We start from the raw sequence: 72,089 nt of genomic DNA on the forward strand, positions 1-72,089 counted from the left end.
AAAGGGTGACTTAATATTTATCATAGTATCGATGGAGCGTGTGTGGTTAACCAGCACATCGATTGAGGGGTAATTTATTAAGGGTACCAAGTGATTTGCATGGTTACTTCACACCTTGTTTTGTGATCCTCGGCATCCCAGTCACAAAACCTGAAGGGCACACTCGAGATTGAAACATGCCTTTGAACAGTTCAATGAATCTCAAAGATCTAGGAGTTTCAAAACCAATTAAAACTTAATAATACATTTCGTTTATCTTGGTGGAAATTGGTGAATCGTCATTCACCTACCTTCAAATATTTTATAGCTTGGATTACGGCATACCTCTTCTAAGTTATAAAATAGTTTGTTGGGTCCTAGCCTTAATATTGCATATTGGGTGTCATATTAAGGACTTTAAATCAACTATCTTGAATATCTCCCAAAAGATGTCTGGTTTAGACACTTATGATCTTCCCAAATCTAGTGAAACAAGGTTTCCTAATGAAGATGATGTCCCATGGATATCATACTTCTTTCTCCTCCTCCAATTATTCTCCCTAACCCACAAGTTCTTGAAAAGTTTAAGGTCACTCAAGCCCTATTGGCAAGGCAAGGTCTAGGTGTGGTCACATCTTGGAGATGTAGTCACATATTGACAAGCCAGGAGAGTTGGGTGTCAAAGTCTTGAGAAAGTTGGTGGTTCAATCACTTTCTAAGTCACATAGTGAGTTCCTTTGGGACACCTATGAAACAGACTATGACAAGACCCTTAATGATCTTATCTATTTGTTAAGATCAACTTCCTTAAAACTTGATGGACATTGACAATAGTGACACAGGAAATCCAGAAAAGCATTCTCTTCCCAATGGAAAGGGATCGGCCATAGTCAACTCGGTTGACTAAATGGTAAAGAGAAAAGCTAAGTCTGTGATAGTCCTGTGTATCTTTATCAAAGGGTCCATATGTTTATATTGCCAAAGAAAGGGGCATTGGTTACGAAGCTGCCAAATTTACCTAAGGATGTTAAAGTCAATAAGTTTGACTCTACTTCAGGTAAATTCCACTATCTAACTCTGTTAAGTTTCTATTCTGAGATTCTTGATACATGATGTGACTGGGTCACATGGTGATGTTTTAAGAATGAAAGACAGGTGAAGAAACTTAAAGAAAGAATATGCTGAATCTGATCGCATAGATGGATTTCTATCGCGTAGTTTGAAAAATCGGATTCTTGAGCTACTTCTTAGGAGTTATGAGATATTGCTTAAGGAATAGATAACAACAAGTTTTCATATGGATTGTAAGGATAAGTTTTTCCGCAAAGTTTTAAAATAAAAGAAAAATTTTTGATTTTATTTATTTTAAAATATCCTTACAATGGCATTTGAGGAAAAATTGTTGCTTATATGATTCCATTAAGAGCAAGAGTGGAAATATGAAATTGATTCTTTCATTTGTGGTAATGTCTAAATTTACCAAATAAGGAAAGATTCTCATCACCCAAGTTTCAAGTGGACCGGAACTTGGAATCATGCAAGTTGTATAGCATGATGAATGAGAACTTTCAAGTTTTGGAAAAATTAAGATTAATTACTTATTCACATGGATGTGTGAGTCAAGTAATGGACTAAGGGATCGAGTACATAGTCGTGTTCACTGATTTAGTCCACCACAAAAGTTTGATAAGACTATTCGTCATAGTTTACTAAAGCTCAGTAAATATGATTATACTTACAAGCTTAAGTGTAACTCTGAGACATTGGAAAAAAGGTTCCAATGTAAGGCAGAGCGAATAAGAAGAATCAAATTAGGCAGAAGGATAAAAGTTTCTCAAATCTGAAAAGATGGGAGAGTACTTTAGTATCAGTTTTTGTGATCATCTTAATGATTAAGAAACCATAGCACAATTAGTTCTCTAAGGAAATCTTAGTGCATTCTTATGACTAAGAAGAGGGATCTTGAATTGTTGAAATGGTTAAATCAAGAAGATGAGTCATAATTCGTTCCAATACAAGTCTTAGAGTCATACTGCAAGATTGTCATTTGAGTGACATGTCTTTAAGAAGGTTTAAAACACTTGTCAAATGTAAGAGTAAAAGTTTTCTACTCTTGTACATTTGAAATTGGTAAGTTGTGATGTCTTGGATAAAACAAAGACCAACTTAGGCCAAATGTGTGAAGTGTTTGTCTTGATTAGAATCCACACTGTCTCTTGGATGTTTGACAAGGGAGTCTTATAGGTCAAGAGGACAGTGGGAGTCTTAAAGGTCTTGAAAGTCTCAAGAACTAATCAAGAATAAAACCTAAAGTTCTTCTCTAGCATATGACTTGAGGTTTATAACCTATCGTGTTGACATATTCTGTGCCCATTCCAGTTAAAGTTGGCTTTGCATATGAGTTCTTAGAGTTCTCAGTTTGTTGCATAACAGCCTGGAAGCAATGGCAGGCCCTTAAGCTGCCAGGTGGCAAGAAGTTAAGATTGAGTTCAATCCATATGGTTTTGGATTTGTCATTATCTTTGTCTTGTGATTATGGTTTTGACGAATTCATATGGGTAGGAACTCATACACCATTAAATCTAAGTGTCATAAGGTTTCTCTCCGATTCATGAAAATGATGGTGAGGAAACACTTTCACTAAGTAGATTTTATCTAGATAGCAATTGTGATATTTGCATTCTCAAAGTCGTTAGTGGAGCGCGTGTGGTTAACCGGCACACTAATATGGACTTGTGAGAAGTGGCAAAAAGGTCTAACCATTATGATTACGACATACCTCTTCATAACTGTTTAGACACACAAGTGTGCTATCTAAGGGAAGGTGTATGATTTTGATAAAGTCTTATCAAAACAATCTAGTATCAGAAATCTGAACTTTGGTAAGAAAGTCAATGAAGTATTGATTTCTAGAAGTCCAGCTGATTTCTGGGTACATGTCAAAGCCAGTGGGAGCATAAATGTTATGCTAATAATCATCATGTTAGTGGGAGCATGATAATTATGATAAGTATTGCAAGTTAGCAATGTTAATTATAGAAAACAAAAGTTTCAATTGGGAAAAAGTTGTTTTGCTATAATTAAGGGAGAGGAAATTATACTTCATCTCAAATCTATAAGCTTAGATCGTGAGGTTTTAATCATTTAGTCAAGGATATATATGAATTTCATGTTGGAATGGCTCAACATAAGGAAATTCTGTATATGGGTCCATTATTTGCGTTCTAAAATTTGATTATGATTACGGCACCCCTTTTCATAATCTGAATTATGAGAACTTGGCAAATAGAAATGGAAATATTATAGCAAAAGACTAGTTTAGTCTTTATGTGAGACATCATGAATCGTGTCCCATATGCTTCGGATATAGGACCGATTACATGTGCTATAATCATCCGTTCTAAAATTTTCCAAATGCCTGGGGCATTAAGAAGGGAAAAGGTTTAGAACTGGATATGACTAAAAGGATTAAACAATTGTCGAGAACAATCTGAGGTTTACCAAAGATTGGTTGCTCAAGGACAGTTGGAAGTATAGTGATAATTCTGGAAGGACCATATTGACATAATCTGTAAGGAGGAAACTCTTGTTCAGAAGTGATAGTCAAAATGGAATCTGGAAATGTTTCAAAGTTAGAATTTTCAATCTGTGTAAGATTAAGGAAACTTACTGCAAGAAGGATATTTCCAAGGAGTTGATCTCCTTTGGAATACTCTGTAAGATTGTTGCCAAGTCTTTGTGAGTTTGTGCATAATCATTACAAGAGGGTCAATGCATATAAGTTTAGAATCGAACAGATTTCAGTAAATGGCATGAATTTGGAATTCTTGCATTTGCGGTAAGGGTTTGGGACTGTGAAAAGAGAATCATTGATGTTATGTTCAATTGATCTAGTTCACAAAGTAAAGGTCATAGACAAACATAGTATGCATACTTGGTGTATGGCATGACTAGTGTTTAGAAAAAACATAGTGTACATGCTTGGAGCATGGGACAACTATTGTTTTAAATTCAAGAATAAAGTTGATAGCTAAAACAGTATACAATGAATAATGTGTAATCATATGGTGATAAATAAAAGGTGTTTTATTTATGTTCAAAGGGTTGATACCATATTGGATTCAATTATTATTGTGTTTCACTTTGCATGTTTTGACTTCCCGAATGAACTAGGTTATTCTTCCGGAATGACTAAGTTATTCAAACCATCCACAGTCGGTCATATGTTGGAAGTAGATATGAATTAAGACTGTCATGATGGGTTGTAGAGGTCTAAGGTGTTGGACAAGGCTACAACAATCATGAGTGCTCATAAGTTCTGAGTATTGGATTCAACCCGCGCTCATTGGAATCACTTCATGGATTTTATCACGAGTGATCATGAGACGATAATATCTTATATTCTTCAAACCTAGAGATATGAGTTGTTACTATGAGTTGATAGTACATTGATTGCACGAAAACGCATTTGGTAACTCGGTGCTATAAAACGTGCCTTTGTGTATGATTCAACAAGTAGTAGAACAAGCCATATGAGTCGAAGTTTATCCGTTCCTTTTACCTTCGGGATAAAAGCAATATCTGTAGGCCCCTCGATGATTTGATGATGACAAATGGAAGTGCTCGGCCGGGCCAGGACTGATTTGATTTGTTCAATTAGTCAGTCGTCATAAATCGGAAATCGGGAAACAACAAATGGACAGAGAGAATGATTATAATCCATGTCTCAGTCCATATGATATCTAGAATGGAGGAATATATGATCCCTTATCTAATGGACAAGTCACTGACAAAGGTCAGAGTTCATCTACAAGGTCAGAGTTCGACAGAAGCTTTTGAGAGCTACGATTGCCAGTTGGTTCCTGAAGTCATACGCAATAATAGTTTTAGACTTATCCAAGTGGGAGACTGTTGGATTAATGTCTAAGTCCATAACTATAATTGGTAAGACTTGACCCGACCCGGCATGGTCCATTTGGGTTGCATACCATCATGCACTTGGATAGACTATAATGAGAGGAATAAGACACTTATGGTTATTAATATATTATAAGTTCTAGTATATTAATAATAAGAATAATAAGATTATTTAATTAGTATTGATCAAGAATTAATCTAGGATTAATTAAGTGATCAAAAGAAGACTAATTAAATATATGGGTTGATTGTGTAAATCATCCATACTTGTATAGTGGGCTAATGCTCCATGGATAATCAAGTTGGGCTAAAACCCATAGGATGGTCCATGGATGCTCCATGGTGTATTTGTACCCATGGATCCAAGGAAATGGAAAGCCATGACAATTAAGAGTTTACCCTAATTGTGTAACTATATAAGCATCTTATTATTGAGGAAAAATCGGCCACTAGTGTGTGAAGAAAGGGCTTGCCGATTTTGAAGAGTGTAGAATTCTCTCAAGTCATTCCAAGTGTTTTGATGATTGTGATTCCATTTGAGGTGTCACACTTGGGGCACTAGGCACTCAAGCTACATGAAGATTGTCTACACCAAAGAGGTATGTATTCTATCTTGCTATAGTTATTGTTTTGTATGCTAGATTAGAATAATACCTTGGAAGTTCTTATTTGCATGTATAATAGAGAAAACATAGATTCAAGGTATTTAGGGTTGCATGTACACTTAGGAGTGTTAGAATGCTCATAACCCAACAAGGAGGAGTTATTAATGTTGAAAATACTAATGTTTCTACTTCATGTACAGGTAAAGTAGCAGAAGATGAGAACAAGGAGAGCACTACTGAACAAACAAATGTATCTTTGAGCTCTGAGTTTGTTGCTTCGAAATCAGCTGCTTCTGATAAACCTGTCGTTGGTAAATACAGGCCACCAATTCCAGCGCAACAAAGTGCCTGTTGTAAGTGTGCATATGGTAACAACAAGAGACAAGGCAAGGATACGCCACCAGGGGCAGGAAGAAACAATTTCCCAGTGAAGAAAAGGACTTGTTTTCACTATGGAACACCTGGTCACATTGCCCGAAATTGTCCAAATCGCGCATATGTTCCTTACTATGCGCAAGGCGGGCAGAACGTGCCAAGAGGGAGATTTTTCAAAAGAAACCCCTCAAAGTCACGTTCAGACCATGATGACTGGAACGCGCAGAAGGCCAAGAATCAAACTCCAAAGGCCAAGAATCCTAATGCCAAGGGAAAGAAGGAAACGTCGGCCCAGAAGTCTAGTTCTAGACATGCTCCTGTGAAGCCAAGACCGGTTAGGTCAAAGTCATCTCGGCAGTCGGCTTCTAGTTCCAAATCAAGTACTGAGCCACCCATAGGATCGAAAAAGAAATGGGTTAAACGCAACTACAAATGGGTTCCGAAGGCTCAATCTCCCAAATCAACTAACGACTCTAATGTTTCTACATCTTCTGTATGTGATAGGCAGGATATGTCATGGGAGAAAGTATTGTGTGTTCCAAAGACCAACTGATCCCGCTCTGTGTCGGAGCAGCTATGGAGGCATATCATCAAACTTCGGTTTGTTGGTAGTGGCTGTTCCAGGCACATGATAGGGGACATCTCTCGACTGTACAACATTCAGACCTTTGTTTGAGAGTATGTGTCCTTTTGCGGGAAAGGAAGAAAAGAAGGGATCACATGGGGTTAGTGCTTAATGATATGAAGAATTTTCGGATCTGTTATGAGATTATGTGTGCTCTTCTCAGACCTTCTGGATGCAAATTCAATCGGTGACTTACGGTTTGCGTTTTCTTCTCTATACTCCTGAGTTTGTCTTAAGTTGATTCGCTTTAAAGACTAGTTTTTGTTTTAGGATAGTTTAAATTTGCGCATTTAGGGGGAGAAATAAAAACAAAACAAAAATTAGAAAATTTAAAAAAAATCCAAAAACATCAGAAAATCAAAAAATAAAAAAAAAATGTTGGTTATGAATTGTGCTTGAGGGAGATGTTTTGGGAAGTGATATTATCAAGTGATAATAGGCAACCTGAGTCTGCGTAACATACCCGAAGTTGAAGGGTCTATGCTCTGACTTGATGCGTCAGTAGGCACGAAAAATTTTAAATGGACACGACTAGGGAAAGTTGAACCTAATGAATTTGAGGACCTGACGAACTTTGACCTAGTTAGATCCGTTCAGCCTGACAATACGACGCTCAGATAGGTTGAGCAGGGAGATATATATGGGAATCTACTCGTCACATTAATTGAACCCGTACTAGGAACCGTGGTTTAACTTTTCCTCGATGTGCGGATTCTGTCCTTAATTATAGTTGGATGGGGCGACTGGTAAATTCTGATAAATTAGATCTGTAGAAAATCGTTTTCTTTCTTTCTGTCTGTTAGTCATATGTTGTCTCCTTTGCGTGACTTATAATCCGACCTGGTACACAACATATGCAACTCTATTTCTCTGCAGGATATATATATATATATATATATATATATATATATATATATATATATATATACATACATATATATATATATATATATATATATATATATATATATATATATATATATATATGTGAAATATATGTGTGAAATACTTCTCATCTGTTAGCCATATGTTGTCTCCTTTGCGCGGCTTCTAATCCGACCAGGTACATAGCATATGCAACCTTCTTCTTCTCAACCCCTCTGAAGTAGTTAACAGTAGAATTCTGAATCTCCTCTCTCTCTGAATGGTTGTCTGCTCACCCGGTGTAAGCAGTACTCTGGAAGTTCTTGATGGTTGGGGCATATCAAGAAGCAGGAAACACGTTCCAGTACACTTAAAATTGAACTCATACAGATTGTCTATAGATCTCGCTGCTCAATTTAGGTGGACAACAATATCCCTGGTCGTCGTCGGATGAATAGACCTTAAGATATAGTATCTAAGGAATTAGGATCAGATATAATTTTTAGAAACTTAAGTTCACCTTGTCTTTTAACAAATAGTATGTCCTAAATCTGTCACAAATTTTTCGTGTTTAAGTGGACAACAATACCGACGATCGACCAGACAAAAATGTGAATATGGAAGGTACCGACAAGTGGATAAAGGTTGTTTAAAAACTTTGATCCCAAATCACTCTTAAAGTTAGATATCATTTTTATTTTTGTTGAATTTGTCATAGTTTCTTCTCATTTAAATATTAGGGGAGAATTAAAATTCAAAATAATGAATATAAAAAAAATATATAAAAAAAATAAAAAAATAAAAAAATAAAAAAAAATTCAAAAATCAAAGAAAAATAAAAAAAATTAAAAATCCAAAAATAGTGTTATTTCTGTTTTATTTCTTGATCAGAAAAATCAAAAATCCAAAAATATTTTTGTTTCTATTTTGATTTGTGTGCTAAGTTTTCTTTTAGTTTTGTTTTTGTCTTGAATAGTGATTTTAGGTATAGATAAGACTCATGGAGTTTGTGTTGAAGATTTCTGAGCCAAAGGCTTCGTCCGTGAGCATCGAAGACTTCTCATTCGAAGGAGCAAGAAATGAAGATTATTCTTTCAACATTCAACCCTTCAACCCCAGAAGCAAGGTGAAGCTGAAATTGAAGATTATGTGACGAATTGCATTGAAGCCTCCTCAATCAGTCTGCCGCTATCTTTGTACCTGCTGAAGTGATCCAAAAGATTTGTTCTCTCTGATGTTCTCTCTGAAGATTCTCAAGCTGAATGCGCCATCTTTCAAGAATCATACGTCAAGCCTCCTCACCCAATGTGCGTTCAATGCCAAATTCTGAAGAAAACCTCAAGTGCTCAAGATGAAGTCATTCTTTGAAGATTCATATGTTCATCCTGATGCTGTGAAGAAATCGAGGGTTAAAGCTGAAGCCAAGCTCTCATTGAAGATTGACAAGAAGAGCCAGCTACCTTTTAGGGGGAGCTTGTTGGGTCATTAAGAAAAGAAAGCTATAAACCAAGGGGGAGATTGTTGGGTCAAAATATGGTTTATACTTTACTTTTCTGGGCAATTATATTTTTGTGTAATATTTGTGAATTTATGGCCTAGTTTACGGCTGAGTTTACGGCCGTAAACACCTTACGGCCGTAAACTCATTTATGGCCCATTTGTTTCCGGCCCATATCCAACATGTATAAATAGAGGTGTTAGGGTGAGGAGTAGAGATTGATGATTGATGAACAGTGAAGTACTTTACGGCCAGAGAGAAACAGGAGCTTTTATGTGTGTGTGAATCTTTTGTATCCAGATCATAATTCTAATCAATTCATACATAGATTCATCATATTCTTCTTCTTCTTCTCTTTTATTTTTATCTAACATCATCCGTTTGATTGGGATTCCGCACCATCAAACGGATCTAACTGATACACAGTATAGTGGTTTGAAAGAACATTTATAGTGGTTTGGTCTAGGCATAGTAGTTGGTAGTAGTGGATGTATAGAAAGACTGTCTTTTGTCATGAGTTTATGGTCAAGATGTGTTTACGGCCGTAAACACTTTACGGTTGTAAGTCGAGTCTTTAAATAGGGCGTTGTGTCAGACTTTGTTAGTTGTTGATGCTTTCGTATTCTCCCAAGTTGTATCAGACGTTTTATAGCTGTGAAGCGTATGCAAGCTTGGTTTTTGTTCAATATTTGCTTATTAGTTCGTGTTTGCATCTGTGATTCTCTTTGATCATTGGTAGATCTGTTTTTCGGGACTTTACAGCGACTTACACTTTCAACAAACCATTACACTTCCAAGGTTTATTTCTAAACCAAACAAAGTATGGTCATGATATTCTATGTCGGGCCGGTCCTCTTGTTTCTAAACCTATTGGAACGCAACTTGCCACAAACGATGTTTTTTCTATAAACAAAACTCCTTTTCACGACTCAACCCTCTACCGATCGTTTGTTGGCGCTCTTTAGTATTTGGCTATCACCAATCCGGACATCTCATACATTGTTAATCAAGCAGGTCAGTTCCTCCACCCTCCAACACATGAACACCTCACCTTAGTAAAAAGGATCATGCGATACATCAAGGACACTCTCAATCACGGTCTTCAATTTTTGTGTCCTCCAAATAAATGCTCATTGGTTACCCAGATGCAGATTGAGCGTGTTATATTGAAACCAGACGATCCACCTATGGCTACACGATCTTCTTTGGTGCAAATCTTGGGTCTGGGAGTTTGAAAAAAAAAACTAACTTTTTAAGATGTAGCTGTGAATCCGAATACCAAGCCATGGCGAACAGCACTACCGAGCTCACATGGATTCCTCATCCTTTCCGTGACTTACATGCATTGCCAACTGAACGCCTAATGTTATTTAGTGACAACTTAAGTGCCATCTTCCTTAGTGAAAACCCGGTAGCACACAAGAGAGCTAAACATATCGACATTGATCACCATTTCATTCGAGAACTTGTATTGTCCGAAAAAATGCATATGAAATTTGTTACTACCATGCTTTAGGCGGCTTACACTTTCAACAAGCCATTACACTTCCAATGGTTTGTTTCTAAACCAAACAAAGTATGGTCATGATATTCTATGTCGGGCCGGTCTTCTTGTTTCTAAATCTGTTGGAATGCCACTTGCCAGAAACGATGTTTTTTCTATAAACAAAACTCCTTTTCACGTCTCAACCCTTTAATGATCATTTCTTGGCGCTCTTTAGCATTTGGCTATCACCAATCTGGACATCTCATACATTGTTAATCAAGCAGGTCAGTTCCTCCACCCTCCTACACCTGAACACCTCACCTTAGTAAAAAGGATCATGTGACACATCAAGGACACTCTCAATCATGGTCTTCAATTTTTGTGTCCTCCAAATCTATGCTCATTGGTTACTCAGATGTAGGTTTAACGTGTTATAATGAAACCAGACGTTCCACGTATGGCTACATGATCTTCTTTGGTGCAAATCTTGGGTCTTGGAGTTTGAAAAAAAAACCCTACCTCTTTAAGATGTAGTTGTGAATCTGAATACCAAGCCATGGCGAAAGACACTGCCAAGCTCACATGGATTCCTCATCCCTTACTTGACTTAAATGCATTGCCAACTGAATGTATAATGTTACTTTGTGACAACTTAATCGCCATCTTCCTTAGTGAAAACCCAGTAGCATATAAGAGAGCTAAACATATCGACATTGATCACTATTTCGCTCGAGAACTTGTATTGTCCAAAAAATTGCATATGAAATTTGTTACTACCAAGCTTTAGGTGGCTTACACTTTCAACAAACCATTACACTTCCGATGGTTTGTTTCTAAACCAAACCAAGTATGGTGATGATATTCTATGTTGGGCCGGTCTTCTTTTTTATAAACCTGTTAGAATGGCACTAGCCACAAATGATATTTTTTCTATAAACAAAACTCCTTTTCACGACTCTTCCCTCTACCGATCGTTTGTTGGCGCTCTTTATTATTTGGTTATCACCAACCCGGACATCTCATACATTGTTAATCAAGCAGGTGAGTTCCTCCACCCTCCAACACATGAACACCTTAACTTAGTAAAAAGGATCATGCGATACATCAAGGACACTCTCAATCATGGTCTTCAATTTTTGTGTCCACCAAATCAATGCTCATTGGTTACTCAGATATAGATTTAATGTGTTATATTGAAACCAGACGTTCCACCTACGGCTACACGATCTTCTTTGTTGCAAATCTTGGGTCTGGGAGTTTGAAAAAAGAAACTCACTTTTTAAGTTGTAGTTGTGAATCCGAATACCAAGCCATGGCGAACAGCACTGCCAAGCTCACATGGATTTCTCATTCTTTCCGTGACTTAAATGCATTGCCAACTAAATGCCTAATGTTAGTTTGTGACAACTTAAGCGCCATATTCCTTAGTGAAAACCGGTAGCACACAAGAGAGCTAAACGTATCGATATTGATCACCATTTCGTTCGAGAACTTGGATTGTTCGAAAAAATACATATGAAATTTGTTACTACCAAGCTTTAGGCGACTTACACTTTCAACAAACCATTACACTTCCAATAGTTTATTTCTAAACCAAACAAATTATGGTCATGATATTCTATGTCGGGCCGGTCTTCTTGTTTCTAAACCTGTTGGAATGCAACTTGCCACAAACGATGTTTTTTCTATAAACAAAACTCCTTTTCACGACTCAAACCTCTACCGATCGTTTGTTGGCGCTCTTTAGTATTTGGCTATCACCAATCCGGACATCTCATACATTGTTAATCAAGCAGGTCAGTTACTCCACACTCCTACACATGAACACCTCACCTTAGTAAAAAGGATCATGTGATACATCATGGACACTCTCAATCATGGACTTCAATTTTTGTGTCCTCCAAAATCTATGCTCATTGGTTACTCAGATTCAGGTTTAACGTGTTATAATGAAACCAAACGTTCCACGTATGGCTACATGATCTTCTTTGGTGCAAATCTTGGGTCTTGGAGTTTGAAAAAAAAACCTACCTTTTTATGATGTAGTTGTGAATTTAAATACCAAGACATGGCGAACAGCACTGTCGAGCTCACATGGATTCCTCATCCCTTACGTGACTTAAATGCATTGCCAACTGAACGCCTAATGTTACTTTGTGACAACTTAATAGCCATCTTCCTTAATGAAAACCCGGTAGCACACAAGAGAGCTAAACATATCGACATTGATCACCATTTCGTTCGAGAACTTGTATTGTCCGAAAAATTGCATATTAAATTTGTTACTACCAAGCTTTAGGCGGCTTACACTTTCAGCAAACCATTGCATTTCCGATGGTTTGTTTCTAAACCAAACGAAGCATGGTCATGATATTCTATGTCGGGTCGGTCTTCTTTTTTCAAAACCAAACCAAGTATGGTCATGATATTCTATGTCGGGCCGGTCTTCTTGTTTCTAAATCTGTTGGAATGCCACTTGCCAGAAACGATGTTTTTTCTATAAACAAAACTCCTTTTCATGTCTCAACCCTTTAATGATCATTTCTTGGCGCTCTTTAGCATTTGGTTATCACCAATCTAGACATCTCATACATTGTTAATCAAGCAGGTCAGTTCCTGCACCCTCCTACACCTGAACACCTCACCTTAGTAAAAAGGATCATGTGACACATCAAGGACACTCTCAATCATGGTCTTCAATTTTTGTGTCCACCAAATCAATGCTCATTGGTTACTCAGATGCAGGTTTATCGTGTTATATTGGAACCAGACATTCCACCTATGGCTACACGATCTTCTTTGGTGCAAATATTGGGTCTTGGAGTTTTAAAAAAAAAAACCTACGTTTTTAAGATGTAGTTGTGATTCTGAATACCAAGCCATGGCGAACAGCACTTCCAAGCTCACATGGATTCCTCATCCCTTACGTGACTTAAATGCAGTGCCAACTAAACGCCTAATGTTACTTTGTGACAACTTAATTGCCATTTTCCTTAGTGAAAACCCGGTAGCACAAAAGAGAGCTAAACATGTCGACATTGATCACCATTTCATTCGAGAACTTGTATTGTCCGAAATTTTTTTTAAGAAATTTGTTACTACCAAGCTTTATGCGGCTTACACTTTCAACAAACCATTGCACTTCCGATGGTTTGTTTCTAAACCAAACCAAGTATGGTCATGATATTCTATGCCGGGCCGGTCTTCTTGTTTCTAAATCTGTTGGAATGCCACTTGCCAGAAACGATGTTTTTTCTATAAACAAAACTCCTTTTCACGTCTCAACCCTTTAATGATCATTTCTTGGCGCTCTTTAGCATTTGGCTATCACCAATCTGGACATCTCATACATTGTTAATCAAGCAGGTCAGTTCCTCCACCCTCCTACACCTGAACACCTCACCTTAGTAAAAAGGATCATGTGACACATCAAGGACACTCTCAATCATGGTCTTCAATTTTTGTGTCCTCCAAATCTATGCTCATTGGTTACTCAAATGTAGGTTTAACGTGTTATAATGAAACCAGACGTTCCACGTATGGCTACATGATCTTCTTTGGTGCAAATCTTGGGTCTTGGAGTTTTAAAAAAAAAAAACCCTACCTTTTTAAGATGAAGTTGTGAATCTGAATGCCAAGCCATGACGAAAGACACTGCCAAGCTCACATGGATTCCTCATCCCTTACTTGACTTAAATGCATTGCCAACTGAATGTATAATGTTACTTTGTGACAACTTAATCGCCATCTTCATTAGTGAAAACCCAGTAGCATGTAAGAGAGCTAAACATATCGACATTGATCACTATTTCGCTCGAGAACTTGTATTGTCCAAAAAATTGCATATGAAATTTGTTACTACCAAGCTTTAGGTGGCTTACACTTTCAACAAACCATTACACTTCCGATGGTTTGTTTCTAAACCAAACCAAGTATGGTCATGATATTCTATGTCGGGCCGGTCTTCTTTTTTATAAACCTGTTAGAATGGCACTAGCCACAAATGATATTTTTTCTATAAACAAAACTCCTTTTCACGACTCTACCCTCTACCGATCGTTTGTTGGCGCTCTTTATTATTTGGTTATCACCAACCTGGACATCTCATACATTGTTAATCAAGCAGGTGAGTTCCTCCACCCTCCAACACATGAACACCTTAACTTAGTAAAAAGGATCATGCGATACATCAAGGACACTCTCAATCATGGTCTTCAATTTTTGTGTCCACCAAATCAATGCTCATTGGTTACTCAGATACAGATTTAATGTGTTATATTGAAACCATACGTTCCACCTATGGCTACACGATCTTCTTTGTTGCAAATCTTGGGTCTGGGAGTTTGAAAAAAGAAACTCACTTTTTAAGTTGTAGTTGTGAATCCGAATACCAAGCCATGGCGAACAGCACTGCCAAGCTCACATGGATTCCTCATTCTTTCCGTGACTTAAATGCATTGCCAACTAAATGCCTAATGTTAGTTTGTGACAACTTAAGCGCCATCGTCCTTAGTGAAAACCGGTAGCACACAAGAGAGCTAAACGTATCGATATTGATCACCATTTCGTTCGAGAACTTGGATTGTTCGAAAAAATACATATGAAATTTGTTACTACCAAGCTTTAGGCGACTTACACTTTCAACAAACCATTACACTTCCAATGGTTTATTTCTAAACCAAACAAATTATGGTCATGACATTCTATGTCGGGCCGGTCTTCTTGTTTCTAAACCTGTTGGAATGCAACTCGCCACAAACGATGTTTTTTCTATAAACAAAACTCCTTTTCATGACTCAACCCTCTACCGATTGTTTGTTGGCGCTCTTTAGTATTTGGCTATCACCAATCCGGACATCTCATACATTGTTAATCAAGCAGGTCAGTTCCTCCACACTCCTACACATGAACACCTCAGCTTAGTAAAAAGGATCATGTGATACATCATGGACACTCTCAATCATGGACTTCAATTTTTGTGTCCTCCAAAATCTATGCTCATTGTTTACTCAGATTCAGGTTTAACGTGTTATAATGAAACCAAACGTTCCACATATGGCTACATGATCTTCTTTGGTGCAAATCTTGGGTCTTGGAGTTTCAAAAAAAAACCTACCTTTTTATGATGTAGTTGTGAATTTAAATACCAAGCCATGGCGAACAGCACTGTCGAGCTCACATGGATTCCTCATCCCTTACGTGACTTAAATGCATTGCCAACTGAACGCCTAATGTTACTTTGTGACAACTTAATAGCCATCTTCCTTAATGAAAACCCGGTAGCACACAAGAGAGCTAAACATATCGACATTGATCACCATTTCGTTTGAGAACTTGTATTGTCCGAAAAATTGCATATTAAAATTGTTACTACCAAGCTTTAGGCGGCTTACACTTTCAGCAAACCATTGCATTTCCGATGGTTTGTTTCTAAACCAAACGAAGCATGGTCATGATATTCTATGTCGGGCCGGTCTTCTTTTTTCTAAACCTCTTGGAATGCCACTGGCCACAAATGATGTTTTTTCTATAAACACAACTCCTTTGAATAACTCAACCCTCTACCGATCGTTTGTTGGCGCTCTTTAGTATTTTGTTACCACCAACCCGGAAATCTCATACATTGTTAATCAAGTAGGTCAGTTCCTCCAACCTCCAACACATGAACAACTCACCTGAGTAAAAAGGATCATGCGATACATCAAGGACACTCTAAATCACGGTATTCAATTTTTGTGTCCTCCAAACCTATGATCATTGGTTACTCAAATGCAAATTTAACGTGTTATATTGAAACCAGACGTTCCGCCTATGGGTACACGATCTTCTTTCGTGAAAATATTGGGTTTGGGAGTTTGAAAAAAAAAATAACTTTTTAAGATGTAGTTGTGAATCCGAATACCAAGCCATGGCGAACAGCACTGCCGAGCTCACATGGATTCCTCATCCTTTCCGTGACTTAAATGCATTGCCAACTGAACACCTACTGTTACTTTGTGACAACTTAAGCGCCATCTTCCTTAGTGAAAACCCGGTAGCACACAAGAGAGCTAAACATATCGACATTGACCACCATTTCGTTCGAGAACTTGTATTTTCCGAAAAATTGCCTATTATATTTGTTACTACCAAGGTTTAGGCGGCTTACACTTTCAACAAACCATTACACTTCTGATGGTTTGTTTCTAAACCAAACCAAGTATGGTCATGATATTCTATGTCGGGCCGGTCTTCTTGTTTCTAAACCTGTTGGAATGCCACTTGCCACAAACGATGTTTTTTCTATAAACAAAACTCCTTGTCACGACTCAACCCTCTACCGATCGTTTGTTGGCGCTCTTTAGTATTTGGCTATCACCAACCTGGACATCTCATACAATGTTAATCAAGTAGGTCAGTTCCTCCACCCTCCTACACATGAACACCTCACCTTAGTAAAAAGGATCATGCGATACATCAAGGACACTCTCAATAATGTTCTTCAATTTTTGTGTCCTCCAAATCTATGCTCATTAGTTACTCGGATGCAGGTTTCTCGTGTTATATTGAAACCAGACATTCCACCTATGGCTACACGATCTTCTTTGGTGCAAATATTGGGTCTTGGAGTTTTTAAAAAAAAAAACCTACGTTTTTAAGATGTAGTTGTGATTCTGAATACCAAGCCATGGCGAACAGCACTTCCAAGCTCACATGGATTCCTCATCCCTTACGTGACTTAAATGCAGTGCCAACTAAACGCCTAATGTTACTTTGTGACAACTTAATTGCCATTTTCCTTAGTGAAAACCCGGTAGCACAAAAGAGAGCTAAACATGTCGACATTGATCACCATTTCATTCGAGAACTTGTATTGTCCGAAAAATTGCATATGAAATTTGTTACTATCAAGCTTTATGCGGCTTACACTTTCAACAAACCATTGCACTTCCGATGGTTTGTTTCTAAACCAAACCAAGTATGGTGATGATATTCTATGTTGGGCCGGTCTTCTTTTTTCTAAACCTATTGGAATGCCACTGGCCACAAATGATGTTTTTTCTATAAACAAAACTCCTTTGAACGACTAAACCCTCTACCGATCATTTGTTGGCGCTCTTTAGTATTTTGTTATCACCAACCCGGACATCTCATACATTGTTAATCAAGTAGGTCAGTTCCTCCACCCTCCAAGACATGAACACCTCACCTTAGTGAAAAGGATCATGCGATACATCTAGGACACTCGCAGTCCTGGTCTTCAATTTTTGTGTCCTCCAAATCTATGATCATTGGTTACTCAAATGCAAATTTAACGTGTTATACTGAAACCAAACGTTCCACCTATAGGTACACGATATTCTTTCATACAAATATTGGGTCTGGGAGTTTGAAAAAAGAAATAACTTTTTAAGATGTAGCTGTGAATCCGAATACCAAGCCATGGCGAACAGCACTGCCGAGCTCACATGGATTCCTCATCCTTTCTGTGACTTAAATGCATTGCCAAATGAACGCCTACTGTTACTTTGTGACAACTTAAGCGCCAACTTCCTTAGTGAAAACCTAGTAGCACACAAGAGATAAACATATCGACATTGATCACCATTTCGTTCGAGAACTTGTATTGTCCGAAAAATTGCATATTATATTTGTTACTACCAAGATTTAGGCGGCTTACACTTTCAAAAAAACATTACACTTTCGATGGTTTGTTTCTAAACCAAACCAAGTATGGTCATGATATTCTATGTCGGGCCGGTCTTCTTGTTTCTAAACCTATTGGAATGCCACTTGCCACCAACGATGTTTTTTGTATAAACAAAACTCCTTTTCACGACTCAACCCTCTACCGATCGTTTGTTGGTGCTCTTTAGTATTTCGCTATCACCAAACCAGACATCTCATACATTGTTAATGAAGCAAGTCAGTTCCTCCACCCTCCACCCTCCAACACATGAACACCTCACCTTAGTAAAAAGGATCATGCGATACATCAAGGACACTCTCAATAATGTTCTTCAATTTTTGTGTCCTCCAAATCAATGCTCATTGGTTACTCAGATGCAAATTTAACGTGTTATATTAAATCTAGACGTTCCACCTATGGCTACACATTCTTCTTTGGATCAAATCTTGGCTCTTGGAGTTTGAAAAAAAAACCTACCTTATTAAGATGTAGTTGTGAATCCGAATACCAAGCCATGGCGAACAGCACTGCCGAGCTCACATGGATTCCTCATCCCTTATGTGACTTTAATGCATTTCCAACTGAACGCCTAATGTTACTTTGTGACAACTTTAGCGCCATCATCCTTATTGAAAACCCGGTAGCACACAAGAGAGCTAAACATATCGACACTGATCACCATTTCGTTCGTGAACATGTATTGTACGAAAAATTGCAAATGAAATTCGTTGCTACCAAGCTTTAGGCGGCTTACACTTTCAACAAACCATTGCACTTCTGATGGTTTGTTTCTAAACCAAATCAAATATGGTCATGATATTCTATGTCGGGTCGATCTTCTTGTTTCTAAACCTGTTGGAATGCCACTTTCCACAAATGATGGTTTTTCTATAAACAAAACTCCTTTTCACGATTCAAACCTCTACCAATCGTTTGTTGGCGCGCTTTAGTATTTGCCTATCCCAACCTGGACATATCATACATTGTTAATCTAGCAGGTCAGTTCCTCTACCCTCCAACACATGAACACCTCACCTTAGTAAAAAGGATCATGTGATACATCAAGGACACTCTCAATCATGGTCTTCAATTTTTGTGTCCTCCAAATCTATACTCATTGGTTACTCAGATGCAGGTTTAACGTGTTATATTGAAACCAGACATTCCACCTATGGCTACACGATCTTCTTTGGTGCAAATCTTTGGTCTTGGAGTTTGAAAAAAAAAGCCTACTTTTTAAGATGTAGTTGTGAATTGGAATACAAAGCCATGGCGAACAACACTGCCGAGCTCACATGGATTCCTCACCCCTTACATGACTTAAATGCATTGCTAACTGAATGCCTAATGTTACTTTGTCACATCTTAATAGCCATCTTCCTTAGTGAAAACCTGGTAGCACACAAGAGAGCTAAACATATCGACCTTGATCACCATTTCGTTCGAGAACTTGTATTGTCCGAAAAATTGCATATGAAAGTTGTTACTACCAAGCTTTAGGCGGCTTACACTTTCAACAAACCATTACACTTCCGATGGTTTGTTTCTAAACCAAACCAAGTATGGTCATGATATTCTATGGCGGGCCGGTCTTCTTGTTTCTAAACCTGTTGGAATGCCACTTGCCACAAACGATGTTTTTTCTATAAACAAAACTCCTTGTCACGACTCAACCCTCTACCGATCGTTTGTTGGCGCTCTTTAGTATTTGGCTATCACCAACCTGGACATCTCATACAATGTTAATCAAGTAGGTCAGTTCCTCCACCCTCCTACACATGAACACCTCACCTTAGTAAAAAGGATCATGCGATACATCAAGGACACTCTCAATAATGTTCTTCAATTTTTGTGTCCTCCAAATCTATGCTCATTAGTTACTCAGATGCAGGTTTATCGTGTTATATTGAAACCAGACATTCCACCTATGGCTACACGATCTTCTTTGGTGCAAATATTGGGTCTTGGAGTTTTTAAAAAAAAAACCTACGTTTTTAAGATGTAGTTGTGATTCTGAATACCAAGCCATGGCGAACAGCACTTCCAAGCTCACATGGATTCCTCATCCCTTACGTGACTTAAATGCAGTGCCAACTAAACGCCTAATGTTACTTTGTGACAACTTAATTGCCATTTTCCTTAGTGAAAACCCGGTAGCACAAAAGAGAGCTAAACATGTCGACATTGATCACCATTTCATTCGAGAACTTGTATTGTCCGAAAAATTACATATGAAATTTGTTACTATCAAGCTTTATGCGGCTTACACTTTCAACAAACCATTGCACTTCCGATGGTTTGTTTCTAAACCAAACCAAGTATGGTGATGATATTCTATGTTGGGCCGGTCTTCTTTTTTCTAAACCTCTTGGAATGCCACTGGCCACAAATGATGTTTTTTCTATAAACAAAACTCCTTTGAACGACTAAACCCTCTACCGATCATTTGTTGGCGCTCTTTAGTATTTTGTTATCACCAACCCGGACATCTCATACATTGTTAATCAAGCAGGTCAGTTCCTCCACCCTCCAACACATGAACACCTCACCTTAGTGAAAAGGATCATGCGATACATCTAGGACACTCGGAGTCCTGGTCTTCAATTTTTGTGTCCTCCAAATCTATGATCATTGGTTACTCAAATGCAAATTTAACGTGTTATACTGAAACCAAACGTTCCACCTATAGGTACACGATATTCTTTCATGCAAATATTGGGTCTGGGAGTTTGAAAAAAGAAATAACTTTTTAAGATGTAGTTGTGAATCCGAATACCAAGCCATGGCGAACAGCACTGCCGAGCTCACATGGATTCCTCATCCTTTCCGTGACTTAAATGCATTGCCAAATGAACGCCTACTGTTACTTTGTGACAACTTAAGCGCCAACTTCCTTAGTGAAAACCTAGTAGCACACAAGAGATAAACATATCGACATTGATCACCATTTCGTTCGAGAACTTGTATTGTCCGAAAAATTGCATATTATATTTGTTACTACCAAGATTTAGGCGGCTTACACTTTCAAAAAAACATTACACTTTCGATGGTTTGTTTCTGAACCAAACCAAGTATGGTCATGATATTCTATGCCGGGCCAGTCTTCTTGTTTCTAAACCTATTGGAATGCCACTTGCCACCAACGATGTTTTTTGTATAAACAAAACTCCTTTTCACGACTCAACCCTCTACCGATCGTTTGTTGTTGCTCTTTAGTATTTAGCTATCACCAAACCAGACATCTCATACATTGTTAATGAAGCAAGTCAGTTCCTCCACCCTCCAACACATGAACACCTCACCTTAGTAAAAAGGATCATGCGATACATCAAGGACACTCTCAATAATGTTCTTCAATTTTTGTGTCCTCCAAATCAATGCTCATTGGTTACTCAGATGCAAATTTAACGTGTTATATTAAATCTAGACGTTCCACCTATGGCTACACATTCTTCTTTGGATCAAATCTTGGCTCTTGGAGTTTGAAAAAAAAACCTACCTTATTAAGATGTAGTTGTGAATCCGAATACCAAGCCATGGCGAACAGCACTGCCGAGCTCACATGGATTCCTCATCCCTTATGTGACTTTAATGCATTTCCAACTGAACGCCTAATGTTACTTTGTGACAACTTTAGCGCCATCATCCTTATTGAAAACCCGGTAGCACACAAGAGAGCTAAACATATCGACACTGATCACCATTTCGTTCGTGAACATGTATTGTACGAAAAATTGCAAATGAAATTCGTTGCTACCAAGCTTTAGGCGGCTTACACTTTCAACAAACCATTGCACTTCTGATGGTTTGTTTCTAAACCAAATCAAGTATGGTCATGATATTCTATGTCGGGTCGATCTTCTTGTTTCTAAACCTGTTGGAATGCCACTTTCCACAAATGATGGTTTTTCTATAAACAAAACTCCTTTTCACGATTCAAACCTCTACCAATCGTTTGTTGGCGCGCTTTAGTATTTGGCTATCCCAACCTGGACATATCATACATTGTTAATCTAGCAGGTCAGTTCCTCTACCCTCCAACACATGAACACCTCACCTTAGTAAAAAGGATCATGTGATACATCAAGGACACTCTCAATCATGGTCTTCAATTTTTGTGTCCTCCAAATCTATACTCATTGGTTACTCAGATGCAGGTTTAACGTGTTATATTGAAACCAGACATTCCACCTATGGCTACACGATCTTCTTTGGTGCATATCTTTGGTCTTGGAGTTTGAAAAAAAAGCCTACTTTTTAAGATGTAGTTGTGAATTGGAATACAAAGCCATGGGGAACAGCACTGCCGAGCTCACATGGATTCCTCACCCCTTACATGACTTAAATGCATTGCCAACTGAACGCCTAATGTTACTTTGTCACATCTTAATAGCCATCTTCCTTAGTGAAAACCTGGTAGCACACAAGAGAGCTAAACATATCGACCTTGATCACCATTTCGTTCGAGAACTTGTATTGTCCGAAAAATTGCATATGAAAGTTGTTACTACCAAGCTTTAGGCGGCTTACACTTTCAACAAACCATTACACTTCCGATGGTTTGTTTCTAAACCAAACCAAGTATGGTCATGATATTCTATGGCGGGCCGGTCTTCTAGTTTCTAAACCTGTTGGAATGCCACTTGCCACAAACGATGTTTTTTCTATAAACAAAACTCCTTGTCACGACTCAACCCTCTACCGATCGTTTGTTGGCGCTCTTTAGTATTTGGCTATCACCAACCTGGACATCTCATACAATGTTAATCAAGTAGGTCAGTTCCTCCACCCTCCTACACATGAACACCTCACCTTAGTAAAAAGGATCATGCGATACATCAAGGACACTCTCAATAATGTTCTTCAATTTTTGTGTCCTCCAAATCAATGCTCATTAGTTACTCAGATGCAGGTTTATCGTGTTATATTGAAACCAGACATTCCACCTATGGCTACACGATCTTCTTTGGTGCAAATATTGGGTCTTGGAGTTTTTAAAAAAAAACCTACGTTTTTAAGATGTAGTTGTGATTCTGAATACCAAGCCATGGCGAACAGCACTTCCAAGCTCACATGGATTCCTCATCCCTTACGTGACTTAAATGCAGTGCCAACTAAACGCCTAATGTTACTTTGTGACAACTTAATTGCCATTTTCCTTAGTGAAAACCCGGTAGCACAAAAGAGAGCTAAACATGTCGACATTGATCACCATTTCATTCGAGAACTTGTATTGTCCGAAAAATTGCATATGAAATTTGTTACTATCAAGCTTTATGCGGCTTACACTTTCAACAAACCATTGCACTTCCGATGGTTTGTTTCTAAACCAAACCAAGTATGGTGATGATATTCTATGTTGGGCCGGTCTTCTTTTTTCTAAACCTATTGGAATGCCACTGGCCACAAATGATGTTTTTTCTATAAACAAAACTCCTTTGAACGACTAAACCCTCTACCGATCATTTGTTGGCGCTCTTTAGTATTTTGTTATCACCAACCCGGACATCTCATACATTGTTAATCAAGCAGGTCAGTTCCTCCACCCTCCAACACATGAACACCTCACCTTAGTGAAAAGGATCATGCGATACATCTAGGACACTCGGAGTCCTGGTCTTCAATTTTTGTGTCCTCCAAATCTATGATCATTGGTTACTCAAATGCAAATTTAACGTGTTATACTGAAACCAAACGTTCCACCTATAGGTACACGATATTCTTTCATGCAAATATTGGGTCTGGGAGTTTGAAAAAAGAAATAACTTTTTAAGATGTAGCTGTGAATCCGAATACCAAGCCATGGCGAACAGCACTGCCGAGCTCACATGGATTCCTCATCCTTTCCGTGACTTAAGTGCATTGCCAAATGAACGCCTACTGTTACTTTGTGACAACTTAAGCGCCAACTTCCTTAGTGAAAACCTAGTAGCACACAAGAGATAAACATATCGACATTGATCACCATTTCGTTCGAGAACTTGTATTGTCCGAAAAATTGCATATTATATTTGTTACTACCAAGATTTAGGCGGCTTACACTTTCAAAAAAACATTACACTTACGATGGTTTGTTTCTGAACCAAACCAAGTATGGTCATGATATTCTATGCCGGGCCGGTCTTCTTGTTTCTAAACCTATTGGAATGCCACTTGCCACCAACGATGTTTTTTGTATAAACAAAACTCCTTTTCACGACTCAACCCTCTACCGATCGTTTGTTGTTGCTCTTTAGTATTTAGCTATCACAAAACCAGACATCTCATACATTGTTAATGAAGCAAGTCAGTTCCTCCACCCTCCAACACATGAACACCTCACCTTAGTAAAAAGGATCATGCGATACATCAAGGACACTCTCAATAATGTTCTTCAATTTTTGTGTCCTCCAAATCAATGCTCATTGGTTACTCAGATGCAAATTTAACGTGTTATATTAACTCTAGACGTTCCACCTATGGCTACACATTCTTCTTTGGATCAAATCTTGGCTCTTGGAGTTTGAAAAAAAAACCTACCTTATTAAGATGTAGTTGTGAATCCGAATACCAAGCCATGGCGAACAGCACTGCCGAGCTCACATGGATTCCTCATCCCTTATGTGACTTTAATGCATTTCCAACTGAACGCCTAATGTTACTTTGTGACAACTTTAGCGCCATCATCCTTATTGAAAACCCGGTAGCACACAAGAGAGCTAAACATATCGACACTGATCACCATTTCGTTCGTGAACATGTATTGTACGAAAAATTGCAAATGAAATTCGTTGCTACCAAGCTTTAGGCGGCTTACACTTTCAACAAACCATTGCACTTCTGATGATTTGTTTCTAAACCAAATCAAGTATGGTCATGATATTCTATGTCGGGTCGATCTTCTTGTTTCTAAACCTGTTGGAATGCCACTTTCCACAAATGATGGTTTTTCTATAAACAAAACTCCTTTTCACGATTCAAACCTCTACCAATCGTTTGTTGGCGCGCTTTAGTATTTGGCTATCCCAACCTGGACATATCATACATTGTTAATCTAGCAGGTCAGTTCCTCTACCCTCCAACACATGAACACCTCACCTTAGTAAAAAGGATCATGTGATACATCAAGGACACTCTCAATCATGGTCTTCAATTTTTGTGTCCTCCAAATCTATACTCATTGGTTACTCAGATGTAGGTTTAACGTGTTATATTGAAACCAGACATTCCACCTATGGCTACACGATCTTCTTTGGTGCATATCTTTGGTCTTGGAGTTTGAAAAAAAAGCCTACTTTTTAAGATGTAGTTGTGAATTGGAATACAAAGCCATGGCGAACAGCACTGCCGAGCTCACATGGATTCCTCACCCCTTACATGACTTAAATGCATTGCCAACTGAACGCCTAATGTTACTTTGTCACATCTTAATAGCCATCTTCCTTAGTGAAAACCTGGTAGCACACAAGAGAGCTAAACATATCGACCTTGATCACCATTTCGTTCGAGAACTTGTATTGTCCGAAAAATTGCATATGAAAGTTGTTACTACCAAGCTTTAGGCGGCTTACACTTTCAACAAACCATTACACTTCCGATGGTTTGTTTCTAAACCAAACCAAGTATGGTCATGATATTCTATGGCGGGCCGGTCTTCTTGTTTCTAAACCTGTTGGAATGCCACTTGCCACAAACGATGTTTTTTCTATAAACAAAACTCCTTGTCACGACTCAACCCTCTACCGATCGTTTGTTGGCGCTCTTTAGTATTTGGCTATCACCAACCTGGACATCTCATACAATATTAATCAAGTAGGTCAGTTCCTCCACCCTCCTACACATGAACACCTCACCTTAGTAAAAAGGATCATGCGATACATCAAGGACACTCTCAATAATGTTCTTCAATTTTTGTGTCCTCCAAATCTATGCTCATTAGTTACTCAGATGCAGGTTTATCGTGTTATATTGAAACCAGACATTCCACTTATGGCTACACGATCTTCTTTGGTGCAAATATTGGGTCTTGGAGTTTTTAAAAAAAAACCTACGTTTTTAAGATGTAGTTGTGATTCTGAATACCAAGCCATGGCGAACAGCACTTCCAAGCTCACATGGATTCCTCATCCCTTACGTGACTTAAATGCAGTGCCAACTAAACGCCTAATGGTACTTTGTGACAACTTAATTGCCATTTTCCTTAGTGAAAACCCGGTAGCACAAAAGAGAGCTAAACATGTCGACATTGATCACCATTTCATTCGAGAACTTGTATTGTCCGAAAAATTGCATATGAAATTTGTTACTATCAAGCTTTATGCGGCTTACACTTTCAACAAACCATTGCACTTCCGATGGTTTGTTTCTAAACCAAACCAAGTATGGTGATGATATTCTATGTTGGGCCGGTCTTCTTTTTTCTAAACCTGTTGGAATGCCACTGGCCACAAATGATGTTTTTTCTATAAACAAAACTCCTTTGAACGACTAAACCCTCTACCGATCATTTGTTGGCGCTCTTTAGTATTTTGTTATCACCAACCCGGACATCTCATACATTGTTAATCAAGCAGGTCAGTTCCTCCACCCTCCAACACATGAACACCTCACCTTAGTGAAAAGGATCATGCGATACATCTAGGACACTCGGAGTCCTGGTCTTCAATTTTTGTGTCCTCCAAATCTATGATCATTGGTTACTCAAATGCAAATTTAACGTGTTATACTGAAACCAAACGTTCCACCTATAGGTACACGATATTCTTTCATGCAAATATTGGGTCTGGGAGTTTGAAAAAAGAAATAACTTTTTAAGATGTAGCTGTGAATCCGAATACCAAGCCATGGCGAACAGCACTGCCGAGCGCACATGGATTCCTCATCCTTTCCGTGACTTAAGTGCATTGCCAAATGAACGCCTACTGTTACTTTGTGACAACTTAAGCGCCAACTTCCTTAGTGAAAACCTAGTAGCACACAAGAGATAAACATATCGACATTGATCACCATTTCGTTCGAGAACTTGTATTGTCCGAAAAATTGCATATTATATTTGTTACTACCAAGATTTAGGCGGCTTACACTTTCAAAAAAACATAACACTTTCGATGGTTTGTTTCTGAACCAAACCAAGTATGGTCATGATATTCTATGCCGGGCCGGTCTTCTTGTTTGTAAACCTATTGGAATGCCACTTGCCACCAACGATGTTTTTTGTATAAACAAAACTCCTTTTCACGACTCAACCCTCTACCGATCGTTTGTTGTTGCTCTTTAGTATTTAGCTATCACAAAACCAGACATCTCATACATTGTTAATGAAGCAAGTCAGTTCCTCCACCCTCCAACACATGAACACCTCACCTTAGTAAAAAGGATCATGCGATACATCAAGGACACTCTCAATAATGTTCTTCAATTTTTGTGTCCTCCAAATCAATGCTCATTGGTTACTCAGATGCAAATTTAACGTGTTATATTAACTCTAGACGTTCCACCTATGGCTACACATTCTTCTTTGGATCAAATCTTGGCTCTTGGAGTTTGAAAAAAAAACCTACCTTATTAAGATGTAGTTGTGAATCCGAATACCAAGCCATGGCGAACAGCACTGCCGAGCTCACATGGATTCCTCATCCCTTATGTGACTTCAATGCATTTCCAACTGAACGCCTAATGTTACTTTGTGACAACTTTAGCGCCATCATCCTTATTGAAAACCCGGTAGCACACAAGAGAGCTAAACATATCGACACTGATCACCATTTCGTTCGTGAACATGTATTGTACGAAAAATTGCAAATGAAATTCGTTGCTACCAAGCTTTAGGCGGCTTACACTTTCAACAAACCATTGCACTTCTGATGGTTTGTTTCTAAACCAAATCAAGTATGGTCATGATATTCTATGTCGGGTCGATCTTCTTGTTTCTAAACCTGTTGGAATGCCACTTTCCACAAATGATGGTTTTTCTATACACAAAACTCCTTTTCACGATTCAAACCTCTACCAATCGTTTGTTGGCGCGCTTTAGTATTTGGCTATCCCAACCTGGACATATCATACATTGTTAATCTATCAGGTCAGTTCCTCTACCCTCCAACACATGAACACCTCACCTTAGTAAAAAGGATCATGTGATACATCAAGGACACTCTCAATCATGGTCTTCAATTTTTGTGTCCTCCAAATCTATACTCATTGGTTACTCAGATGCAGGTTTAACGTGTTATATTGAAACCAGACATTCCACCTATGGCTACACGATCTTCTTTGGTGCATATCTTTGGTCTTGGAGTTTGAAAAAAAAGCCTACTTTTTAAGATGTAGTTGTGAATTGGAATACAAAGCCATGGCGAACAGCACTGCCGAGCTCACATGGATTCCTCACCCCTTACATGACTTAAATGCATTGCCAACTGAACGCCTAATGTTACTTTGTCACATCTTAATAGCCATCTTCCTTTGTGAAAACCTGGTAGCACACAAGAGAGCTAAACATATCGACCTTGATCACCATTTCGTTCGAGAACTTGTATTGTCCGAAAAATTGCATATGAAAGTTGTTACTACCAAGCTTTAGGCGGCTTACACCTTCAACAAACCATTACACTTCCGATGGTTTGTTTCTAAACCAAACCAAGTATGGTCATGATATTCTATGGCGGGCCGGTCTTCTTGTTTCTAAACCTGTTGGAATGCCACTTGCCACAAACGATGTTTTTTCTATAAAGAAAACTCCTTGTCACGACTCAACCCTCTACCGATCGTTTGTTGGCGCTCTTTTGTATTTGGCTATCACCAACCTGGACATCTCATACAATGTTAATCAAGTAGGTCAGTTCCTCCACCCTCCTACACATGAACACCTCACCTTAGTAAAAAGGATCATGCGATACATCAAGGACACTCTCAATAATGTTCTTCAATTTTTGTGTCCTCCAAATCTATGCTCATTAGTTACTCAGATGCAGGTTTATCGTGTTATATTGAAACCAGACATTCCACCTATGGCTACACGAACTTCTTCGGTGCAAATATTGGGTCTTGGAGTTTTAAAAAAAAACCTACGTTTTTAAGATGTAGTTGTGATTCTGAATACCAAGCCATGGCGAACAGCACTTCCAAGCTCACATGGATTCCTCATCCCTTACGTGACTTAAATGCAGTGCCAACTAAACGCCTAATGTTACTTTGTGACAACTTAATTGCCATTTTCCTAAGTGAAAACCCGGTAGCACAAAAGAGAGCTAAACATGTCGACATTGATCACCATTTCATTCGAGAACTTGTATTGTCCGAAAAATTGCATATGAAATTTGTTACTATCAAGCTTTATGCGGCTTACACTTTCAACAAACCATTGCACTTCCGATGGTTTGTTTCTAAACCAAACCAAGTATGGTGATGATATTCTATGTTGGGCCGGTCTTCTTTTTTCTAAACCTATTGGAATGCCACTGGCCACAAATGATGTTTTTCCTATAAACAAAACTCCTTTGAACGACTAAACCCTCTACCGATCATTTTTTGGCGCTCTTTAGTATTTTGTTATCACCAACCCGGACATCTCATACATTGTTAATCAAGCAGGTCAGTTCCTCCACCCTCCAACACATGAACACCTCACCTTAGTGAAAAGGATCATGCGATACATCTAGGACACTCGCAGTCCTGGTCTTCAATTTTTGTGTCCTCCAAATCTATGATCATTGGTTACTCAAATGCAAATTTAACGTGTTATACTGAAACCAAACGTTCCACCTATAGGTACACGATATTCTTTCATGCAAATATTGGGTCTGGGAGTTTGAAAAAAGAAATAACTTTTTAAGATGTAGCTGTGAATCCGAATACCAAGCCATGGCGAACAGCACTGCCGAGCTCACATGGATTCCTCATCCTTTCCGTGACTTAAATGCATTGCCAAATGAACGCCTACTGTTACTTTGTGACAACTTAAGCGCCAACTTCCTTAGTGAAAACCTAGTAGCACACAAGAGATAAACATATCGACATTGATCACCATTTCGTTCGAGAACTTGTATTGTCCGAAAAATTGCATATTATATTTGTTACTACCAGGATTTAGGCGGCTTACACTTTCAAAAAAACATTACACTTTCGATGGTTTGTTTCTAAACCAAACCAAGTATGGTCATGATATTCTATGTCGGGCCGGTCTTCTTGTTTCTAAACCTATTGGAATGCCACTTGCCACCAACGATGTTTTTTGTATAAACAAAACTCCTTTTCACGACTCAACCCTCTACCGATCGTTTGTTGGTGCTCTTTAGTATTTAGCTATCACCAAACCAGACATCTCATACATTGTTAATGAAGCAAGTCAGTTCCTCCACCCTCCAACACATGAACACCTCACCTTAGTAAAAAGGATCATGCGATACATCAAGGACACTCTCAATAATGTTCTTCAATTTTTGTGTCCTCCAAATCAATGCTCATTGGTTACTCAGATGCAAATTTAACGTGTTATATTCAATCTAGACGTTCCACCTATGGCTACACATTCATCTTTGGATCAAATCTTGGCTCTTGAAGTTTGAAAAAAAAACCTACCTTATTAAGATGTAGTTGTGAATCCGAATACCAAGCCATGGCGAACAGCACTGCCGAGCTCACATGGATTCCTCATCCCTTATGTGACTTTAATGCATTTCCAACTGAACGCCTAATGTTACTTTGTGACAACTTTAGCGCCATCATCCTTATTGAAAACCCGGTAGCACACAAGAGAGCTAAACATATCGACACTGATTACCATTTCGTTCGTGAACATGGATTGTACGAAAAATTGCAAATGAAATTCGTTGCTACCAAGCTTTAGGCGGCTTACACTTTCAACAAACCATTGCACTTCTGATGGTTTGTTTCTAAACCAAATAAAGTATGGTCATGATATTCTATGTCGGGTCGATCTTCTTGTTTCTAAACCTGTTGGAATGCCACTTTCCACAAATGATGGTTTTTCTATAAACAAAACTCCTTTTCACGATTCAAACCTCTACCAATCGTTTGTTGGCGTGCTTTAGTATTTTGCTATCCCAACCTGGACATATCATACATTGTTAATCTAGCAGGTCAGTTCCTCTACCCTCCAACACATGAACACCTCACCTTAGTAAAAAGGATCATGTGATACATCGAGGACACTCTCAATCATGGTCTTCAATTTTTGTGTCCTCCAAATCTATACTCATTCGTTACTCAGATGCAGGTTTAACGTGTTATATTGAAACCAGACATTCCACCTATGGCTACACGATCTTCTTTGGTGCAAATCTTGGGTCTTGGAGTTTGAAAAAAAAAGCCTACTTTTTAAGATGTAGTTGTGAATTGGAATACAAAGCCATGGCGAACAGCACTGCCGAGCTCACATGGATTCCTCACCCCTTACATGACTTAAATTCATTGCCAACTGAACGCCTAATGTTACTTTGTCACATCTTAATAGCCATCTTCCTTAGTGAAAACCTGGTAGCACACAAGAGAGCTAAACATATCGACCTTGATCACCATTTCGTTCGAGAACTTGTATTGTCCGAAAAATTGCATATGAAAGTTGTTACTACCAAGCTTTAGGCGGCTTACACTTTCAACAAACCATTACACTTCCGATGGTTTGTTTCTAAACCAAACCAAGTATGGTCATGATATTCTATGTCAGTCCGGTCTTCTTGTTTCTAAACCTGTTGGAATGTCACTTGCCACAAACGATGTTTTTTCTATAAACAAAACTCCTTTTCACAACTCAGCCCTCTACCGATCTTTTGTTTGCGCTCTTTAGTATTTGGCTATCACCAACCCGAATATCTCATACAATTTTAATCAAGCACGTCAGTTCCTCCACCCTCCAACACATGAACACCTCACCTTAGTAAAAAGGATCATGCGATACATCAAGGACACTCTCAATCATGGTCTTCAATTTTTGTGTCCTCTAAATCTATGATCATTAGCTACTCAGATGTAGATTTAACATGTTATAGTGAGACCAGACGTTCCACCTATGGTTACACGAACTTCTTTGGTGCAAATCTTGGGTCTTGGAGTTTGAAAAAAAACCTACCTTTTTAACATGTAGTTGTGAATCCTAATACCAAGCCATGGCGAACAACATTGCCGAGCTCACATGGATTACTCATCCCTTACATGACTTTGATGCATTGCCAACTGAATGCCAAATGTTACTTTGTGACAACATAAGAGAGCTAAACATATCGACATTGGTCACCATTTCGTTCGAGAACTTGTATTGTCTGAAAAATTGCATATGAAATTTGTTACTACCAAGTTTAGGCGGCTTACACTTTCAACAAAGCATTACACTTTCGATGGTTTGTTATTAAACCAAACCAAGTATGGTCATGATATTTTATGTCAGGCCGGTCTTCATGTTTCTAAACCTGTTGGAATGCCACTTGCCACAAACGATGTTTTTTCTATAAACAAAACTCCTTTTCACGACTCATCCCTCATCCGATTGTTTGCTTGTGCACTTTAGTATTTGGCAATCAGCAACCCGGACATCGCATACATTCTTAATGAAGTAGGTCAGTTCCTTCACCCTCCAACACATGAACACCTCAACTTAGTAAAAAGGATCATGCGATACATCAAGGACACTCTCAATCATGGTCTTCAATTTTTGTGTCCTCCAAATCTTTGATCATTGGATACTCAGATCCATATTTAACGTGTTATATTGAAACCAGACGTTCCACCTATGGCTACACGATCTTCTTTGGTGCAAATCTTGGGTCTTCGAGTTTGAAAAAAAACTACCTTTTTAATATGTAGTTGTGAATCTGAATACCAAGCCATGGCGAACAGAACTGTCGAGCTCACATGGATTGATCATCCCTTACGTGACTTAAATGCATTGCCAACTGAATGCCTAATGTTACTTTGTGACAACTTAAGCGCCATCTTCCTTACAGAAAAACCCGGTAGCATACAAGAGAGCTAATAATATCGACATTGATCACCATTTTGATCGAGAACTTGTATTGTACGAAAAATTGCGAATGAAATTTGTTACTACCACGCATTAGGTGGCTTACACTTTCAACAAACCATTGCACTTCTGATGGTTTGTTTCTAAACCAAACCAAGTATGGTCATGATATTCTATGTCAGGCCGGTCTTCTTGTTTCTAAACCTGTTGGAATGTCACTTGCACTCTTTAGTATTTGACTATCACCAACCCGAATATCTCATACAATTTTAATCAAGCAGGTCAGTTCCTCCACCCTCCAACACATAAACACCTCAACTTAGTAAAAAGGATCATGCGATACATCAAGGACACTTTCAATCATGGTCTTCAATTTTTGTGTCCTCTAAATCTATGATCATTGGCTACTCAGATGCAGATTTGACATGTTATATTGAAACGAGACATTCTACCTATGGCTACACGATCTTCTTTGGTGCAAATCTTGGGTCTTGGAGTTTGAAAAAAAACCTACCTTTTTAACATGTAGTTGTGAATCCAAATACCAAGCCATGGCGAACAGCACTATCGAGATCACATGGATCCCTCATCCTTTCCGTGACTTAAATGCATTGCCAACTGAACGCCTAATGTTACTTTGTGACAACATAAGTGCCATCTTCCTTAGTGAAAACCCGGTGGCGCACAAGAGAGCTAAACATATCGACATTGATCACCATTTCATTCGAGAACTTGTATTATATGAAAAATTGCATATGAAATTTGTTACTACCAAGCTTTAGGCGGCGTACACTTTCAACATACCATTACACGTCCGATGGTTTGTTTCTAAACCAAACCAAGTATGGTCATGATATTCTATGTCGGGCCGGTCTTCTTGTTTCTAAACCTGTTGGAATGCCACTTGCCACAAACGATGTTTTTTCTATAAACAAAACTCATTTTCACGACTCAACCCTCTACCGATCGTTTGTTGGCACTCTTTAGTATTTGGCTATCACCAACCTGGACATCTCATACATTGTTAATCAAGCAGGTCAGTTCCTCCACCCTCCCTACACATGAACACCTCACCTTTGTGAAAAGGATCATGCGATACATCAAGGACACTCTCAATCATGGTCTTCAGTTTTTGTGTTCTCCAAATCTATGATCATTGGATACTCAGATGCATATTTAATGTGTTATATTGAAACCAGACGTTCCACCTATGGCTACACGATCTTCTTTGGTGCAAATCTTGGGTCTTCGAGTTTGAAAAATAACTACCTTTTTAATATGTAGTTGTGAATCTGAATACCAAGCCATGGCGAACAGAACTGTCGAGCTCACATGGATTGATCATCCCTTACGTGACTTAAATGCATTGCCAACTGAATGCCTAATGTTACTTTGTGACAACTTAAGCGCCATCTTCCTTACAGAAAAACCCGGTAGCACACAAGAGAGCTAATAATATCGACATTGATCACCATTTTGATCGAGAACATGTATTGTACGAAAAATTGCAAATGAAATTCGTTACTACCATGCATTAGGTGGCTTACACTTTCAATAAACCATTGCACTTCCGATGGTTTGTTTCTAAACCAAACCAAGTATGGTCATGATATTCTATGTCAGGCCGGTCTTCTTGTTTCTAAACCTGTTGGAATGTCACTTGCGCTCTTTAGTATTTGGCTATCACCAACCCGAATATCTCATACAATTTTAATCAAGCAGGTCAGTTCCTCCACCCTCCAACACATAAACACCTCACCTTAGTAAAAAGGATCATGCGATACATCAAGGACACTTTCAATCATGTTCTTCAATTTTTGTGTCCTCTAAATCTATGATCATTGGCTACTCAGATGCAGATTTAACATGTTATATTGAAACGAGACGTTCTACCTATGGCTACACGATCTTCTTTGGTGCAAATCTTGGGTCTTGGAGTTTGAAAAAAAACCTACCTTTTTAACATGTAGTTGTGAATCCAAATACCAAGCCATGGCGAACAGCACTATCGAGATCACATGGATCCCTCATCCTTTCCGTGACTTAAATGCATTGCCAACTGAACGCCTAATGTTACTTTGTGACAACATAAGTGCCATCTTCCTTAGTGAAAACCCGGTGGCGCACAAGAGAGCTAAACATATCGACATTGATCACTATTTCATTTGAGAACTTGTATTATACGAAAAATTGCATATGAAATTTGTTACTACCAAGCTTTAGTCGGCGTACACTTTCAACATACCATTACACGTCCGATGGTTTGTTTCTAAACCAAACCAAGTATGGTCATGATATTCTATGTCGGGCCGGTCTTCTTGTTTCTAAACCTGTTGGAATGCCACTTGCCACAAACGATGTTTTTTCTATAAACAAAACTCATTTTCACGACTCAACCCTCTACCGATCGTTTGTTGGCACTCTTTAGTATTTGGCTATCACCAACCTGGACATCTCATACATTGTTAATCAAGCAGGTCAGTTCCTCCACCCTCCCTACACATGAACACCTCACCTTAGTAAAAAGGATCATGCGATACATCAAGGACACTCTCAATCATGGTCTTCAGTTTTTGTGTTCTCCAAATCTATGATCATTGGATACTCAGATGCATATTTAATGTGTTATATTGAAACCAGACGTTCCACCTATGGCTACACGATCTTCTTTGGTGCAAATCTTGGGTCTTCGAGTTTGAAAAATAACTACCTTTTTAATATGTAGTTGTGAATCTGAATACCAAGCCATGGCGAACAGAACTGTCGAGCTCACATGGATTGATCACCCCTTACGTGACTTAAATGCATTGCCAACTGAATGCCTAATGTTACTTTGTGACAACTTAAGCGCCATCTTCCTTACAGAAAAACCCGGTAGCACACAAGAGAGCTAATAATATCGACGTTGATCACCATTTTGATCGAGAACATGTATTGTACGAAAAATTGCAAATGAAATTCGTTACTACCATGCATTAGGTGGCTTACACTTTCAACAAACCATTGCACTTCCGATGGTTTGTTTCTAAACCAAACCAAGTATGGTCATGATATTCTATGTCAGGTCGGTCTTCCTGTTTCTAAACCTGTTGGAATGTCACTTGCGCTCTATAGTATTTGGCTATCACCAACCCGAATATCTCATACAATTTTAATCAAGCAGGTCAGTTCCTCCACCCTCCAACACATAAACACCTCACCTTAGTGAAAAGGATCATGCGATACATCAAGGACACTTTCTATCATGGTCTTCAATTTTTGTGTCCTCTAAATCTATGATCATTGGCTACTCAGATGCAGATTTAACATGTTATATTGAAACGAGACGTTCTACCTATGGCTACACGATCTTCTTTGGTGCAAATCTTGGGTCTTGGAGTTTGAAAAAAACCTACCTTTTTAACATGTAGTTGTGAATCCAAATACCAAGCCATGGCGAACAGCACTATCGAGATCACATGGATCCCTCATCCTTTCCGTGACTTAAATGCATTGCCAATTGAACGCCTAATGTTACTTTGTGACAACATAAGTGCCATCTTCCTTAGTGAAAACCCGGTGGCGCACAAGAGAGCTAAACATATCGACATTGATCACCATTTCATTCGAGAACTTGTATTATATGAAAAATTGCATATGAAATTTGTTACTACCAAGCTTTAGGCGGCGTACACTTTCAACATACCATTACACGTCCGATGGTTTGTTTCTAAACCAAACCAAGTATGGTCATGATATTCTATGTCGGGCCGGTCTTCTTGTTTCTAAACCTGTTGCAATGCCACTTGCCACAAACGATGTTTTTTCTATAAACAAAACTCATTTTCACGACTCAACCCTCTACCGATCGTTTGTTGGCACTCTTTAGTATTTGGCTATCACCAACCTGGACATCTCATACATTGTTAATCAAGCAGGTCAGTTCCTCCACCCTCCCTACACATGAACACCTCACCTTAGTAAAAAGGATCATGCGATACATCAAGGACACTCTCAATCATGGTCTTCAGTTTTTGTGTTCTCCAAATCTATGATCATTGGATACTCAGATGCATATTTAATGTGTTATATTGAAACCAGACGTTCCACCTATGGCTACACGATCTTCTTTGGTGCAAATCTTGGGTCTTCGAGTTTGAAAAATAACTACCTTTTTAATATGTAGTTGTGAATCTGAATACCAAGCCATGGCGAACAGAACTGTCGAGCTCACATGGATTGATCATCCCTTACGTGACTTAAATGCATTGCCAACTGAATGCCTAATGTTACTTTGTGACAATTTAAGCGCCATCTTCCTTACAGAAAAACCCGGTAGCACACAAGAGAGCTAATAATATCGACATTGATCACCATTTTGATCGAGAACATGTATTGTACGAAAAATTGCAAATGAAATTCGTTACTACCATGCATTAGGTGGCTTACACTTTCAATAAACCATTGCACTTCCGATGGTTTGTTTCTAAACCAAACCAAGTATGGTCATGATATTCTATGTCAGGCCGGTCTTCTTGTTTCTAAACCTGTTGGAATGTCACTTGCGCTCTTTAGTATTTGGCTATCACCAACCCGAATATCTCATACAATTTTAATCAAGCAGGTCAGTTCCTCCACCCTCCAACACATAAACACCTCACCTTAGTAAAAAGGATCATGCGATACATCAAGGACACTTTCAATCATGGTCTTCAATTTTTGTGTCCTCTAAATCTATGATCATTGGCTACTCAGATGCAGACTTAACATGTTATATTGAAACGAGACGTTCTACCTATGGCTACACGATCTTCTTTGGTGCAAATCTTGGGTCTTGGAGTTTGAAAAAAAACCTACCTTTTTAACATGTAGTTGTGAATCCAAATACCAAGCCATGGCGAACAGCACTATCGAGATCACATGGATCCCTCATCCTTTCCGTGACTTAAATGCATTGCCAACTGAACGCCTAATGTTACTTTGTGACAACATAAGTGCCATCTTCCTTAGTGAAAACCCGGTGGCGCACAAGAGAGCTAAACATATCGACATTGATCACCATTTCATTCGAGAACTTGTATTATATGAAAAATTGCATATGAAATTTGTTACTACCAAGCTTTAGGCGGCGTACACTTTCAACATACCATTACACGTCCGATGGTTTGTTTCTAAACCAAACCAAGTATGGTCATGATATTCTATGTCGGGCCGGTCTTCTTGTTTCTAAACCTGTTGGAATGCCACTTGCCACAAACGATGTTTTTTCTATAAACAAAACTCATTTTCACGACTCAACCCTCTACCGATCGTTTGTTGGCACTCTTTAGTATTTGGCTATCACCAACCTGGACATCTCATACATTGTTAATCAAGCAGGTCAGTTCCTCCACCCTCCCTACACATGAACACCTCACCTTTGTGAAAAGGATCATGCGATACATCAAGGACACTCTCAATCATGGTCTTCAGTTTTTGTGTTCTCCAAATCTATGATCATTGGATACTCAGATGCATATTTAATGTGTTATATTGAAACCAGAAGTTCCACCTATGGCTACACGATCTTCTTTGGTGCAAATCTTGGGTCTTCGAGTTTGAAAAATAACTACCTTTTTAATATGTAGTTGTGAATCTGAATACCAAGCCATGGCGAACAGAACTGTCGAGCTCACATGGATTGATCATCCCTTACGTGACTTAAATGCATTGCCAACTGAATGCCTAATGTTACTTTGTGACAACTTAAGCGCCATCTTCCTTACAGAAAAACCCGGTAGCACACAAGAGAGCTAATAATATCGACATTGATCACCATTTTGATCGAGAACATGTATTGTACGAAAAATTGCAAATGAAATTCGTTACTACCATGCATTAGGTGGCTTACACTTTCAATAAACCATTGCACTTCCGATGGTTTGTTTCTAAACCAAGCCAAGTATGGTCATGATATTCTATGTCAGGCCGGTCTTCTTGTTTCTAAACCTGTTGGAATGTCACTTGCGCTCTTTAGTATTTGGCTATCACCAACCCGAATATCTCATACAATTTTAATCAAGCAGGTCAGTTCCTCCACCCTCCAACACATAAACACCTCACCTTAGTAAAAAGGATCATGCGATACATCAAGGACACTTTCAATCATGTTCTTCAATTTTTGTGTCCTCTAAATCTATGATCATTGGCTACTCAGATGCAGATTTAACATGTTATATTGAAACGAGACGTTCTACCTATGGCTACACGATCTTCTTTGGTGCAAATCTTGGGTCTTGGAGTTTGAAAAAAAACCTACCTTTTTAACATGTAGTTGTGAATCCAAATACCAAGCCATGGCGAACAACACTATCGAGATCACATGGATCCCTCATCCTTTCCGTGACTTAAATGCATTGCCAACTGAACGCCTAATGTTACTTTGTGACAACATAAGTGCCATCTTCCTTAGTGAAAACCCGGTGGCGCACAAGAGAGCTAAACATATCGACATTGATCACCATTTCATTTGAGAACTTGTATTATACGAAAAATTGCATATGAAATTTGTTACTACCAAGCTTTAGTCGGCGTACACTTTCAACATACCATTACACGTCCGATGGTTTGTTTCTAAACCAAACCAAGTATGGTCATGATATTCTATGTCGGGCCGGTCTTCTTGTTTCTAAACCTGTTGGAATGCCACTTGCCACAAACGATGTTTTTTCTATAAACAAAACTCATTTTCACGACTCAGCGCTCTACCGATCGTTTGTTGGCACTCTTTAGTATTTGGCTATCACCAACCTGGACATCTCATACATTGTTAATCAAGCAGGTCAGTTCCTCCACCCTCCCTACACATGAACACCTCACCTTAATAAAAAGGATCATGCGATACATCAAGGACACTCTCAATCATGGTCTTCAGTTTTTGTGTTCTCCAAATCTATGATCATTGGATACTCAGATGCATATTTAATGTGTTATATTGAAACCAGACGTTCCACCTATGGCTACACGATCTTCTTTGGTGCAAATCTTGGGTCTTCGAGTTTGAAAAATAACTACCTTTTTAATATGTAGTTGTGAATCTGAATACCAAGCCATGGCGAACAGAACTGTCGAGCTCACATGGATTGATCACCCCTTACGTGACTTAAATGCATTGCCAACTGAATGCCTAATGTTACTTTGTGACAACTTAAGCGCCATCTTCCTTACAGAAAAACCCGGTAGCACACATGAGAGCTAATAATATCGACATTGATCACCATTTTGATCGAGAACATGTATTGTACGAAAAATTGCAAATGAAATTCGTTACTACCATGCATTAGGTGGCTTACACTTTCAACAAACCATTGCACTTCCGATGGTTTGTTTCTAAACCAAACCAAGTATGGTCATGATATTCTATGTCAGGTCGGTCTTCTTGTTTCTAAACCTGTTGGAATGTCACTTGCGCTCTATAGTATTTGGCTATCACCAACCCGAATATCTCATACAATTTTAATCAAGCAGGTCAGTTCCTCCACCCTCCAACACATAAACACCTCACCTTAGTAAAAAGGATCATGCAATACATCAAGGACACTTTCTATCATGGTCTTCAATTTTTGTGTTCTCTAAATCTATGATCATTGGCTACTCAGATGCAGATTTAACATGTTATATTGAAACGAGACGTTCTACCTATGGCTACACGATCTTCTTTGGTGCAAATCTTGGGTCTTGGAGTTTGAAAAAAAACCTACCTTTTTAACATGTAGTTGTGAATCCAAATACCAAGCCATGGCGAACAGCACTATCGAGATCACATGGATCCCTCATCCTTTCCGTGACTTAAATGCATTGCCAATTGAACGCCTAATGTTACTTTGTGATAACATAAGTGCCATCTTCCTTAGTGAAAACCCGGTGGCGCACAAGAGAGCTAAACATATCGACATTGATCACCATTTCATTCGAGAACTTGTATTATATGAAAAATTGCATATGAAATTTGTTACTACCAAGCTTTAGGCGGCGTACACTTTCAACATACCATTACACGTCCGATGGTTTGTTTCTAAACCAAACCAAGTATGGTCATGATATTCTATGTCGGGCCGGTCTTCTTGTTTCTAAACCTGTTGCAATGCCACTTGCCACAAACGATGTTTTTTCTATAAACAAAACTCATTTTCACGACTCAACCCTCTACCGATCGTTTGTTGGCACTCTTTAGTATTTGGCTATCACCAACCTGGACATCTCATACATTGTTAATCAAGCAGGTCAGTTCCTCCACCCTCCCTACACATGAACACCTCACCTTAGTAAAAAGGATCATGCGATACATCAAGGACACTCTCAATCATGGTCTTCAGTTTTTGTGTTCTCCAAATCTATGATCATTGGATACTCAGATGCATATTTAATGTGTTATATTGAAACCAGACGTTCCACCTATGGCTACACGATCTTCTTTGGTGCAAATCTTGGGTCTTCGAGTTTGAAAAATAACTACCTTTTTAATATGTAGTTGTGAATCTGAATACCAAGCCATGGCGAACAGAACTGTCGAGCTCACATGGATTGATCATCCCTTACGTGACTTAAATGCATTGCCAACTGAATGCCTAATGTTACTTTGTGACAACTTAAGCGCCATCTTCCTTACAGAAAAACCCGGTAGCACACAAGAGAGCTAATAATATCGACATTGATCACCATTTTGATCGAGAACATGTATTGTACGAAAAATTGCAAATGAAATTCGTTACTACCATGTATTAGGTGGCTTACACTTTCAATAAACCATTGCACTTCCGATGGTTTGTTTCTAAACCAAACCAAGTATGGTCATGATATTCTATGTCAGGCCGGTCTTCTTGTTTCTAAACCTGTTGGAATGTCACTTGCGCTCTTTAGTATTTGGCTATCACCAACCCGAATATCTCATACAATTTTAATCAAGCAGGTCAGTTCCTCCACCCTCCAACACATAAACACCTCACCTTAGTAAAAAGGATCATGCGATACATCAAGGACACTTTCAATCATGGTCTTCAATTTTTGTGTCCTCTAAATCTATGATCATTGGCTACTCAGATGCAGATTTAACATGTTATATTGAAACGAGACGTTCTACCTATGGCTACACGATCTTCTTTGGTGCAAATCTTGGGTCTTGGAGTTTGAAAAAAAACCTACCTTTTTAACATGTAGTTGTGAATCCAAATACCAACCCATGGCGAACAACACTATCGAGATCACATGGATCCTTCATCCTTTCCGTGACTTAAATGCATTGCCAACTGAACGCCTAATGTTACTTTGTGACAACATAAGTGCCATCTTCCTTAGTGAAAACCCGGTGGCGCACAAGAGAGCTAAACATATCGACATTGATCACCATTTCATTCGAGAACTTGTATTATACGAAAAATTGCATATGAAATTTGTTACTACCAAGCTTTAGGCGGCGTACACTTTCATCATACCATTACACGTCCGATGGTTTGTTTCTAAACCAAACCAAGTATGGTCATGATATTCTATGTCGGGCCGGTCTTCTTATTTCTAAACCTGTTGGAATGCCACTTGCCACAAACGATGTTTTTTCTATAAACAAAACTCATTTTCACGACTCAACCCTCTACCGATCGTTTGTTGGCACTCTTTAGTATTTGGCTATCACCAACCTGGACATCTCATACATTGTTAATCAAGCAGGTCAGTTCCTCCACCCTCCCTACACATGAACACCTCACCTTAGTAAAAAGGATCATGCGATACATCAAGGACACTCTCAATCATGGTCTTCAGTTTTTGTGTTCTCCAAATCTATGATCATTGGATACTCAGATGCATATTTAATGTGTTATATTGAAACCAGACGTTCCACCTATGGCTACACGATCTTCTTTGGTGCAAATCTTGGGTCTTCGAGTTTGAAAAATAACTACCTTTTTAATATGTAGTTGTGAATCTGAATACCAAGCAATGGCGAACAGAACTGTCGAGCTCACATGGATTGATCATCCCTTACGTGACTTAAATGCATTGCCAACTGAATGCCTAATGTTACTTTGTGACAACTTAAGCGCCATCTTCCTTACAGAAAAACCCGGTAGCACACAAGAGAGCTAATAATATCGACATTGATCACCATTTTGATCGAGAACATGTATTGTACGAAAAATTGCAAATGAAATTCGTTACTACCATGCATTAGGTGGCTTACACTTTCAACAAACCATTGCACTTCCGATGGTTTGTTTCTAAACCAAACCAAGTATGGTCATGATATTCTATGTCAGGTCGGTCTTCTTGTTTGTAAACCTGTTGGAATGTCACTTGCGCTCTATAGTATTTGGCTATCACCAACCCGAATATCTCATACAATTTTAATCAAGCAGGTCAGTTCCTCCACCCTCCAACACATAAACACCTCACCTTAATAAAAAGGATCATGCGATACATCAAGGACACTTTCTATCATGGTCTTCAATTTTTGTGTCCTCTAAATCTATGATCATTGGCTACTCAGATGCAGATTTAACATGTTATATTGAAACGAGACGTTCTACCTATGGCTACACGATCTTCTTTGGTGCAAATCTTGGGTCTTGGAGTTTGAAAATAAACCTACCTTTTTAACATGTAGTTGTGAATCCAAATACCAAGCCATGGCGAACAGCACTATCGAGATCACATGGATCCCTCATCCTTTCCGTGACTTAAATGCATTGCCAACTGAACGCCTAATGTTACTTTGTGACAACATAAGTGCCATCTTCCTTAGTGAAAACCCGGTGGCGCACAAGAGAGCTAAACATATCGACATTGATCACCATTTCATACGAGAACTTGTATTATATGAAAAATTGCATATGAAATTTGTTACTACCAAGCTTTAGGCGGCGTACACTTTCAACATACCATTACACGTCCGATGGTTTGTTTCTAAACCAAACCAAGTATGGTCATGATATTCTATGTCGGGCCGGTCTTCTTGTTTCTAAACCTGTTGGAATGCCACTTGCCACAAACGATGTTTTTTCTATAAACAAAACTCATTTTCACGACTCAACCCTCTACCGATCGTTTGTTGGCACTCTTTAGTATTTGGCTATCACCAACCTGGACATCTCATACATTGTTAATCAAGCAGGTCAGTTCCTCCACCCTCCCTACACATGAACACCTCACCTTAATAAAAAGGATCATGCGATACATCAAGGACACTCTCAATCATGGTCTTCAGTTTTTGTGTTCTCCAAATCTATGATCATTGGATACTCAGATGCATATTTAATGTGTTATATTGAAACCAGACGTTCCACCTATGGCTACACGATCTTCTTTGGTGCAAATCTTGGGTCTTCGAGTTTGAAAAATAACTACCTTTTTAATATGTAGTTGTGAATCTGAATACCAAGCCATGGCGAACAGAACTGTCGAGCTCACATGGATTGATCATCCCTTACGTGACTTAAATGCATTGCCAACTGAATGCCTAATGTTACTTTGTGACAACTTAAGCGCCATCTTCCTTACAGAAAAACCCGGTAGCACACAAGAGAGCTAATAATATCGACATTGATCACCATTTTGATCGAGAACATGTATTGTACGAAAAATTGCAAATGAAATTCGATACTACCATGCATTAGGTGGCTTACACTTTCAACAAACCATTGCACTTCCGATGGTTTGTTTCTAAACCAAACCAAGTATGGTCATGATATTCTATGTCAGGTCGGTCTTCTTGTTTGTAAACCTGTTGGAATGTCACTTGCGCTCTATAGTATTTGGCTATCACCAACCCGAATATCTCATACAATTTTAATCAAGCAGGTCAGTTCCTCCACCCTCCAACACATAAACACCTCACCTTAGTAAAAAGGATCATGCGATACATCAAGGACACTTTCAATCATGGTCTTCAATTTTTGTGTCCTCTAAATCTATGATCATTGGCTACTCAGATGCAGATTTAACATGTTATATTGAAACGAGACGTTCTACCTATGGCTACACGATCTTCTTTGGTGCAAATCTTGGGTCTTGGAGTTTGAAAAAAAACCTACCTTTTTAACATGTAGTTGTGAATCCAAATACCAACCCATCGCGAACAACACTATCGAGATCACATGGATCCTTCATCCTTTCCGTGACTTAAATGCATTGCCAACCGAACGCCTAATGTTACTTTGTGACAACATAAGTGCCATCTTCCTTAGTGAAAACCCGGTGGCGCACAAGAGAGCTAAACATATCGACATTGATCACCATTTCATTCGAGAACTTGTATTATACGAAAAATTGCATATGAAATTTGTTACTACCAAGCTTTAGGCGGCGTACACTTTCATCATACCATTACACGTCCGATGGTTTGTTTTAAACCAAACCAAGTATGGTCATGATATTCTATGTCGGGCCGGTCTTCTTGTTTCTAAACCTGTTGGAATGCCACTTGCCACAAACGATGTTTTTTCTATAAACAAAACTCATTTTCACGACTCAACCCTCTACCGATCGTTTGTTGGCACTCTTTAGTATTTGGCTATCACCAACCTGGACATCTCATACATTGTTAATCAAGCAGGTCAGTTCCTCCACCCTCCCTACACATGAACACCTCACCTTAGTAAAAAGGATCATGCGATACATCAAGGACACTCTCAATCATGGTCTTCAGTTTTTGTGTTCTCCAAATCTATGATCATTGGATACTCAGATGCATATTTAATGTGTTATATTGAAACCAGACGTTCCACCTATGGCTACACGATCTTCTTTGGTGCAAATCTTGGGTCTTCGAGTTTGAAAAATAACTACCTTTTTAATATGTAGTTGTGAATCTGAATACCAAGCCATGGCGAACAGAACTGTCGAGCTCACATGGATTGATCATCCTTTACGTGACTTAAATGCATTGCCAACTGAATGCCTAATGTTACTTTGTGACAACTTAAGCGCCATCTTCCTTACAGAAAAACCCGGTAGCACACAAGAGAGCTAATAATATCGACATTGATCACCATTTTGATCGAGAACATGTATTGTACGAAAAATTGCAAATGAAATTCGTTACTACCATGCATTAGGTGGCTTACACTTTCAACAAACCATTGCACTTCCGATGGTTTGTTTCTAAACCAAACCAAGTATGGTCATGATATTCTATGTCAGGTCGGTCTTCTTGTTTGTAAACCTGTTGGAATGTCACTTGCGCTCTATAGTATTTGGCTATCACCAACCCGAATATCTCATACAATTTTAATCAAGCAGGTCAGTTCCTCCACCCTCCAACACATAAACACCTCACCTTAGTAAAAAGGATCATGCGATACATCAAGGACACTTTCTATCATGGTCTTCAATTTTTGTGTCCTCTAAATCTATGATCATTGGCTACTCAGATGCAGATTTAACATGTTATATTGAAACGAGACGTTCTACCTATGGCTACACGATCTTCTTTGGTGCAAATCTTGGGTCTTGGAGTTTGAAAAAAAACCTACCTCTTTAACATGTAGTTGTGAATCCAAATACCAAGCCATGGCGAACAGCACTATCGAGATCACATGGATCCCTCATCCTTTCCGTGACTTAAATGCATTGCCAACTGAACGCCTAATGTTACTTTGTGACAACATAAGTGCCATCTTCCTTAGTGAAAACCCGGTGGCGCACAAGAGAGCTAAACATATCGACATTGATCACCATTTCATTCGAGAACTTGTATTATATGAAAAATTGCATATGAAATTTGTTACTACCAAGCTTTAGGCGGCGTACACTTTCAACATACCATTACACGTCCGATGGTTTGTTTCTAAACCAAACCAAGTATGGTCATGATATTCTATGTCGGGCCGGTCTTCTTGTTTCTAAACCTGTTGGAATGCCACTTGCCACAAACGATGTTTTTTCTATAAACAAAACTCATTTTCACGACTCAACCCTCTACCGATCGTTTGTTGGCACTCTTTAGTATTTGGCTATCACCAACCTGGACATCTCATACATTGTTAATCAAGCAGGTCAGTTCCTCCACCCTCCCTACACATGAACACCTCACCTTAATAAAAAGGATCATGCGATACATCAAGGACACTCTCAATCATGGTCTTCAGTTTTTGTGTTCTCCAAATCTATGATCATTGGATACTCAGATGCATATTTAATGTGTTATATTGAAACCAGACGTTCCACCTATGGCTACACGATCTTCTTTGGTGCAAATCTTGGGTCTTCGAGTTTGAAAAATAACTACCTTTTTAATATGTAGTTGTGAATCTGACTACCAAGCCATGGCGAACAGAACTGTCGAGCTCACATGGATTGATCATCCCTTACGTGACTTAAATGCATTGCCAACTGAATGCCTAATGTTACTTTGTGACAACTTAAGCGCCATCTTCCTTACAGAAAAACCCGGTAGCACACAAGAGAGCTAATAATATCGACATTGATCACCATTTTGATCGAGAACATGTATTGTACGAAAAATTGCAAATGAAATTCGTTACTACCATGCATTAGGTGGCTTACACTTTGAACAAACCATTGCACTTCCGATGGTTTGTTTCTAAACCAAACCAAGTATGGTCATGATATTCTATGTCAGGTCGGTCTTCTTGTTTGTAAACATGTTGGAATGTCACTTGCGCTCTATAGTATTTGGCTATCACCAACCCGAATATCTCATACAATTTTAATCAAGCAGGTCAGTTCCTCCACCCTCCAACACATAAACACCTCACCTTAGTAAAAAGGATCATGCGATACATCAAGGACACTTTCAATCATGGTCTTCAATTTTTGTGTCCTCTAAATCTATGATCATTGGCAACTCAGATGCAGATTTAACATGTTATATTGAAACGAGACGTTCTACCTATGGCTACACGATCTTCTTTGGTGCAAATCTTGGGTCTTGGAGTTTGAAAAAAAACCTACCTTTTTAACATGTAGTTGTGAATCCAAATACCAAGCCATGGCGAACAGCACTATCGAGATCACATGGATCCCTCATCCTTTCCGTGACTTAAATGCATTGCCAACTGAACGCCTAATGTTACTTTGTGACAACATAAGTGCCATCTTCCTTAGTGAAAACCCGGTGGCGCACAAGAGAGCTAAACATATCGACATTGATCACCATTTCATTCGAGAACTTGTATTATATGAAAAATTGCATATGAAATTTGTTACTACCAAGCTTTAGGCGGCGTACACTTTCAACATACCATTACACGTCCGATGGTTTGTTTCTAAACCAAACCAAGTATGGTCATGATATTCTATGTCGGGCCGGTCTTCTTGTTTCTAAACCTGTTGGAATGCCACTTGCCACAAACGATGTTTTTTCTATAAACAAAACTCATTTTCACGACTCAACCCTCTACCGATCGTTTGTTGGCACTCTTTAGTATTTGGCTATCACCAACCTGGACATCTCATACATTGTTAATCAAGCAGGTCAGTTCCTCCACCCTCCCTACACATGAACACCTCACCTTAATAAAAAGGATCATGCGATACATCAAGGACACTCTCAATCATGGTCTTCAGTTTTTGTGTTCTCCAAATCTATGATCATTGGATACTCAGATGCATATTTAATGTGTTATATTGAAACCAGACGTTCCACCTATGGCTACACGATCTTCTTTGGTGCAAATCTTGGGTCTTCGAGTTTGAAAAATAACTACCTTTTTAATATGTAGTTGTGAATCTGAATACCAAGCCATGGCGAACAGAACTGTCGAGCTCACATGGATTGATCATCCCTTACGTGACTTAAATGCATTGCCAACTGAATGCCTAATGTTACTTTGTGACAACTTAAGCGCCATCTTCCTTACAGAAAAACCCGGTAGCACACAAGAGAGCTAATAATATCGACATTGATCACCATTTTGATCGAGAACATGTATTGTACGAAAAATTGCAAATGAAATTCGTTACTACCATGCATTAGGTGGCTTACACTTTCAACAAACCATTGCACTTCCGATGGTTTGTTTCTAAACCAAACCAAGTATGGTCATGATATTCTATGTCAGGTCGGTCTTCTTGTTTGTAAACCTGTTGGAATGTCACTTGCGCTCTATAGTATTTGGCTATCACCAACCCGAATATCTCATACAATTTTAATCAAGCAGGTCAGTTCCTCCACCCTCCAACACATAAACACCTCACCTTAGTAAAAAGGATCATGCGATACATCAAGGACACTTTCAATCATGGTCTTCAATTTTTGTGTCCTCTAAATCTATGATCATTGGCTACTCAGATGCAGATTTAACATGTTATATTGAAACGAGACGTTCTACCTATGGCTACACGATCTTCTTTGGTGCAAATCTTGGGTCTTGGAGTTTGAAAAAAAACCTACCTTTTTAACATGTAGTTGTGAATCCAAATACCAACCCATGGCGAACAACACTAACGAGATCACATGGATCCCTCATCCTTTCCGTGACTTAAATGCATTGCCAACTGAACGCCTAATGTTACTTTGTGACAACATAAGTGCCATCTTCCTTAGTGAAAACCCGGTGGCGCACAAGAGAGCTAAACATATCGACATTGATCACCATTTCATTCGAGAACTTGTATTATACAAAAAATTGCATATGAAATTTGTTACTACCAAGCTTTAGGCGGCGTACACTTTCAACATACCATTACACGTCCGATGGTTTGTTTCTAAACCAAACCAAGTATGGTCATGATATTCTATGTCGGGCCGGTCTTCTTGTTTCTAAACCTGTTGCAATGCCACTTGCCACAAACGATGGTTTTTCTATAAACAAAACTCATTTTCACGACTCAACCCTCTACCGATCGTTTGTTGGCACTCTTTAGTATTTGGCTATCACCAACCTGGACATCTCATACATTGTTAATCAAACAGGTCAGTTCCTCCACCCTCCCTACACATGAACACCTCACCTTAGTAAAAAGGATCATGCGATACATCAAGGACACTCTCAATCATGGTCTTCAGTTTTTGTGTTCTCCAAATCTATGATCATTGGATACTCAGATGCATATTTAACGTGTTATATTGAAACCAGACGTTCCACCTATGGCTACACGATCTTCTTTGGTGCAAATCTTGGGTCTTCGAGTTTGAAAAATAACTACCTTTTTAATATGTAGTTGTGAATCTGAATACCAAGCCATGGCGAACAGAACTGTCGAGTTCAGATGGATTGATCATCCCTTACGTGACTTAAATGCATTGCCAACTGAATGCCTAATGTTACTTTGTGACAACTTAAGCGCCATCTTCCTTACAGAAAAACCCGGTAGCACACAAGAGAGCTAATAATATCGACATTGATCACCATTTTGATCGAGAACGTGTATTGTACGAAAAATTGCAAATGAAATTCGTTACTACCACGCATTAGGTGGCTTACACTTTCAACAAACCATTGCACTTCCGATGGTTTGTTTCTAAACCAAACCAAGTATGGTCATGATATTCTACGTCAGGCCGGTCTTCTTGTTTCTAAATCTGTTGGAATGTCACTTGCGCTCTTTAGTATTTGGCTATCACCAACCCGAATATCTCATACAATTTTAATCAAGCAGGTCAGTTCCTCCACCCTCCAACACATAAACACCTCACCTTAGTAAAAAGGATCATGCGATACATCAAGGACACTTTCAATCATGGTCTTCAATTTTTGTGTCCTCTAAATCTATGATCATTGGCTACTCAGATGCAGATTTAACATGTTATATTGAAACGAGACGTTCTACCTATGGCTACACGATCTTCTTTGGTGCAAATCTTGGGTCTTGGAGTTTGAAAAAAAACCTACCTTTTTAACATGTAGTTGTGAATCCAAATACCAAGCCATGGCGAACAGCACTATCGAGATCACATGGATCCCTCATCCTTTCCGTGACTTAAATGCATTGCCAACTGAACGCCTAATGTTACTTTGTGACAACATAAGTGCCATCTTCCTTAGTGAAAACCCGGTAGCCCACAAGAGAGCTAAACATATCGACATTGATCACCATTTCATTCGAGAACTTATATTATACGAAAAATTGCATATGAAATTTGTTACTACCCAGCTTTAGGCGGCGTTCACTTTCAACATACCATTACACGTCCGATGGTTTGTTTCTAAACCAAACCAAGTATGGTCATGATATTCTATGTCGGGCCGGTCTTCTTGTTTCTAAACCTGTTGGAATGCCACTTGCCACAAACGATGTTTTTTCTATAAACAAAACTCATTTTCACAACTCAACCCTCTGCCGATCGTTTGTTGGCACTCTTTAGTATTTGGCTATCACCAACCTGGACATCTCATACATTGTTAATCAAGCAGCTCAGTTCCTCCACCCTCCCTACACATGAAAACCTCACCTTAGTAAAAAGGATCATGCGATACTTCAAGTACACTCTCAATCATGGTCTTCAGTTTTTGTGTTCTCCAAATCTATGATCATTGGATACTCAGATGCATATTTAATGTGTTATATTGAAACCAGACGTTCCACCTATGGCTACACGATCTTCTTTGGTGCAAATCTTAGGTCTCCGAGTTTGAAAAATAACTACCTTTTTAATATGTAGTTGTGAATCTGAATACCAAGCCATGGCGAACAGAACTGTCGAGCTCAGATGGATTGATCATCCCTTACGTGACTTAAATGCATTGCCAACTGAATGCCTAATGTTACTTTGTGACAACTTAAGCGCCATCTTCCTTACAGAAAAACCCGGTAGCACACAAGAGAGCTAATAATATCGACATTGATCACCATTTTGATCGAGAACTTGTATTGTACGAAAAATTGCAAATGAAATTCGTTACTACCACGCATTAGGTGGCTTACACTTTCAACAAACCATTGCACTTCCGATGGTTTGTTTCTAAACCAAACCAAGTATGGTCATGATATTCTATGTCAGGCCGGTCTTCTTGTTTCTAAATCTGTTGGAATGTCACTTGCGCTCTTTAGTATTTGGCTATCACCAACCCGAATATCTCATACAATTTTAATCAAGCAGATCAGTTCCTCCACCCTCCAACACATAAACACCTCACCTTAGTAAAAAGGATCATGCGATACATCAAGGACACTTTCAATCATGGTCTTCAATTTTTGTGTCCTCTAAATCTATGATCATTGGCTACTCAGATGCAGATTTAACATGTTATATTGAAACGAGATGTTCTACCTATGGCTACACGATCTTCTTCGGTGCAAATCTTGGGTCTTGGAGTTTGAAAAAAAACCTACCTTTTTAACATGTAGTTGTGAATCCAAATACCAAGCCATGGCGAACAGCACTATCGAGATCACATGGATCCCTCATCCTTTCCGTGATTTAAATGCATTGCCAACTGAACGCCTAATGTTACTTTGTGACAACATAAGTGCCATCTTCCTTAGTGAAAACCCGGTAGCACACAAGAGAGCTAAACATATCGACATTGATCACCATTTCATTCGAGAACTTATATTATACGAAAAATTGCATATGAAATTTGTTACTACCAAGCTTTAGGCGGCGTACACTTTCAACATACCATTACACGTCCGATGGTTTGTTTCTAAACCAAACCAAGTATGGTCATGATATTCTATGTCGGGCCGGTCTTCTTGTTTCTAAACCTGTTGGAATGCCACTTGCCACAAACGATGTTTTTTCTATAAACAAAACTCATTTTCACGACTCAACCCTCTACCGATCGTTTGTTGGCACTCTTTAGTATTTGGCTATCACCAACCTGGACATCTCATACATTGTTAATCAAGCAGCTCAGTTCCTCCACCCTCCCTACACATGAACACCTCACCTTAGTAAAAAGGATCATGCGATACATCAAGGACACTCTCAATCATGGTCTTCAGTTTTTGTGTTCTCCAAATCTATGATCATTGGATACTCAGATGCATATTTAATGTGTTATATTGAAACCAGACGTTCCACCTATGGCTACACGATCTTCTTTGGTGCAAATCTTGGGTCTTCGAGTTTGAAAAATAACTACCTTTTTAATATGTAGTTGTGAATCTGAATACCAAGCCATGGCGAACAGAACTGTCGAGCTCACATGGATTGATCATCCCTTACGTGACTTAAATGCATTGCCAACTGAATGCCTAATGTTACTTTGTGACAACTTAAGCGCCATCTTCCTTACAGAAAAACCCGGTAGCACACAAGAGAGCTAATAATATCGACATTGATCACCATTTTGATCGAGAACTTGTATTGTACGAAAAATTGCAAATGAAATTCGTTACTACCACGCAATAGGTGGCTTACACTTTCAACAAACCATTGCACTTCCGATGGTTTGTTTCTAAACCAAACCAAGTATGGTCATGATATTCTATGTCGGGTTGGTCTTCTTTTTTCTAAACCTGTTGGAATGTCACTTGCGCTCTTTAGTATTTGGCTATCACCAACCCGAATATCTCATACAATTTTAATCAAGCAGGTCAGTTCCTCCACCCTCCAACACATAAACACCTCACCTTAGTAAAAAGGATCATGCGATACATCAAGGACACTTTCAATCATTGTCTTCAATTTTTGTGTCCTCTAAATCTATGATCATTGGCTACTCAGATGCAGATTTAACATGTTATATTGAAACGAGACGTTCTACCTATGGCTACACGATCTTCTTTGGTGCAAATCTTGGGTCTTGGAGTTTGAAAAAAAACCTACCTTTTTAACATGTAGTTGTGAATCCAAATACCAAGCCATGGCGAACAGCACTATCGAGATCACATGGATCCCTCATCCTTTCCGTGACTTAAATGCATTGCCAACTGAACGCCTAATGTTACTTTGTGACAACATAAGTGCCATCTTCCTTAGTGAAAACCCGGTAGCACACAAGAGAGCTAAACATATCGACATTGATCACCATTTCATTCGAGAACTTGTATTATACGAAAAATTGCATATGAAATTTGTTACTACCAAGCTTTAGGCGGCGTACACTTTCAACATACCATTACATGTCCGATGGTTTGTTTCTAAACCAAACCAAGTATGGTCATGATATTCTATGTCGGGCCGGTCTTCTTGTTTCTAAACCTGTTGGAATGCCACTTGCCACAAACGATGTTTTTTCTACAAACAAAACTCATTTTCACGACTCAACCCTCTACCGATCGTTTGTTGGCACTCTTTAGTATTTGGCTATCACCAACCTGGACATCTCATACATTGTTAATCAAGCAGGTCAGTTCCTCCACCCTCCCTACACATGAACACCTCACCTTAGTAAAAAGGATCATGCGATACATCAAGGACACTCTCAATCATGGTCTTCAGTTTTTGTGTTCTCCAAATCTATGATCATTGGATACTCAGATGCATATTTAATGTGTTATATTGAAACCAGACGTTCCACCTATGGCTACACGATCTTCTTTGGTGCAAATCTTGGGTCTTCGAGTTTGAAAAATAACTACCTTTTTAATATGTAGTTGTGAATCTGAATACCAAGCCACGGCGAACAGAACTGTCGAGCTCACATGGATTGATCATCCCTTACGTGACTTAAATGCATTGCCAACTGAATGCCTAATGTTACTTTGTGACAACTTAAGCGCCATCTTCCTTACAGAAAAACCCGGTAGCACACAAGAGAGCTAATAATATCGACATTGATCACCATTTTGATCGAGAACATGTATTGTACGAAAAATTGCAAATGAAATTCGTTACTACCATGCATTAGGTGGCTTACACTTTCAATAAACCATTGCACTTCCGATGGTTTGTTTCTAAACCAAACCAAGTATGGTCATGATATTCTATGTCAGGCCGGTCTTCTTGTTTCTAAACCTGTTGGAATGTCACTTGCGCTCTTTAGTATTTGGCTATCACCAACCCGAATATCTCATACAATTTTAATCAAGCAGGTCAGTTCCTCCACCCTCCAACACATAAACACCTCACCTTAGTAAAAAGGATCATGCGATACATCAAGGACACTTTCAATCATGGTCTTCAATTTTTGTGTCCTCTAAATCTATGATCATTGGCTACTCTGATGCAGATTTAACATGTTATATTGAAACGAGACGTTCTACCTATGGCTACACGATCTTCTTTGGTGCAAATCTTGGGTCTTGGAGTTTGAAAAAAAACCTACCTTTTTAACATGTAGTTGTGAATCCAAATACCAAGCCATGGCGAACAGCACTATCGAGATCACATGGATCCCTCATCCTTTCCGTGACTTAAATGCATTGCCAACTGAACGCCTAATGTTAATTTGTGACAACATAAGTGCCATCTTCCTTAGTGAAAACCCGGTAGCACACAAGAGAGCTAAACATATCGACATTGATCACCATTTCATTCGAGAACTTATATTATACGAAAAATTGCATTTGAAATTTGTTACTACCAAGCTTTAGGCGGCGTACACTTTCAACATACCATTACACGTCCGATGGTTTGTTTCTAAACCAAACCAAGTATGGTCATGATATTCTATGTCGGGCCGGTCTTCTTGTTTCTAAACCTGTTGGAATGCCACTTGCCACAAACGATGTTTTTTCTATAAACAAAACTCATTTTCACGACTCAACCCTCTACCGATCGTTTGTTGGCACTCTTTAGTATTTGGCTATCACCAACCTCGACATCTCATACATTGTTAATCAAGCAGCTCAGTTCCTCCACCCTCCCTACACATGAACACCTCACCTTAGTAAAAAGGATCATGTGATACATCAAGGACACTCTCAATCATGGTCTTCAGTTTTTGTGTTCTCCAAATCTATGATCATTGGATACTCAGATGCATATTTAATGTGTTATATTGAAACCAGACGTTCCACCTATGGCTACACGATCTTCTTTGGTGCAAATCTTGGGTCTTCGAGTTTGAAAAATAACTACCTTTTTAATATGTAGTTGTGAATCTGAATACCAAGCCATGGCGAACAGAACTGTCGAGCTCACATGGATTGATCATCCCTTACGTGACTTAAATGCATTGCCAACTAAATGCCTAATGTTACTTTGTGACAACTTAAGCGCCATCTTCCTTACAGAAAAACCCGGTAGCACACAAGAGAGCTAATAATATCGACATTGATCACCATTTTGATCGAGAACTTGTATTGTACGAAAAATTGCAAATGAAATTCGTTACTACCACGCAATAGGTGGCTTACACTTTCAACAAACCATTGCACTTCCGATGGTTTGTTTCTAAACCAAACCAAGTATGGTCATGATATTCTATGTCGGGTTGGTCTTCTTTTTTCTAAACCTGTTGGAATGTCACTTGCGCTCTTTAGTATTTGGCTATCACCAACCTGAATATCTCATACAATTTTAATCAAGCAGGTCAGTTCCTCCACCCTCCAACACATAAACACCTCACCTTAGTAAAAAGGATCATGCGATACATAAAGGACACTTTCAATCATTTTCTTCAATTTTTGTGTCCTCTAAATCTATGATCATTGGCTACTCAGATGCAGATTTAACATGTTATATTGAAACGAGACGTTCTACCTATGGCTACACGATCTTCTTTGGTGCAAATCTTGGGTCTTGGAGTTTGAAAAAAAACCTACCTTTTTAACATGTAGTTGTGAATCCAAATACCAAGCCATGGCGAACAGCACTATCGAGATCACATGGATCCCTCATCCTTTCCGTGACTTAAATGCATTGCCAACTGAACGCCTAATGTTACTTTGTGACAACATAAGTGCCATCTTCCTTAGTGAAAACCCGGTAGCACACAAGAGAGCTAAACATATCGACATTGATCACCATTTCATTCGAGAACTTGTATTATACGAAAAATTGCATATGAAATTTGTTACTACCAAGCTTTAGGCGGCGTACACTTTCAACATACCATTACACGTCCGATGGTTTGTTTCTAAACCAAACCAAGTATGGTCATGATATTCTATGTCGGGCCGGTCTTCTTGTTTCTAAACCTGTTGGAATGCCACTTGCCACAAACGATGTTTTTTCTATAAACAAAACTCATTTTCACGACTCAAACCTCTACCGATCGTTTGTTGGCACTCTTTAGTATTTGGCTATCACCAACCTGGACATCTCATACATTGTTAATCAAGCAGCTCAGTTCCTCCACCCTCCCTACACATGAACACCTCACCTTAGTAAAAAGGATCATGCGATACATCAAGGACACTCTCAATCATGGTCTTCAGTTTTTGTGTTCTCCAAATCTATGATCATTGGATACTCAGATGCATATTTAATGTGTTATATTGAAACCAGACGTTCCACCTATGGCTACACGATCTTCTTTGGTGCAAATCTTGGGTCTTCGAGTTTGAAAAATAACTACCTTTTTAATATGTAGTTGTGAATCTGAATACCAAGCCATGGCGAACAGCACTGCCGAGCTCACATGGATTAATCATCCCTTATGTGACTTAAATGCATTGCCAACTGAACGCCTAATGTTACATTGTGAGAAATTAAGCGCCATCTTCCTTAGTGAAAAACCCGGTAGCACACAAGAGAGCTAAAAATATCGACATTGATCACCATTTCGTTCGAGAACTTGTATTGTACGAAAAATTGCAAATGAAATTCGTTACTACCACGCATTAGGTGGCTTACACTTTCAACAAACCATTGCACTTCCGATGGTTTGTTTCTAAACCAAACCAAGTATGGTCATGATATTCTATGTCAGGCCGGTCTTCTTTTTTCTAAACATGTTGGAATGCCACTGGCCACAAATGATGTTCTTTCTATAAACAAAGATCATTTTAACGACTCAACCCTCTACAGATCGTTTGTTGGCGCTCTTTAGTATTTGGTTATCACCAACCCGGACATCTCAGACATTGTTAATCAAGCAGGTCAGTTCCTCCACCCTCCAACACATGAACACCTCACCTTCGTAAAAAGGATCATGCGATACATCAAGGACACTCTCAATAATGGTCTTTAATTTTTGTGTCCTCCAAATCAATGCTCATTGGTTACTCAGATGCAGATTTAGCGTGTTATATTGAAACCAGACGTTCCACCTATGGCTACACAATCTTCTTTGGTGCAAATCTTGGGTCTGGGAGTTTGAAAATAAAAACTAACTTTTTAAGATGTAGCTATGAATCCGAATACGAAGCCATGGCGAACAGCACTACCGAGCTCACATGGATTCTTCATCCTTTCCGTGACTTACATGCATTGCCAGCTGAACGCCTAATGTTAATTTGTGACAACTTAAGTGCCATCTTCCTTAGTGAAAACCCGGTAGCACACAAGAGAGCTAAGCATATCGACATTGATCACCATTTCGTTCGAGAACTTGTATTGTCCGAAAAAATGAATATGAAATTTGTTACTACCAAGCTTTAGGCGGCTTAAACTTTCAACAATCCATTACACTTCCAATGGTTTGTTTCTAAACCAAACCAAGTATGGTCATGATATTCTATGTCGGGCCGGTCTTTTTTTTCTAAACCTGTTGGAATGCCACGTGCCACAAACGATGTTTTTGTTATAAACAAAACTCTTTTTCACGACTCAACCCTCTTCCGATTGTTTTTTGGCGCTCTCTAGTATTTGGCTATCACCAACCCGGACATCTCATACATTGTTAATGAAGCAGGTCAGTTCCTCTACCCTCCAACACATGAACACCTCAACTTAGGAAAAAGGATCATGCGATACATCAAGGACACTCTCAATCACGGTCTTCAATTTTTGTGTCCTCCAAATCTATGATCATTGGTTACTCAGATGCAGATTTAACGTGCTATATTGAAACCAGACATTCCACCTATGGCTACACGATCTTCTCTGGTGCAAATCTTGGGTCTGGTAGTTTGAAAAAAAAACCAAACTTTTTAAGATGTAGCTGTGAATCCAAATACCAAGCCATGACGAACAACACTGCCTAGCTCACATGGATTCCTCATCCTTTCCGTGCCTTAAATGCATTGCCAACTGAACGCCTAATGTTACTTTGTGACAACTTAAGTGCCATCTTCCTTAATGAAAACCCAGTAGCAAACAAGAGAGGTAAACATATCGACATTGATCACCATTTCGTTCGAGAACTCGTATTGTCCGAAAAATTCCATATGAAATTTGCTACTACCAAGCTTTAGGCTGCTTACACTTTCAAAAAACTATTACACTTCCGATTGTTTGTTTCTAAACCAAACCAAGTATGGTCATCATATTCTATGTCGGGCCGGTCTTCTTGTTTCTAAACCTGTTGGAAAGTCACTTGCCACAAACAATATTTTTTCTATAAACCAAACTCCTTTTCACGTCTGAAACCTCTATCGATCATTTGTTGGCGCTCTTCGTATTTGGCTATCACCAACCTGGACATCACATACATTGTTAATCAAGCAGGTCAGTTCCTCCACCCTCCTACACATGAACACCTGACCTAAGTAAAAATGATCGTGCGATACATCAAGGACACTCTCAATTATGGTCTTCAATTTTTGTTGTCTGTTGGGTCAATATTATGGTTTATACTTTGCTTTTCTAGGAAATTTTATTTTTATGTAATATCTTATGTGTTTATGGTCAAGTTTATGGCCAAGGGGGTGTTTACGGCCGTAAACCCTGTTTACGGCCCATGTTTCCGGTGTGTATATATATAAGGGTGAGGGGTGTGAAGAAAAAAGTGATGAACACCATGGGGCTTAAGTGTGTGCATTCTAAGGTGTGAGAGAAACTAGAGAGAGAAGAGTGTGTGTGAACTATGTGTATGGAGTTTCAATCATTTCATTTAATACATCATAGATTCATCGTTTTCTTCTTCTCCTTCTCTTCTATTTGAATTGACATCATCCGTTTGATTGGGATTCCGTACCATCAAACGGATCTGATTGATACACAAGCAGATTAGGATTTACAATTGTTATTAGAGCTTGGTTGTATCATTCAATTGTTTTCAGATCTGGAGCTTATTTAATCTTATTTTGAAGAGATTTTTGCGTTTTTAAATAGATCTCGCAAAAATAAGGGGGGTTTGTTCTTTGCGTTTTTCCTAAAAACGAGTTTTTGATCGAGTTTTGGAGCAAAAAGAGTGAAAAAAACGTTGTTTTTCATCAAGAACAGCGATTTCTGGAGAGTTTACGGCCTTTGAAGGGTTTATGGTCGGAAACGTGTTTGCTTCCTCGTCCTCGCATCAACAGCTCTTTATTATAAAAAGAAAGGGGATTTTGAGGTGCCAAGGGTCGAACTCGAGACCTCCAACACTCCAAAAATTGCACCTTAACCAGTTGAGCTACAAGGGATCTTGTTAAGCAGTTTGATTGTTTAAACTTTATACACTTCTCAGCAGCAGCAAGCCAAGCTTCATGTTCTCAATTATGTGAAGATACGATTAAATTTCTTCGGGGACAAATTGATTTATTAAGAAAGGAAGTTGAGGACCTGAGATATAAAGGATATCAACTCAGGAAAGGACAGAAACCCCTAAAGGCTGAATTAGAAGCAAAAACCAAGGACTTTAGGAAGCTTCAGGAAGAGTATAACAACAAGTGTGACAATTATGACTATATTAAGAGACAACTTGCTGTTGTAACTGAAGAACTTGACGCTTTAAAAATTAAGTGTGGAAAAACAGATGTCAGTTTCAAAAATTATAATGCGTCAAGTCAAACAGTCGAGTCCTTATATGAAACCCAATTAAAATTCAAAGAAAATCAAAACAAGGGTCTAGGGTATGATAGTGTACCTCCTCCTTATAATCATAACTACACATCCATCCCTATGACACAGGACGAAACTGATAGGGAGCCATATTTTCGATATGGCAAACGAGATGGATTTGTGTCAGGAGGATTTATTAATGTTGAAAATACTAATGTTTCTGCTTCATGTGTAGGTAAGGTAGCAGAACATGAGAACAAGGAGAAAACCATTAAACAAACCAACATCTCCTTGAACTCTGAATCTGTTGCTTCGAACTCAGCTGTTTCTGATCAACCTGCTGTTGAGAAATACATGCCACCAATTCCAGAGAAACAGAGTACCTCCTACAATTGTGCTTGTGGGAACAATAAGAGTCAAGGCAAGGATACGCCACCAGGGGCAGAAAGAAACAACTTCACAGTGAAGAAAAAGACATGTTTTTACTGTGGAACACCTGGACACATTGCCAAAAATTGTCCAAATCGCGCATACGTTCCCTACTATGCACAAGGATAGCAGAACGCTCCAAGAGGGAGATACTTCAAAAGAAACCCCTCGAGATCATGATCAGACATTGACGACTGGAATGCCAAGAAGGCCAAGAATTCAACTCCCAAGGCCACGAATCAAACTCCAAAGGACAAGAATCAAAATCCCAAAGTCACGAAGGGAATGTCGGCCAAGAATCCAAATCCAGGAGATGCTCCCGCGAATCCAAAATCAAAGTCATCTCAACGGCCGACATCAAGATCAAAAGAAAGTATTGAGCCACCCATCAGATCGAAAAAGAAATGGGTTAAACTCAACTACAAATGGGTTCCAAAGGCTCACTCTCCCAAATCAGCTAATGCCTCTAATATTTCTTCATTTTATGTTTGTGATAAACAGGATATGTCATGGGAGAGAGTACCGTGCAAGGATGACAAAGGTTGACCCAGTTTCAAAATGGACTGGGTTCCAAAGACCAATTGATCCCGCTCTATGTCGGAGCAGCTATGGAGGCATATCATCAGACTTCGGTTTGTTGGTAATAGCTGTTCCAGGCACATGATAGGGTACATCTCTCAACTGTACAACATTCAGACCTTTGTTTGAGAGTATGTGTCTTTTTGCGGGAAAGGTAGAAAGGAAGAGATCACTCATGGGGTCAGTGATTAACGACATGAAGAATTTTTGGATCTGTTCTGAGATTACGCGTGCTATTCTCAGACCTTCTGGATGTAAATTCAATCGGTGACTTACGGTTTGAGTTTTCTTCTCTATACTCCTGAGTTTTTCCTAAGCTGATTCGCTTTAAAGACTAAATTTTGTTTTAGGATAGTTTAAATTTGCGCATTTACTTTCGTTTCTCTCCTATGCACAAATTTAGGGGGAGAAATCAAAACAAAACAAAAATTAAAAAATTTTGAAATTTTAAAAAATCCAAAAGCATTAGAAAATCAGAAAATCAAAAAAATATGTTGGTTATGAAATGTGCTTGAGCGAGATGTTTTGGGAAGTGATATTATCTAGTGATAACATGCAATCTAATTCTGCGTAACGTACCCAAAGTTGAAGGGTCTATGCTCTGGTTTGATGCGTCGGTAGGCACGAAAGATTCTAAATGGACATGACTAGGCAGAGTTGAACTTAGGAAATTTATACACTTGACAAATCTTGACCTAGTTAGACACGTTTAGCCTGACAATACGACACTTGGATAGGTTGAGCAGGGAGATATATATGGGAATCCACTTGTCAGATTAAATGAAATTGTACTTGGAACCGTGGTTTAACTTTTCCCCGATGTGCGGATTCTGTCCTTAATTCCGGTTGGATGGGGCGACTGGTAAATTCCGACAAATTAGGTCTGTAGAAAATTGTTTTCTTTGTTTCTGTTGTTAGTCATATGTTGTCTCCTTTGCGTGACTTCCAATCCGACCTGGTACACAACATATACAACTCTATTTCTCTGCATGTTATATATATATATATATATATATATATATATATATATATATATATATATATATATATATATATATATATATATATATATGAAATTCCTCTTATCTGTTAGCCATATGATGTCTCCTTTGCGTGACTTCCAATCCGACCTGGTACACAGCATATGCAACCTTCTACTTCTCAACCCCTCTGAAACAATAAGTAATAGCAATCTGAATCTGTTCTCTCTCTAAATGATTGTCTGCTCACCCGGTGTAAGGAGTACTCTGGAAGTTCTTGATGGCTGGGGCATATTAGGAAGCGGGAAACATGTTTCAGTACAATTAAAATTGAACACTCAAAGATTGTCTATAGATCTCGCTGCTCAATTTAGGTGGACAACAATATCCCTGGTCGTCGTCAGATGAGTGGTCCTTAAGATATAGTATCTATGGAATTAGGATCAGATATAATTTTTAGGAACTTAAGTTTACCTTGTCTTGTAACAAATAGTATGTCCTGAATTTGTCACAATTTTTCGTGTTTAAGTGGACAACAATACCAGCAATCGACCAGACAAAGACGTGAAGATAGAAGGTACCGACAAGTGGATTAAGGCTGTCTAAAAACTTTGATCAAAAATCACTCTTAAAGTTAGATATCATTTTTATTTTTGTTAAATTTGTCAGAGTTTGTTCTAATTTAAATATTAGGGGAGAATTAAAAATTAAAAATAATGAAAAAAAATCAGAAAAATTCAAAGATAAAAAAAATCAAAAAAAAATTAATTAACAAATCCAAAAATATTTTTGTTTCAGTTTTAATTTGCGTGCTAAGTTTTCCTTTTTAGTTTTGTTTTGTCTTGAAAACAGATTTTAGGTATAGATAAGACTCATGGAGTTTGTGTTAAAGATTTCTGAGCTAAAGCCTCATCCGTGAGCATCGAAGAATTCGCATTCGAAGGAGCAAGAAATAAAGATTATTCTTTCGACATTCAATCTTTCAACCCTAGAAGCAAGGTGAAGTTGCAATTGAAGACTATGTGACGGATTGCATTGAAGCCTCCTCAATCAGTCTGTTGCTATCTTTGTACTTGCTGAAGTGATCTAGAAGTTCAGTTCTCCCTGATGTTCTCTCTGAGGATTCTTAAGCTGAAAGCACTATCTTAATCGCCATCTTCCTTAGTGAAAACCCGGTAGCACACAAGAGAGCTAAACATATCGACATTGATCACCATTTCGTTCGAGAACTTGTATTGTCCGAAAAATTTCATACGAAATTTGTTACGACCAAGCTTTAGGCGGCTTACACTTTCAACAAACCATTACACTTCCGATGGTTTGATTCTAAACCAAACGAAGTATGGTCATGATATTCTATGTTAGTCCGATGTTCTTGTTTCTAAACCTGTTGGAATGCCACATGCCACAAATGATGTTTTTTCTATACACAAAACTCCTTTTCACGACTCAACCCTCTACCGATCTTTTGTTTGCGCTCTTTAGTATTTGGCTATCACCAACCCGAATATCTCATACATTGTTAATCTAGCAGGTCAGTTCCTCCACCCTCCAACACATGAACACCTCACCTTAGGAAAAAGGATCATGCGATACATCAAGCACACTCTCAATCATGGTCTTCAATTTTTGTGTCCTCTAAATCTATGATCATTGGCTACTCAGATGCATATTTAACGTGTTATATTGAAACCAGACGTTCCACCTATGGCTACACGATCTTCTTTGGTGCAAATCTTGGGTCTTGGAGTTTGAAAAAAAAAACCTACCTTTTTAAGATGTAGTTGTGAATCTGCATACCAAGCCATGGCGAACAGCACTGCCGAGCTCACATGGATTCCTCATCCCTTACGTGACTTAAATGCATTGCCAACTGAACGCCTAATGTTACTTTGTGACAAATGAATCGCCATCTTCCTTAGTGAAAACCCGGTAGCACACAAGAGAGCTAAACATATCGACATTGATCACCATTTCGTTCGAGAACTTGTATTGTCTGAGAAATTGCATATGAAATTTGTTGCTACCAAGTTTTAGATGGCTTACACTTTCAACAACGCATTATACTTCCGATGGTTTCTTTCTAAACCAAACCAAGTATGGTCATGATATTTTATGTCAAGTCGGTCTTCTTGTTTCTAAACCAGTTGGAATGCCACTTGCCACAAACGATGTTTTTTCTATAAACAAAAATCCTTTGAAAGACTCAAACCTCTACCGATCGTTTGTTGGTGTTGTTTAGTATTTGGTTATCACCACCCGGACATCTGATACATTGTTAATCAAGCAGGTTAGTTCCTCCACCCTCCAACTCATGAACACCTCACCTTAGTAAAAAGGATCATGCGATACATCAAGGACACTCTCAATCATGGTCTTCAATTTTTGTGTCTTCTAAATCTATGATCATTGGTTACTCAAATGCAAATTTAACGTGTTATATTAAAACCAGACGTTCCACCTATGGCTACACGATCTTCTTTCGTGCAAATATTGGGTCTGGGAGTTTGAAAAAAAAACTAACTTTTTAAGATGTAGCTGTGAATCCGAATACCAAGCCATGGCGAACAGCACTGCCGAGCTCAAATGGATTCCTCATCCCTTATGTGACTTAAATGCATTGCCAACTGAACGCCTAATGTTACTTTGTGACAACTTAATCGCCATCTTCCTTAGTGAAAACCCGGTAGAAGACAAGAGAGCTAAACATATCGACATGTTGGAATAGTGTCTAAGGCTGCAACTATATTAGGCAAGTATTTGACCCGACTGTGCATGGTCCTTTTAGGTTGCCTTCACCACAGGAACTTGATAGGATGATTTATTAAGAGAGAATAAGTATTATTAATATATTATGAGAATAATATAAAGAATAATAATATTGTTATTTGATTAATATAAGTCATAAATTAATTGGTATTAATTTGGTGACTTAAAGAGATTAATTAAATAAGAGGGTATAAACTGTCAATTGTTTGATAGTTATGCTTTAGACTGTAAATCCTTATTGGATTGGGGTTGGACGAATTCTAGAGCTAAGGATAGCTCAAAATCGTCCAAGGCTATCTATGGTAAGGATATGGATTGCTTTAAGAGAATATTATCCAACTAGGGTTTAAGTTGTAACCCTTAAGGAGTCTACAAGTATAAATAGAACCCATGGCTTAGCGAAATCGACACCTCATTGTGAATAGAGAACCCCTGGCCGATTTCCTCCTTGCCTCTCTCTCCTAAATCATCTTCTTTTCTATTTGGTGTTTGTAAGCCATTAGAGGAGTGACAATTGTGACTCTAGAGCTCCAAGACAACAAGATCAAACAAGAGATTCAAAGGTATGCTTCTAGACCTGATTTTGTATTGTTCTCATACCTAATTAGTCATTAGAAGTCTTGGATTCAAAGCATGTTTAATTAGAAAGCCTAGATCCAAGCATTAGGGTTTTGCATGCGCACATAGGAAAGTTCTTATGGCTAAAACCCATCAGTGGTATCAGAGCCTAGGTTGGTTTCTATTAAATTGTTGCTTGTTTGTTTGAAACTTAACTGCAAAATTCGATTTTTTTGTTTCTGAGTCTTGGACTCGGCGAGTTCCATAGTGGACTCGGCGAGTTGGCCAGACTCGGCGAGTCCCTTGGTGCACTCGGCGAGTCCAAGCGTCAGGAAAGGCCAGATTCGGGATTTCTTCATGATTATCTTATGGAAACTTACCTTAATCATATTAGATCAATACTAATCCGGCTTTTTGATATATATGACTATAATCTTGATCTAATTAAAGATATTTATCAACTAATAAAATATTTAATTTCCTTATATGATAATTAATTAATTATTTTGATTAAATTGGTAACTATCTTATAAGAAATCTTGAATAAATCAAATATAGATAATTAGGAAATTAATTGTTAATTAGAATTATTTGTTATTTGATCCTCCATGTTTTTAAATGTTTAAAACTTGTCCTCAAGTTTTGAAATTTAAGTTTTGTGATTAAGAGTTTTAATTTAGACAATTTAAATTTCAAACCCTAAGTTTTTAAAAAGTTTAAAATACAACCCTATACTAATATAATATTCCAAGATTAGTATATATATATATATATATATATATATATATATATATATATATATATATGTATAACTAAAATGCTAGTCTTACCGTTAGTAGGCCTCATTCACGAAGCCGATCTATAAGGTGGGTATAAGGTTGCGGCCTATAAAATGGCGCTTAATGGGTGTACACTCACACCCACCACTTGCTTGATCGGTGGAGGGTCGTTAGCCGAATGGGTAGGATAGGGCAACCTCATCCTCTCATTAAAAGTATAATATGGAATACAAAGTAACTACACATTTTTAAAAAAATTTCCCAATCTTAGTTACTTTAGGAAAAGTGAATTGATGCAATCCTATGAAATTACACTTTGCACCCTTGCTAAGAAGTTAGTGGAGCGTGTGTGGTTTACCGGCACACTAATTGGTTCTAAGCAAAGGTGTCAAAGGGTGATTCATTGTTTATCATAGTTCGATGGAGCGTGTGTGGTTTACCGACACATCGAATAGGTGATCGTTACAATGAAGGCACCATGTGAATTTGCATGGTCATTCACACTCGCTTTGTGATCCTCGGTATCCTAGTCACAAACAAGAGGGGCATATCGAGATTTAAATATGCTATTGAATAGTTTCAATGAATCTCATCCGAACCTAGGAATTCTCAATACATTTAGGACTTATAGTTAGGTTTTTATGGTGGAGAATTAGTGAATCGTCGTTCACTTACCTTCATATTATTTGCATGTTGGATTACGGCATCCCTTTTCTAATATGTAAATATTGTTGTTGGATCCTAGCCCTAATCTTTCTTATTGGGTGATAATTTGGGATTCATATTCTAATCTATCTTTGTCCTTTCTATTTGTAGATGTCGAACGCAAACAGCGCTGCTGCTAGTTTTTTCACATTGATGAGCCTTTGTCAAAAGATCACTTTCCATGGGACGAACTTTAGCGAATGGATAAGATACATTCGCACCATTGCTCGCTATGAGGATAAGGAGTATGTCCTCGATGAGAAGCTCAAGAAAATTAACCCTGAAATCGCTACTCCGGCTGAAATGACCGCTTTTGAAACTCATGAGCGCGATGCAACGAAGGTACATTGCATCATGATAGCCACCATGAACTCCGAATTCCAAAAGTCCTATGAGGACATGTACCCGTACGAGATGCATCAAGACCTATTGGAGAGATACCACCAAAACGCGAGGCAAGAGCGTTATGAGATTTTCACTAACATGATTTCCGCTAAGATGGGTCATGGAGAGTCTCTTACCGTGCACCTGCAAAAGATGCAAAGGTATGTCGACCGTCTTCGCAAGTTAAATGTTGACTTTGGGGAAGACTTGGCGATCGACATGGTGCTTCACTCTTTGCCTCTGAGCTACAATCAATTTAGGATGACCTACCACATGAACAAAGAGGAGGTCACCCTAAGCAAACTCCAAGGTCTCTTGAGGGTCGCTGAGAGCCACTTCAAAGACATGTCTGTTGCACCAACTCCCAATCTACCTGCTGCTCCTGTCTTGGCTATTGGTCAAGGGAAGGGAAAGAAGAAGAAGGGTTCGTCTAAGAACTATCGCAAGGTTAAAGCCAGAGATGATGCCTCTTCTAGTGGGACCAAAGTTAATCCTGCTAAGCCCTGCCCTAACCCAAAGGAGGCAGAGTGCCACCACTGCCATAAGATAGGACATTGGAAGAGAAGCTGCCCAAAGTACCTGCAAGCCATTAAGGAAGGAAAGATCAAGCCGTCTTTCGCAGGTATATACACAATTAAATCTAACGATTCTAATCATGCTATTTCTTGGGTTCTTTATACCGATTGTGGTGATCACATTTGTTCTAATGTGCAGGGACTAAGAAGAAGTAGGGATGTGGAGCAAGGAAGGATCAATCTAATCATGGGGAACAGAAGATCGTCGCATGTGACCAAGATTGGAGTGTATTCTTTAGTGCTTAGGAATAATTTATGTTTAGATTTGAACAATAGTTGCTATTCGCCAGAAATGGCTAGAAACATCATTTCATTTCATGGTTTGTTTAGACAAGGTTTTAGATTTTCTTTTAATAATGAGAATGGTTCTATTTTGGCTTATCTAAATGGTTTCTTTTATTTTGAAGCTATACCATGTAATGGAATTTATGAAACTGTTATAATTGTTGATAACTTAGGAAATGATGTTTTAAACATAGATTCTTCCAATAGTATGGATAGAGCATCCTTGTGGCATTATCTTCTTGGACATGTCAACAAGAAACGCATAGCCCAACTCCAAAAGGATGGAGTGTTGGAGTCATTCGACCTTAGGGAAGATGACACATGCGAGTCTTGTCTGCTTGGAAAGATGACTAAATCACCCTTCACGAGTACGTGTGAAAGGGGTGAGGGTCTATTTGACCTAATACATACCGATGTATGTGGACCGTTTAGATCAACCACAAAGGATGGGAACCGCTTCTACGTGACTTTTACCGATGATTATAGTAGATATGGGTATATCTATTTAATCAAGCAAAAGTCAGAAACCTTTGAAAAGTTCACAGAGTTCAAGAATGAAGTGGAGAATCAATTGGGCAGGAAAATCAAGATGCTTCGATCCGATCGAGGAGGGGAGTACCTAAGTCTTGAATTCCACGATTATCTCAAGGAGTGTGGAATAGTTTCACAATTGACGTCTCCTAGGACACCGCAGTTGAATGGTGTGGCAGAAAGGCGTAATTGAACCTTGTTGGACATGGTTCGCTCTATGATGAGTCGTGCTTCACTACCTATCTCTTTTTGGGGGTATGCCTTAGAGACTGCCGCCCATATCCTTAACCGAGTCCCTACTAAGAAGTTTGCCAAAACATCTCACGAGATGTGGACAGGGAAAGCTCCCTCATTGGCACATATCAAGGTTTGGGGTTGCGAGGCTTTCATAAGACGAGATACTCACGACAAGATCGAACCTCGTAGTAAGCGATGTATTTTCATTGGCTACCCGCAGAAATCCTTTGGATATCTCTTCTATAGACCGAAGGAAAATGTTGTCTTTGTTGTGAGGAGAGGAGTTTTCTGAGAGCGAGAACTCATAGGCCAAGGAGAAAATGGGAGGTAAATCGAGCTTGAAGAGATTCAAGAGTCGATAGATGAAGGAACCTCTACCGTTGGCACTCAACCCGAGGAGGAAACTCCGGTTGAACCGATTGATGAATCTTTACCTCTTAGACATTCCGATAGAGTTACAGTTCAACCCTAGTTTTATGGTTTTCATATTACTACCGAAGGGGACACGTATATTAGTGATGGTACACTAATAAATCTTGATGAACCTAATAGCTATAAGGAAGCCATGGCAGGCCCGGAGTCTGCAAAATGCAAAGAGGCAATGGATAGCGAGATCCAATCCATGTATGATAACCAAGTTTGGAATTTGGTTGATAATGTGCCCGGACGTAAGACCGTTGGGTGCAAGTGGATATTCAAGAAGAAGACCGATGTGGATGGAAAAGCACACACATATAAAGCGCGATTGGTTGCGAAGGGCTTTACTCAAACTCCCGGAGTTGACTATGAAGAGACCTTCTCACCAGTTGCGAAGATCAAATCTATTAGAGTGATGCTAGCTATTGCCGCATATCATGATTATGAGATATGGCAAATGGATGTGAAGACCGCTTTCCTTAACGGAAAGTTGGCTGAGGATGTTTACATGGCTCAGACAGAGGGGTTTGTGGATCCAAAGCATCCGAATAGAGTGTGTAAGCTTGAGAAGTCGATTTATGGACTTAAGCAAGCGTCTCGCAGATGGAATCTTTGCTTCGATGAGAAAGTCAAAGAGTTTGGATTTGTACGAAGCAAAGATGAATCATGTGTATATGTCAAAGCCAGTGGGACTATACTTAGCTTCCTCGTTCTATATGTCAGTGGGAGTATAGTAAGCTTCCTCGTTCTATATGTCGATGACATATTACTCATAGGAAACGACATCCGAACTCTGCAGGAAGTTAAGTCCTGGACTCGGGAAGTGCTTCGCTATAAAGGACCTCGGAGAGGCTTCTTAAATTTTGGGAATAAGGATAGTAAGAGAAAGAAGTAAGAGACTAATTGGACTTAGTCAGAACACTTACTTAGAGAAGGTACTAAAATGTTTTAGTATGGAAAACTCGAAGAAGGGAGAATTACTGATACAAAGTAATGCCAAGTTGAGTAAGACTCAATGTCCGTGTACCGAAGCTGAAATAGCAGAAATGAGCCGAGTACCATACGCTTCCGCAGTTGGCTCAATCATGTACGCTATGACTTGTACTCGCCCTGATGTAGCCTTTGCTTTGAGCATGGTTAGTAGATATCAAGGGAACCCTGGCAGAGCCCATTGGATTGCGGTGAAGAATATCCTTAAGTACCTTCGGAGGACGAAGGAATGGTTCTTAGTCCTCGGAGGGAGTGATGACTAGAAGGTGCGAGGGTATAGTGACGCCAGTTTTCAGACCGATAAGGAAAACTACCGTTCACAGTCGGGTTGGGTCTTTACCCTGAATGGAGGAGCAGTGACTTGGAAAAGTTCCAAGCAGGAAACCGTAGCTGATTCAACGTGCGAATCAGAGTACATTGCAGCGAGCGAAGCGTCGAAGGAGGCAATATGGCTGAAGAACTTCATCGGTGATCTTGGAGTTGTACCTGCCATAAAGGAGCCCATGGAGATTTTCTATGATAATGAAGGAGCGGTTGCCTTGACCAAGGAACCGAGAGATCATGGTAGATCAAGACATATCGACAGAAAATATCACTTTATTAGACATCGTGTAGAAGAAGGACGACTCGTAGTGAAGAGGATATCATCAGAAGATAACCCGGCAGATCCGCTTACGAAGGGACTGAGTAGGGTTAAGCACTTGCAGCATGCTAGGAGTATTGGGCTGAAGGATGATATTAGCATAGATTAGATAGATATTATTAGAAACGTGTAATAGATAAATGTAATTAACATTTGATGATTAAATAAAGGAGTTTTATTTATAAGTAATGTTACTGTCTTATGTTAATTGTTTAACTATTGTTTCATTTTGCATGTTTTGACTTCCAGAATAATTGAGTTTATTAAGAATAATCGAATTATTCAAATTGTCCACAATCGTTCATATATTGGATGTAGATATGAATGAAGATTGTCATGAATCGGTGTGTAGTTTGTCTAAATGGTAATAGACATAGCAGAGGGTTGCTGCAACGTTCATGAGTGCTTATGAACTAGTTTTGAGCGTTGGAACAAACCCGCACTTGCTGGAATCACCTTATGGAATATGATATAAAAGGGTGATCGCAAGACGATAATATCATAGAGTCTTAAAACCTAGATATATGGTATGTTATTTGTTAATTGATTGTACATTGATAATGCGAAAACGCATCAGTAACTCGGTGTCATAAAACGCATTGTTGTGTATAGTTGGTTAATGAATAAGTAAATGCATATAAGTC

Source organism: Lactuca sativa, chromosome 7 (assembly GCF_002870075.4).
Source record: "Lactuca sativa cultivar Salinas chromosome 7, Lsat_Salinas_v11, whole genome shotgun sequence".
Classification (NCBI taxonomy): Eukaryota; Viridiplantae; Streptophyta; class Magnoliopsida; order Asterales; family Asteraceae; genus Lactuca; species Lactuca sativa.